This window comes from Nicotiana tabacum, chromosome 8 (genome assembly GCF_000715075.1).
Source record: "Nicotiana tabacum cultivar K326 chromosome 8, ASM71507v2, whole genome shotgun sequence".
In the NCBI taxonomy this organism is placed as follows: Eukaryota; Viridiplantae; Streptophyta; class Magnoliopsida; order Solanales; family Solanaceae; genus Nicotiana; species Nicotiana tabacum.
In genome coordinates, this window is record NC_134087.1 from 128,278,783 (window position 1) to 128,350,871 (window position 72,089).

The window sequence follows — 72,089 nt, forward strand, 5'->3', positions numbered from 1 at the left end:
TCCACCCAAAATGATAATTTTGGGAATAATTATTGATTTTTATATTGCTAAAATGAGTAATAAATTGATTTAAAAAAATCTTTAAAAATTGGAAAAAAATACTAAAATACTTGGGCATGCTTTATATGCATACATATGTTATTTTGAAAGTATTTTTTATATGAAAAATACATAGGAAAATAATTGGGTATCAACACCTGCTACTGCTCTAAGTTAGCCGGCTGCAAGCCAAGGCTAACCATTTGAGTTCTTTTGTTCTTTCACTCTGCTTACTATCCTTTTCATTGGTATGTCCTAGTTTCAATTCAAAGTCCCAACAACAATATGATTCTCTTATTGTTTCAGTTCTTCTTGTTTCTGGTTTGCTTCTATTTGTGGTTCTGTTGTGAAACTTGTAGCTGAGGGTTACATTGTTAGCATGTTATCATGTCTTCCCCTCCCCTTGAGATCAGTATATTTCCCCTTATGTTTGTTTATGAGCATGTCTACACTAATCATCTCTTACTTGTTATATGTTTACCACCATAGATCTCCCAAATCCCTACCCTCTTGCATGTGGATCTTGTTCTTTATGTCTGATTCTGCGGCTATGTCTAGCTAGCTACTTATGGGCATGACTATGCTAATTCCCAGGTCTTTGCTTAATTATGTGTCCTATGTATTCCCAAACTCCCTTGACCCCTGTGTATGACTACTGAGTTTACTTGGTTCTGTGAATTGTCTATGTGCAAACATGTCCTAAGGTGTTTGGACTTCTGTTCATCTCTTCAACCCTTTTCTTTAAACAGTCTCTATTACTTTACTAAACTACTTTCAAACAGGCCCTCTTTTATACAACTTTTTCACTAAAATCACTTTCACTCTACTCTTAGTCAATAAGTTCTGCCCCTTCCAGTATGTCTACTACCTTGGGATCCTCTTGAGAATCCTATGAACTCTAACATACTGAGGTTGGCCCTTCCACACTGCACTTGTTCAATTCTTGGTTACTAAGTCTAAGTGTAAGCATTGCTCGGGATCCTTGAGATCCTTAGGGAACTTTGATGCACCTAGACTCTGATTTGTCTATGGAACTGAGGCATATGAGGCCATTGGAGGCTTTGGGAAATCTGGGCCTGATTGAAGGCTCCCTATAGAATAGCTTCTTGATTTTCTATTTGTTACTTATGTAATTCATTCATTGGCCTATAATAATTTGTAAACATATATTGGACTATTTAGTGGAAAGGGTGGATAGATACATGTTTTATGGGGTAATTCGAGTAGAAATCATGCTCATAGGACTTTGCTTTTAAATCTGTTTGCTCTACAAAGTAGAAATCATGCTCCTAGGACTTCACGTTTAAATCTGATTGTTTTTCCAATAGAAATCATGCTCTTAGGACTTCCTACTTAAATTCGAGTGCCTCATCAAGTAGAAACTATGTCTATAAGGTTTTATATTCTGTCATGTTTAGAAACCATGCTTATAGGTTTCAAACAATCATGTCTTAAAATCAGTTTAATAATAGATGTCATGCCTATAGGACCTGGTCCAAATTCAGTTACAACGAGTATTTATATATGTTTTCATACCTGCAAATCGTTAAAATCAGTGTGACACTTAGATATCATGCCTATAGGGAGCCATACTCGAAATTCTGTCTGTTAATCTAATTTAGTCTAATAAATTGACTTGATCAAGCCTAGTTCATTTTCTGAATTGGTTTATTTAATTATTAAATATTTCCTGAAACAAGATATTTCAAACTGCCTCAGTCTCATTAGATATCATGCATATAGGTATTAAAGGAATCCATTTCAAAACCTGCTTTGTTTCTGCATTAATATAGATATCAGTATTCTGCCTATAGGTAAGCCTTTAGGGCGTTTTCAAAACTGCATCTCTAAAACTGTCTCTATTGCTTAATGTTTTCTAATCCTAACAGGCTTTAAAAAAGATTCCATAGGCAACTGCTAGGGTATAACTTCTGAGTCTAAGAGAGGTTGTTTGTCTTCTACATATTCACTTAGATATCCTGCTTTAGGATATTGTCTAATAAAAGACCTTAACTATGCTTGAGTCATGTTGCTTATATGTTTGTTTTAAGGAGGAAACTCTGAGCCCCTAATTGCTCCTTTTGTATGTTGAAAGTCCTAAGTGTTTTTGATTGTCGCCTTAGAATTTTTGCCTTTTAAAACCTTAGGGGGTACGTCTAGAACCACCTATAGGTAGAGGTCCTAACTCCCTCCAGGACCATTAAGAAGGGACGGGTAGCAGCACACAATAGAAATCGTTGACCAAACACTCACTTTGCATGACCAATAAGGGGATGGAAGGGTAGATATGGGATATGATGACTACGCGCTAATGTCATGTATAGCCCCTCATTGAGGAGTGTTTACTGGACATTGTGTGGGGTGATCCTATAGGATAACCAACCTAGGACCCCTCTTTACCAAATCCTTTCTTTACTTAAACCTTTGTTTTACAACTTTTCCGAACCTTTATCTTGCTACTTGAATTATTCTAACGTGCTTTACTTGCAATCTATTTGATTCAACTGTTTACTTGTAATGGACTAATTTGTGAATATAAGTTCGGTCGGGACCCACAGTTGTGGACCAAGAGGGGTGCCTAACACCTTCCCCTCGAGGTTACTTCGAGCCCTTACCCTAATCTCTGGTAATGCAAACCAACCCAAGAGTTAATCATTTTAGGTGCCCTAACGCACCATAATTCGCTAGGTGGCAATTCTTCAAATACCTAATTCCCAAAAGGAAATGAGTCATTACACCCCGTGAATGTCGAAACTCGGGCTTCCCCATCAAAAGGGAGGAAAAAAGGGGCACGACACTTCCAACGCAAAAGGGCCTGGGCTCGAAATAGTCTTAATCACGCCTTCGGGGGAAACCCTAAGGCAAGCTATCAGAACAGTCCCTTTAACTAACAATGAAGCAGAGTACGAAGCTTTGATTGCAGGGCTCGAATTGGCCTGGGGACTTGACTTTGAGGTCATAGAAATCAAATGCGACTCACAGCTGGTGGTAAATAAGGTCTACGGGATCTTCGAAACCAAAGACAAGCGTATGCAATAATACGTGGTGAAAGTCCAGGCTCTATTGGAGCGATTCTAGGAGTGGTCAATTACTCATATCCTAAGGGAAGATAACGCAAACTTAGGATCATCGGCGGAAATAAAAGGATCTGAGTCCGGAATGGTAGTACAACTGATGAACTCAATCTTGGATGTGGATTGTTACTATGAGGTAAATTCGACTAATTTGGTCTAGGACTGGAGAAACGAAATCATCAATTATCTCGAGTACAGGAAGATACACGAAGACCCCAAAGCATCCCAGGTGTTGCGCACCAAAGAAGCACGATATAGCTTCAATAGAGACCAATTATATGAAAATATTTCCAAGGCCCGTTGGTCCAATTCTTAGGAGCATCCGAAGCTAATTATGTCATGAGAGAGTTCCACGAAAGGATACGCGACAAGCACTTGGGAGCAGATTTCATGGTGCTTAAGTTGATAAGGGCGTGATATTACTGGCCTTGTATGAAACAAGACGCCAAAGACTCCGTACGAAAATGTGATAAGTGCCAACGCTACACACCACTGTCTACCGACAGAACCCTTACATTCGGTTTTGTCCCCGTGGTCGTTTATGAAATGGGGGATGGACATCGTCGGACCGCTGCTACCGGCTCCCGAAAAGGTAAGATTTCTTTTAATATTGATTGGCTATTTTTCTAAGTGGGTGGAAGTAGGTCCTTATCAAAAGATTGGAGAACGCGAAGTGGTCAATTTCTTCTGGAAAAATATAATTTGCAGGTTCGGAATACCAAAATACATAGCATGCGACAATGGGCCACAGTTTATCGGTGCGAAGGTTACAAAGTTCTTCGAAGATCTAAAAATAAAGAGGATCACATCTTTACCCTATCATCCGAGTGCAAACAATCAAGCGAAGTCAACGAACAAAGCGATTATTAAAAACCTCGAGAAAAGATTGGAAGCGACTAAAGGTAATTGGCCCGAGGAATTACCCGGATTTCTATGGGCATACCGAACAATGGCCAAGTAGAGCACAGGGGAAACTCCTTTTTCCTTTATGTGAGGTGCTAAAGCTTTAATCCCGGTGGAAGTAGTTAAATCCACCTTGAGATATTTCCAAGCAGATGAAGAATCGAACAACGAAGCAATGTTAGTCAACTGGGAGTTGCTCGAGGAACGCATGGACTTAGCGCATGTAATATTTTGCTCTATAGCAAGTTCCCATTGGGAAGTTAAGTTTTATATTGAGCAAAGTTTACCCGATAGTTCACGAGCACAAACCACTAGAGGGTTGTTAGATATTCTTATGATTGATAGCATAGATTCATGAGCGGAAGTAAACTGTGTTACCAAGTTAAGGATTATCTAGCAATTCATTGGTAGAATTTTTTACGATACAAGACTTCCAGAGTTCCAATTCACACTCTTCGCATTCGAACACTAGGGGGATGGGGATAATATGAGGACGCGACAACAATGCCTGTCACGTCGACCAGAAAATGAAAAACCGGAAACATAATTGCATCATTGGGATCGGGGATCGCGCGGCCAGCCCCATAGAAACAAGTTGTGCGAGATAGCCACAAGTAATGGCAATTTATTTTCAGAATTGCAAATGCTTATGTACCTTTGAAAATATAAGGAATTAAATGAAATGAAATCCTTTTGTTTTTATCTTGTTTCTTGTCTGAACGAGGAATTAACTTTGTCATTTGAAAGTTAAACAAGTACTTTAAATGCTAGTGCCATAATGAACAGGAGACATCCTCTTCAAGAGCACCGTAAACATAATAGGGCCCTCTCTTATGAAAACCCTCACGTTAAAGGGTTGGTTTCGGAAGAATTTATGCCCGGAGTCAAAATACCTTCGAAGAAAAATACACCTGAGGACATATACGAAAGGACGCAAAAAGCAAACTTGCGCAAATACTTATAGAAGCCTTCATGAAAAAGGGTTGATGCCCGGAACCAAAATGCTTTCGGGGAAAATACATCCAAGGTTACACGTAATAAGACGCAAATAGGAAAACTTGCGCAAAGTCCTTAAGCAAACGAAAGAAAATGCAAAGACTAAAAACTTACATAGATATTCGAACAGAAGTAAGAATCAAACAATACTTGAGCAAAAAGATATCTTTATTTACAAAAACATGCCAAAACGGCATAAGTACAAGAATTGAAAAAAGAAAAGAAAAGCTAAATTGCAGAATCTCCGGAACCAGGAGGAAGAGAAGTGTCCACGCCCCCGGGAGAAGTAGATGGATCTACTGATGGCTTGAAATTTTTATCATTCTGGCCTTCAGCATCATCGTCCTCCAATTCATCTTCAGTTTCCAAGAACCAGAAGGTCCATGAGCATCAGACTGCACTGGCGGTCCATTTTTAGCAGCTAACTCAAGCTCATGGGCCTTAGCAATTTCAGCATAAAAATCAATGATTCCAGATTTGACCTCTTCCAAGGTTTTTCTCCTCATGATGTACACAGCGTAAGTTTTCTCAACATTGAAGGAAGCCGCTCGGTGCTTAAGTTCTTCTTTGAATTGAGCTACCTCGGCAGAAAGGCTTTCCCGGGCGGACCTAACAGATCTGAGGCTAACATCAAGGTCACAAACAGTTGAACTAAAGAGCTTGTTATGCTCAATAGTTTTCCTATACTTCTCCTCCACTGGTCATGTTTCGCCCCCGCAGCAGCAAGCTCTTCAGTTTTGGAATTCAAGGTTTCCTTTAAATTATTTAATCTTTCAGTAAAGGTAGCCTCACGATTGGATGCAGCAAGAACGGTATTATGGACTTCAACCCATTTAGCTTTAGCCTCTTCAAACTGAACCTTCAACGGGGTGATCTCTTTGCTAAGGGTTCCACCTCCTACTCGCATTGCAGCAAACGAGCTTCCAATACAACGGCCTCCGTGGCCTTGGATTCCAGTTCTGAGAGGCAAGCGACACTTTACTACCGCTCTGCCAAAAGTTGATCCTGAGCAGAAGTAATTTCTTCCTTCTCACGAATCAACCTCTGAAGGCCCTCGGAAGCAAGAAAGTTGGCCTATAAAACAAGAAAGGTAAAACTCAGAATACGTTCATACAAAAATAGAAGAAATAATAAAGGAAGAAAGGAGCGTACCGTTGCAGCATTGTGCATGGCGTTGTTCAACAAACACTCTCCCAAGAGTGCCTGCATATTATCCCAATCTTTCTCTGAAGCCAAAGGCTTCAGATAATTAGCAAGCTCCACCAGCCGGGATAGCAAGTTGCATCCAGTATGGACAGAAAGAGTAACATTCCTCCTCCTTTGTGGATCTTCAAAATGAGCAACATAATTTTCCCCCATGTTCCTATGAACTGGGGAAGAGGAACACCTTCTTCATGGTCAGACGCGGCTGATGGAGATGATGTAGCAGTTGCTGGTGGAAGAGTGGATGAATATGGAAATGATGTAGCAACTGCTGGTGTTGGTTAAAATGGGAATGACGCTAATGGAGTTGAAGAATGAGAAGTAGCTGCATCAAATGCAGTACTAGTTGTTAGATTCTTGTCAACCAAAGATGGTAGGGACTCGGTACTCAGCCACACAATACCAAGCACATAAATTGGGGCTCGAAAATGGGACTTGGAATTTTTTACTAAATCAAACTCCTCCCAAAGCACCGAGGCGTCGTCCTCGGTTAGTGTAACTAACTCAACAGATTGAGAATTCTGTTGAGTTGATGATGAACATCTCCTTCTTTGTAGAGAAGACCTATCATCACTAGTTTCTCCATCATTGTCGATCATCACGGTGTCTATAACTGGCCCGGGAGGAGGGCTAATGATCACAACTTCCGGAGACAACTCGGGGGCAATAGTCTTCGCCCTCTTATTCTTTTCCCCAGCAATGGAGGATCGTCTTCTCTTTAGTTGTTTGTCCTCCGACCGGAGACTCCGTAAAGAAACATTTGTGCCCGTAGAAGGCCCTGAGACACCTGTTTGAAAAAGCGCCTCCTGAAGCAGCCTCGCTGCATCAGTAGGATTAGTCAATACGTCCTCCTCCGGGATAGCAATAAAACTCGCGAGTAGACCTAATTTCCTAGACAAGTCAGAAGGGATCAACCAAGTTCTTCACATGAAAAGTTGAAACAAGGTGAGTTTGAATTACCATGAGTTTTGGCCTTCCACCTGTATTTAGGGACAATTCTTTCCACAAACGAGTTTCAGGCATCGTGACGTCCAAGATCTTCTAAACCCACCGGTCCAAACCTTCAACTACCAGTGGGATCCATCGAGTTGCTAAAAATGCAAAGGGTGAAGGATCAATACAGCTATAGAAGAATGTTTAGTAAAAGGAAATATTAAACAAAGATCTTATGTGTGCGGTTCTAAGTGGCCGGAAAGGATGAAGTCGTTACCGGAATGATGTTGTTGGTGGCAACTGCAAAAAATCGTCCATCCACCCACGGTCGTTGTCATCATCCATGCTATATAACATAGCATGGTGGCCATGTTTGTAGAGGTTTATCATTCCCCCGCAGAAGATTTTGGGAGAGTAGAGATTCATCATATGAGCTAAGGTTAGCTCTTCTCTAGTCAACTATCACAAATGTCGAAGGCAAGCAAACGTCCTCCACACAGAAGGATTTACTTGTGCCAAACACACTTGGTAGTGGAGGAAAACCTCCGTAATAATGGAATCAAGCTCTCCGCTCAAAGAAAACGTACCCAAAGTAAAGGTATACGTGTAAATATATGTAAAACCCCTCTTGGTAGGGGCACTCTCTCCGATAGATCAGGAGCAATAATATTCAAATCATGGTAGTGGCAATCTTCCTTCACAATAGGAATGATAGAAGGATGGATGGAAGAAGGATACCTACTGACGTCCCATGTACGAGAGTTTGGAGTAGGAAATTTTTCTTTGAAGTTTTTTGTGGTAATAAGACTTTTAGGGATGATGGATCCCACTGTTGCAGGAACAGAGTCCTCGTCCTTGTTCTTGTTCTTTGAAGAACAGTTGCGCTTTGAGGAAGAAGCCATTGTATAGAAGAAGAAGAAGAAGAAGAAGAAGAAGAAGAAGAAGAAGAAGAAGAAGAAGAAGAAGAAGAAGAAGAAGAAGAAGAAGAAGAAGAAAGTTAGAGAAAGATGGAGAACAAAGATGCAAGTCAGAAAAGGGAAGCTTGGAAAATTATGGAATACAAGGGAGAAGGAAGATGCGTACAAGTAAAAAATTTGGCGGCTAAATTAATGACCATGATTACCTTGATAATCGGCAAAAGTTGTGCTGAATCATGGGATGACGCGTATTCGAGGCATTAAATGCGGATAGAAGTGCGCCTAATCAACTATCAGAAGCTTTCAGAGGAAATTATAGTAATTCCCGCCAAAAGAGTGTTTTTACCAACTTCCTGGTACAACAAAGTTATGTCATGGAAAAGCAAGGAGACTATCTGTATAGGATAAAATATGCTATGACATGTGGCCAACCAAAAGAAGGACACGTGGAACCCAAGATAGGGTTGGCCAGAGACCGAACACAGCTGTTCCGCTTGTCACCGGAAAGAATAACGTTCATAAAGGTGTGATAAATGCTCTGCACCTGGTAGCATTTAATGAAGAATATTCCATGGCATTAAGAGCAATGGTCCGTTACAGGGAATTTGGTATTTATGTTCACTGTTACATCTTCATTAATGACCCTCATAATTGACATTAAAGAAGGGCACGATCCTATGACATCATTCCTAGACATAGCTATAAATAGTGAGCCCAATTATCATTGTAAAGGATACGAATTTTCTGGCAAACTTACACTACATTCTATACAAAGCTTAATACAATCTTACTTTCTCTTTTTTTGATTTCTTTATCGTTGTGCCCCGAAACCTTGTTCCCAGAACTGTTGCTTCTGCCGCTTCGTCTATATTTCAAGGCTAAGTATTGCATAATTATTCAATTATTTTATTATTTCAGGATCAAATTAGGTCACTTGTCTAGAAACCACGTATATATTCAATTGTACCGTTTTACGGGTAAATAAGAACATACTTGAAAAATGTTGGTGACTTTGATGAGCATAATATAAGTGTTTGTGATCATGAATAGGAGAAAATACTTTTATCTATTTTAATATAAAAGAAACAAACACCTAAAAAGCAATAAAAGCTTTATTAATTTCAGAATAGTTCTATTCAGAACAAAAAGATTCATATACATATAGTTCTATCGAGAACAAGGAGATTTATGCCTTTGATTGAATAAATTCCACTTGCCAATGGCGATTCCTTGGTAAACCTTTTTGAAGGGAGATCTCACAGCAGTAAGGGTCCCACTAACAACAAGATGGCACATCTGCCTGAGCACCTTCCAACATAGCTAGAATAATCATAAGCAGAAAAATCAACAATACTTTCTTGGCAAAACTCATGCTTTCTTCCATTAAAAATATTTTCTTTTATTGTGATTGAATATTTAGAAGAGAGAGTGGGTATTTATATAGTATCATAGAGATAGAAAATAGAAAGAAATAAAATGTACTTGTTGCTGAATTTTTTTATATGTTTTGTACATTAGCTGTATTGATTTTTTTATATCATCAGAGTTAAATTGATCTACAACAATGAATAACTTTTTACAACAAGACTGATATGATAGCCGAATAAATAAAGTGACCACCTATTAAAGTGAGTTATATTGCATTGATAGCCAGTGTTACATTTCTTTAAGACTCAGTTGGTATAACTATTCTAAGGTAAATAGAACCAATTAGTGATGGAAACAAATTAATAACGATTATCCGGCTGAATAAAATTAGAAGAGTAAAAGAATCTAATATTTCGTAAATTTTAGAGTTTTCAAAGAATTAAAGTTTCTACTTCCGGATTTTACTTTACAAAAATACTTTCTATAATTTTAATGTCCAACTGATCAGCTTGTGCCCATCTCGATTAATTTACTGGGTAGCACTATCCTCCATTAGCATTGGAACAAACAAATAAAATGATTTTACTCACCAAAGTTTAAGCTTGACTGTTAAGCCAACCCCTTGGGGTCTATGTCAGAAAATAAAAGACTCATGTATTAGCTGCAGGATGTGATTCCAATAGGCATAGTGTATCATATACACAAATAAATAATAAACCTCTCAAGCTAAAATATCAGCTATAAGAATTTTTATCTAGAAAAAGAATCTCTAAACCAGAAAATTAAGAATATTGAGATGGACCTAAGCCTCTCATAATTGGACTCAAATTATGGTGGAAGCTGGAAACACCCGAAAAACCATTGATGAGAATTATATATATATGGTTGAGCAATATGATAGATCAAGGAAATTCACATCGTCTGGACTGGAAAAACTCATAATCGAGGTGCTTGTTTACAAGTGTTTCTGTACCACTCTTTCTCACAACTCGTGACATAAGAGCTGCAGTCTACTCTAATGTTTTTAGTCGATCTCGTAGAACTGAACAAGGATCTGAATCCAAGGTCACTTCTTTCAGGTGGTCTGCAGAGTGCCTAATTGGCTGAAACCAGCATTCACCCTAGTTTCACCATTCATAAAAAAAATACAATATCATCGTTGTGTATTTCATATCCACATGCGTGAATGACAACATGCTAGTGGACAAGTGTTGGAATTAGAAAGGCATTGAAATAAGAGTTAGGTATTATAGTATCTATATAAATACTATTAATTGTGACTTAAATGCAATCAAAGGCAAAACTCAATGACTTGGCCGCATGTAGTGCTAAGTATACTGAGGCTGGGTTAACTATATACATAGTTCATAGTCTAATGTTGCAGTTGCTCGATCTAAGTGAGAAAACGCTTAGTTTTCAATTGACCGCATTTAGCAAAATATGTTTCTTTCTTAGAAGACCTTTAAAGACTTATCGTGCCAGATTTCAATAAGAAGAATCCCCATAGCTGTGCAAATTGTGCTGGTGCTTTGTTATAAATATATTTTTAATAAGTATCATTCTAAGCATAATGTTTTTATTCGTTATTATGTCAGGAAAGGGATCAATTTTCATTAGCAAACTACTTCAGCATGTTTTGTGAAACTTTGTCGTTAAGTTAAAGAAAGCAGTGTAAATGCACATGTAGTACATCGACAATTTTTATTATGTATAGACATAGCCACTATCTGCAGTAACATGTAAAAGACCCATTGACTATCTCGGAATATATATATATATATGTTATATAAGAAGCTTTGATATCAAACCTGAGCATTGTAGCTCTGGAGGCCCACAACTGGAGAAACTATGCAGGCACCCAAATGACGGGCTTCAAGTGTATGGCCTCTGCCAACATAATGGCCAAGCGAAAGATAAGTCAAGTATATGCTGCACTTTTTTCCCTTCGTTTAGTTTTTGTCCCAATTAGGTTTTGTTGGCAGGGTTTTTAACGAGGTAGCTATAGAAAGCATACTACGAAGACAGCTGCAGTAAGACCTTTAATTGCAAGGCAAACAAGCAAGGATCCACTCGGGGATGGTTAGATAACCTTTTGCTCTATAGCACATTCCCACTGGGAAATTAAGTTTGTTATTGAGCGAAGGTTACTCGATCGTTCACGAGCACAAACTACTAGAGGGTTGCTAGATAGTCTTTTGCTTGATAGCATAGCTTCTTGAGGGGAAGTAAAGTGTGTTACCAAGTTAAGGATTATCTAGCAATTCATTGGTGGAATCTTTGAAGATACAAGACTTCCAGTGTTCCAATTCTCACTCTTTGCATTCGAACACTGGGGGAATGGGGATGATATGAGGATACGGCAACAATGTCTGCCACGTCGACGGGAACGAAAAATCGGAAACATAATTGCATTATCGGGAATGGGGACTACGCGGTCAGCACCGTAGAAATAAGTTGTACGAGATAGCCACAAGTAATAGCAATTTCTTTTCAGCATTACAAATGCTTATGTACTTTTGAAAATAGAAGGAATTAAATAAAATCAAATCTTTTTGCTTTTATCTTGTTTCTTGTTTGAACGATGAATTAACTTTGTCATTTGAAAGTTAAACAAGTAAATGCTAGTGCCATAACGAATAGGAGACGTCCTCTTCAAGAGCACTGTAAACATAAGAGGGCCCTCTCTTATGAAAATCTTCACGTTAAAGGGTTGGTTTCAGAAGAATTTATGCCCGGAATCAAAATACCTTCGGAGAAAAATACACCCGAGGATGTATACGAAAGGACACAAAAAGCAAATTTGTGCAAATACTTATAGAAGCCTTCACGAAAAAGGGTTTATGCCCAGAACCAAAATGCTTTTGGGAAAAATACATCCAAGATTAACATAATAAGACGCAAAAAGGAAAACTTACGCAAAGTCCTTAAGCAAACGGAAGGAAATGAAAAGATTAAAAACTTGCATGGATATTCAAATGGAAGTAAGACTCAAACAATACTTGAGCGAAAAGATGTCTTTATTTACAGAAACATGTCAAAACGGCAAAAGTACAAGAATTGAAAAAAGAAAAGAAAAGTTAAACTGCAGAATCTCGGGAACCAGGAAGAAAAGTTCGCGCCCCGGGGAGAAGTAGATGGATCTATTGATGGCTCGACATTTTCACCATTTTGCATTTAGCATCATCGTCCTCAGATTCTTCTTCAGTTCCCGAGAACCAGAAGGACTAGGAGCATCAGGTTGCACTGGCAGTCCATTTTTAGCAGCTAACTCAAGCTCATGGGCCTTAGCAATTTTGGCATCAAAATCAACGATACCAGTTTTGACCTCTTCCAAGGTTTTTCTCCTTATGTTGTACATAGCGTAAGTTTTCTCAACAAGGAGGAAAGACGCTCAGCGCTTAAGTTCTTCTTTGAATTGAGCTACCTCGGCAGGAAGGCTTTACCGGGCGAACCTAATAAATCTGAGGCTAACATCAAGGTCACGGACAGTTGAACTAAAGAGCCTGTTATGCTCGATAGTTTTCCTATACTTCTCCTCCAACTGGGCATGTTTCTCCCCCACAGCAGCAAGCTCTTCAGTTTTGGAATTCAAGGTTTCCTCCAAATTATTTAATCTTTCAGTAAAGGCAGCCTCATGATTGGATGCAGCAAGAACGGTATTATGGACTTCAACCCATTTAGCTTTAGCCTCTTCAAACTGAACCTTCAACGGGGTGATCTCCTGGCTAAGGGTTTTTACCTCCTACTCGCTTTGCTGCAAACGAGCTTCCAATACAACGGCCTCAGTGGCCTTGGATTCCAGTTCTGAGAGGCGAACGACACTTTACTACCGCTCTGCTAAAAGCTGATCCTGAGCAGAAGTAATTTCTTCCTTTTCACGAATCAACCTCTGAAGGCCCTCGAAAGCAAGAATGTTGGCCTACAAAACAAAAAAGGTAAAACTCATATTAGTTCATACAAAAATAGAAGAAATAACAAAGGAAGAAATGAGCGTATCGCTGCGGCATTGTGCATGGCGTTGTTCATTAAATACTCTCCCAAGAGTGCCTGAATCTTTTACCGATCTTTCTCTGAGGCCAAAAGGTTTATATAATTTGCAAGCTTCACCGGCCAGAAAGCAAGTTGCATTCAGTAGAGACCAGAAGAGTAACATTCCTCCTCCTTTGTGGATCTTCAAAAGGGGCAGCATAATTTTCCCCCAAGATCCTATGAACTGGGGACTGGGGAAGAGGAACACCTTCTTCATGGTCAGATGCCGCCGGTGGAGATGATGTAGCAGTTTCTGGTGGAAGAGTGGATGAAGATGGAAATGATATAGCAACTGCTGGTGTTGGTGAAGATGGGAATAAAGCTGATGGAGTTGAAGAATGAGAAGTAGCTGCATCAAATATAGTACTGGTTGTTGAATGCTCACCAACCAAAGATGGTAGGGACTCCGTACTCAGCCCCACAATACCGGGCACAACAATTGGGGTTCGAAAATGGGAGTTGGCATTTTCTACTAAATCAAACTCCCCCCAAAGTGTCGATGCATCGTCCTCTGTTGGTGTAACTAACTCAACAGATTGAGCATTCTGTTGAATTGATGATGAACGTCGCCTTGTGTGTAGAGAATCCCCATCATCACTAGGTTCTCCATTATCGGAGATCATCACAGTGTCTATGACTAGCCCAGGATGAGGGCTAGTGATCTCAACTTCCGAAGATGACTCGGGGGCAATAGTCTTCTCCCTCTTATTCTTTTCCCCGGCCGCGGATGAGCGCCTTCTCTTTGGTTGTTTGTCCTTCGACCAGGGACTCCGTAAAGAAATATTTGTGCCCGAAGCAGGCCCAGAGACACCTGTTCGAGTAAGCGCCTCCTGAAGCAGCCTCTTTGCGTCAGCAGAATCAGCCAAGACATCCTCCTTGAGGATAGAAACAGAGCTCGTGGGTAGACCTAATTTTGTAGACATGTCAGAAGGGATCAACCAAGTTCTTCACATGAAAAATTGAAACAAGGTGAGTTTGAATTACCATGATTTTTGGCCTTCCACCCTTATTAAGGGGCAAGTTCTTTCCACAAACGACTTTCGAGCGTTGTGACGTCCAAGATCTTCTGAACCCACCGGTCCAAACCTTCAACTACCGGCGGGATCCATCCAGTTGCTAAAACATGCGAAGGGTGAAGGATCAATATGACTATAGAAGAATATTTAGTAAAGGAAATATTAAACAAAGATATTACGAGTACGGTTCCAAGCGGCCGGAAAGGATGAAGTCATTGACAAAATGATACTATTGGTGGCAATTGCAACAAAGTTTCGTCCACCCACAGTTGTTATCATCGTCCATACTAGTCAAGGAAGATTAAAGATTCATCATATGAGCTAAGGTTAGTTCCTCTCTAGTTTCCTGGCACAAACGCCGAAGGCAAGCAACCGTCCTCCACACAGAAGGACTTACTTGTGCCAAACACACTTGGTAGCAAAGGCAAAACTCCGCAATCGCGGAGTCAAGCTCCCCGCTCAAAGAGAACACACCCAGAGTAAAGGTATACATGTAAAATATGTATACCCCCCCCCCCTCCTTTGGTAGGCTCACTCGCTCCGATGGATCAGGAGTAATAATATCCAAATCATGGCAGCGGCAATCTTTCTTCACAACAGGAATACTGGAAGGACGGATGGAAGAAGAGTACCTACTGACGGCTTATGTACGAGAGTTAGGAGTAGGAAATTTTTCTTCGAAGTCTTTTGTGGTAATAAGACTTCTAGGGATGATGGAGCCCATTGTTGAAGGAATAGAGTCCTCGGCCTTGTTCTTGTTCTTTGAAGAACTGTTGCGCTTTGAGGAAGGAGCCATTGTATGGAAGAAGGAGAAGGTTTCTTGTTTGAAGAAAGTTAATGAAAAGATGGAGAACAAAGATGCAAGTCAGATAAGGGAAGCTTGGAAAATTATGGGATACAAGGGAGAAGGATGATGCGTATAAGTAAAAAGTTTAGCGGCTAAATTCATGGTCATGATTACCTCGATAATCGGCAAAAGTTGTGATGAATCGTGGGATGACACGTGTTCGGGGCATTAAATACGGAGAGATATGCGTCTAATCAACCGTTAGAAGCTTTAAGAGGGAATTATAGTAATTCCTGCCAAAAGAGTATTTTTATCAACTTCCCGGTAACACAAAGTTATATCATCGGAAAGCAGCGGGACTATCTATATAGGGTAAAACATGCTATGACACGTGGCCATCCAAAAGAAGGACACATGGAACCCAAGATAGGGATGGTCGGAGACCGAACACAACTGTTCTACTTGTCACCGAAAAGAATAACGTTCATAAAGGTGTGATAAATGCTCTGTGGCAGGTAGCATTTAATGAAGAATATTCCATGGCACTAAGAGCGATTGTCCGTTACAGAGAATTTGGTATTTATGTTCATCGTTACATCTTCATCAATGATCCTCCAATTGACATTAAAGAAGGGCACGATCCTGGGACCTCCTTCCTTAGACACAACTATAAATAGTGAGCTCAGTTATCATTGTAAAGGATACGAATTTTCTAGACAATTTATACTACATTCTATACAAAGCTTAATACAATCTTACTTTCTCGTTTTTTGATTTCTTTATTGTTGTGCCCGGAAACCTTGTTCCCAGAACTGTTGCTTCTGCCTTTTCGTCTATATTTCAAAGCTAAGTATTGCATAATTTTTCGATTATTTTATTATTTCAGGATCAAATTAGTTCAGTTATCTAGAAACCACATATAAATTCAATTGTATCATTTTACGGGTAAACATGAACATACTTGAAAAATGTTGGTGACTTTGATGAGCATAATATAAGTGTTTGTGATCATGGATAGGAGAAAATACTTTTATCTATTTTAATATAAGAGAAACAAACACCTAAAAAGCAGTAAAAGCTTTATTAATTTCAGAATAGTTCTATTTTAGAACAAAAAGATTCATATCCATATAGTTCTATCGAGAACAAGGAGATTTATGTCTTTGAATGACTTTTTGAAGGAGGTCTCACAGCGGTAAGGGTCCCACTAACAACAAGATGACACATTTGCCTGAGCACCTTCCAACATAGCCAGAATAATCATAAGCAGAAAAATCAACATTATTTTCTTGGCAAAACTCATGCTTCCTTCCATTAGAAATATTTTCTTCTATTTTGATTAGTTAGAACAGAGAGGGGGTATTTATACATGCATGTGTCCATCAAAAAATCTCCATTCATTATTATATTTCCATTTTTCTAGTTATGTATAGATTTTAAATGATCATATTATAGATATTTATTATTTTTTTGGTGAGTATTTAGAAAGCATCATAGAGATAGAAAATAGAAAGAAATAAAATGTACTTGTGGCTGAATATTTTTATGAGATTTTTACATGCCTATACACTATATGAAACTATATTACCCTACCTACTCAAGTTTTACTATAATTACATATTATATACTCAATTACCATTTATGTATATTTTAAGGGAATTAATGATAATAATTAGTGTCCTAAAATCACTCTAACATATCTTCCACTCCCCCCACGTTTCTCTCTCCACATCCCACCCCTCCCCCTTCCCCCACGTATCTTGCACTCAGTCACGATTTTCTCTTCACAAAATTCAGAATCCTTCCATTAACACATATTTCCTCTCTTCTTCCATAAGCATTATAAATTTTTACTCTCTTCTTCAAAAAATCACCTCCATTAACGTCTGTGTTTAGCTTGATTTTCAATGAAGAAGAAAATAGCTTCAAAGAACAGCCCTAAAAAGGCAAAGGAGCCGATATTCCTACATTTGATTTGGGTGTTTTCTTGGAGAATTCAACCAAAAAAATTATTTGTTTGAATTGGGTGTTGTTGCAAAAAATTGAAAATTCTCTCTACGTCTCTCTCTATTTCTCAATCCTTAATTTCAGTAATGTAAAGCAAAGGAAAAGAGAGCAGCAATTCCACCATTGACAACCATTAAAAAGCTTTGAATTCGAATTTGGGTTTTGAAAAATCATTATTTGTTTGGATCGGGTGTTGTTGCAAACAATTGGGAATATGGTTTGGAGTTTATCTCTCAATTTTGAGGGTGTTTTGGTGAAGATTAGACTTGATTTTTGCTGAATTTCAAATTGAAACTCGATATGATATACATTATATTTACGAAATTGTAGTAAAATTATAGAAAAATTGTAGAAAAATTGTATCATGTTGTTTATAGATATATTTTTTTATTTAACTATTTTATGAAAGTTGAACAACATTGTATTAAAATTATATTTAAGTTGTATGATACTGTAGTTGTATATAACTGAGTAGAAATAATGTATGAAAATTGTAGATAAGTTATAGATAAGTTGTATGATATATAATTAGTTATATGAAATTTATTTTTACTATGTATAAATCATATACAAATATACAAAAGTCATATTGTATAAATTTTGTATGAAATTTATATTTAAGTTGTATATTACTGTAGTTGTATTTAACTGGGTAGAAATAATGTGTGAAAGTTGTAGATAAGTTGTAGATAAATTGTATAATATATAATTAGTTGTATAAAATTTATTTTTACTATGTATAAATCAGATACAAAATATACAAAAGACATATTGTATAAAATTTATTTTTAAGTGGTATGATATTGTCATTATATATTAGTGGGTAGAAATAATGTAGATAAGTTGTATATAACTGAGTAGAAATAATGTAAAATTACATGCCGCTATATGAATGCGCAACACAAAAAAGGTGCCATTTTTAATTCTCTCATTTAATATTCTTTTTTGTTTGTGGCTCAAAGTCTGTATAATTGTTAATCTAGAATGAAATAAAGAACAAAAACTGCCAATGATTACTTAATAAAATTTATTAGTTCTTATAGTTACACTAACTAAATATAAAATATCTTTTCAAGTTTTAAATAAAAATGAACTTAAAATTCATATCTTTTCAAGGACCAGCACCCTTGCTCTGATAATCAATTTTTTTCTCTCTTTATATTCTTCGATCTAATGTACCTGTCAATCATCGATTTTGAAATGCTTTTAATTAACTTAATATTCATATTGTTGAGTATTATAGTGAAATGGATCTGACTAGAGCGAACAGATTTAGATTGATGCTTTGGCGATTGGTTGATTAATCAATTTAATTGTTTTGGGTGACAGGTGGCTCGTACCTCGGCATTCACATTCAGACTTGTCTATGTTTACTAGCATGTTTGGCCAAGCTGCAAAAATTAGCTTATTTTGATTTTTTTTTTTGTTTAAAAGTGCTTTTTTCAAAAGTACTTTTAGTGAGAAGCAATTTGTATTTGGCTAATTAGTTGAAAAGCACTTCTAAGCAGCAATTAGTGTTTGGTCAAGCTTTAAAAGCTGCTTCTAAGTGTATTTTTCTCAAAAGTGTTTCTCAAAAAAGTGCTTTTGGAGAAAAACTACTTTTTTTTGTTTCTGCTTTTCCTCAAAAGCGCTTTTTTTCCTTCCAGAAACTTGGCCAAACACCTCAATTTTTTGCCAAAAGTGTTTTTGGCAAAAAAAAAAAATACTTATTAGCCAAAAATAAGCTTGGCCAAACAGGCTATACAACTGGTAGCAAAAAAGGATCATGGAAAACTGATCCCTTTGATGCACGAACAATTTTTTGTCAGGAAAAGCTGATCGCTTTACATAAATTTGTAAGTATTTGGACGGACGAGGGGAGAAAGAGAGAATACGCAGAGAAGAGGGGAGAGAGGAGAGAAAAAAGGAAAAGGGTGTAACTAAATTCCTTGATTGAAGGCACAAATAATCGATTTTGGAGCCTTTTAAGGTGGATTGTATATATTTTGTAAACAAAACTTGTTTAAGCCAGGTAATTAGCTAAACATGAATATTAAGGGTAATAAAGTTTCAATAGTGTATAGGAATGAAAAAAGGGAGAAATTCAAAAATAGTCAGATTTACAAGTGGTCATTCAAAAATAGTCATTGTTTCAAAAGTAATCGAAATTTAGCCACTTTTCATGTAAAGATAAATCTGAACAAAATCACTGTTCAAAATCCGGAAAAATACTCCAGCATAATATACTGGTCCAGCATAATATACTAGAGTTTGGAGCACCGGTGCTTCAGTCTCCTATATATTATACTAGAGCCAACAAAGTATACCGGTCCAGCATAATATGCTGGAGGTTCATATACATGTGCACCGAACTCCAGTATATTATACTAGACCGGTCTCTATTGCAGCAAAATAGTGACTATTTTTTATTGACTTGGCAAACGCTGGCTATTTTTTAATAACCAATCCGAAAACTGACTAGACCGTGCTATTTTAACATGAAAAAATCCTTTTTGTATAGGTTTTGTATATTGGCTGTATTGATTTTTATACCATCGAGTTAAATTGATCCACAACAACAGATAACTTTTTACAACAAAGACCGATATGGTAGCCGGATAAATAAAGTGACCACCTATTAAAGTCAGTTAAATTGCATTGATAGCCAGTGTTATATTTCTTTAAGACTCAGTCGGTATAACTATTCCAAGGTAAATAGAACCAATTAGTGATGGCAACAAATTAATAACGATTATCCGACTGAATAAAATTAGAAAAGTAAAAGAATCTAATATTTCATAAATTTTAGAGTTTTCAAAGAATTAAAGTTCCTACTTCCGGATTTTACTTTACAAAAATATTTTCTATAATTTTAATGTCCAACTGATCAGCTTGTGCCCATCTCGATTAGCTTGTGCCCATCTCGATTAATTCACTGGGTAGCACTATCCTCCATTAGCATTGGAACAAACAAATAAAATAATTTTGCTCACCAAAGTTTAAGCTTGACTGTTAAGCCACCCCCTTGGGGTCTATGTCAGAAAATAAAAGACTCATGTATTAGCTGCAGGATGTGATTCCAACAGGCATAGTGTATCATATACACAGATAAATAACAAATCTCTCAAGCTAAAATATCAGCTATCAGAATTTTTATCTAGAAAAAGAATCCTTATAACAAGAATCTCCAAACCAGAAAATTAAGAATATTGAGATGGACGTAAGCCTCACATAGTTGGACTCGGATTATGGTGGAAGCTGGAAACACCCGAAAAACCATTGATGAGAATTATATATATATGGTTGAGCAATATGATAGATCAAGGAAATTCACATCGTCTGGACTGGAAAAACTCATAATCTGGGTGCCTGTTTACAAGTGTTTCTGTACCACTCGTTCTCACAGCTCGTGACATAAGAGATGCAGTCTGCTCTAATGTTTTTAGTCGATCTCGTAGAGCTGAACAAGGATCTGAATCCAAGGTCACTTCTTTCAGGTGGTCTGCAGAGTGCCTTGGCTGAAACCAGCATTCACCCTAGTTTCACCATTCATAAAAAAAGAAAGAAATACAATATCATCGTTGTGTATTTCATATCTACATGCGTGAATGACAACATGCCAGTGGACAAGTGTTGGGAACCAGAAAGGCATTGAAATAAGAGTTTGGTATTATAGTATCTATATAAATACTATTAATTGTGACTTAAACGCAATCAAAGGCAAAACTCAATGACTTGGCCGCATGTAGTGCTGAGTATACTGAGGCTGAGTTAACTATATACATAGTTCATAGTCTAAAGTTGCAGTTGCTTGATCTAAGTGAGCAAACGCTTAGTTTTCAATTGACTGCATTTAGCAAAATATGTTTCTTTCTTAGAAGACCTTTAAAGACTTATCGTGCCAGATTTCAGTAAGAAGAATCCCCATAGCTGTGCAAATTGTGCTGGTGCTTTGTTATAAATATATTTCTAATAAGTATCATTCTAAGCATAATGTTTTTATTCGTTATTATGTCAGGAAAGGGATCAATTTTCATTAACAAACTACTTCAGCATGTTCTGTGAAACTTTGTCGTTAAGGTAAAGAAAGCAGTGTAAATGCACATTTAGTACATCGACAATTTTGATTATGTCTATACATGGCCACTATCTGCAGTAACATGTAAAAGACCCATTGACTATCTCTATATCTATCTATCTATCTATCTATCTATATATATATATATATATATAAGAAGCTTTGATATCAAACCTGAGCATTGTAGCTCTGGAGGCCCACAACTGGAGAACTATGCAGGCATCCAAATGACGGGCTTCAAGTGTATGGCCTCTGCCAACATAATGGCCAAGCGAATGATAAGTCAAGAAAGCAGCACGCAAGTTACCGTTTGGTATCTTATAAATGGGGTACCATGCAACAGAAAACCTGCAAATACAAAAGTACCATTAGATCTACATAGAATTTTCCTCTACATTTATACTTTCACATACTTCTTTCCCGTATTTCCTTTTTCCAAAAAGTACCACAATCGTGCATTGCGTGCGCTTCACACATTCAAAAACTAAATACAATCATACTAGAAGCCTTTTCCATACTAACCGCGAATAAGGGTGCAGGTCAGGTAAGCGAGTGGACTGTAGGACGGATGGATCTCCATAAACTCCAGAACTTCAAGGCAAATTACCAGCAAAAAGTTCCTGAATCCTAAAGCAGAGAGTAGGAGAAAGTCATCTTAGCAACGAATTGATGTGCCTGACACAAACAATATGACTATCATCCAAACGATGGGCTAATGTTGCATAGTAGGAGGACATGGACTAGTCATCATATTTTTCCGAAGTTACCAAGATTAGTGATAAATTATACTGAATATATGAAACATCATTTACCACTGATTATAGGAGGACATCTCCTATAAATATTTTAACTTTGACCTACTTGTATGCAAAATTTACAGTGAAAAATTGAACATTACTTATAATGCTAACGAATAACAGCACTAAATTGATAAGAGACAACATAAGTACCACATACTTTTCAAATAAAGGTTTACGATTTTGAGGCTGTTCACGTTCGAAATATTCAAACAGAAGCTCCACATTATCATCAGACAACTTAAATTCAACTGGTGGTTGATGCAAATCTGAACTGCTGCACTCTGGAGATGAACTGGAGTCGGAGACAACATTCCTTTTTTGCAAAGAGCTTGAGTCCTCAACACGAGGTTGAGGTACAAGTACAGAAAATATAGTGCGAAGGTCCACCATAGGTGAACCCTCAGATATTTTATTTATCCCAGAGTCCACCACATCTATCGACCCCGGAGTTCCATTATCTTTATAGCTTGTATGAGTCCTATGGTACTTGAAGAGCTGAACGCCTGAGAAAAGTGGAACAAAATATGCACTGAACTTAAGACGATCAATCCCACATTGTCTACAACTTCTATGATCCTCCGCTTTTACTTCTAAACCATAGCTCCCATGTTTCTCGTACCACTTCCACAAGTTCCCCAAAGAGACATTCGGTATCTCATGCCTGCATAGAGGTGCACCTTGACCACGGACACAAGCCTGACAAGTCCGGATATGTGGACACACAACTGGAGAGACAAAATAAAGAAGTTTCTCAAACTCAGCAACAGGATAGCCCTTACCCAACTCAATGGCTTCAGAGGCTAGTTGTGCCCTATGGGCCTCAGTCACTGCCCAACAAATGCTTTTGAAATCATTTTGAAGACTAGAAAATATACGGGCTTTATCTCCAGGAATCAACAACTTTGAAGAAACAGCATTCTTGTTGTGCTCCTCTGTAGTAGTACACGTGTTACAATTTCTCAACTTCTTAAACTGAGTAACACCCGGTAAAACTTTTATATTTTCTAAACTTTGAGCTGCATTTATTACCACGTTCAGAGAAGACGAACTAGGAGGTTGACATTTAGAAGCTAGTTGCTCAGTTGGGTTGTGGAAGTTCGCTGATCTACATAACAAGTTCAAACCATCCTCCACCATTTTATTATCTACACTGGAAACAGAAATTGGGACTGGGACATCTCCCCTTGCCTCCATGTTACAGGAACAAGGATTTGAATATGGTTGGGAAGAAACATAATGAACATTCTTTTTCTGATATCTAATCTTAAGATTACTAGTCTCAGTACGAGAATCTGCAGCACTTCCCAAGGTTTTTGCCCCAGCTATTCGGCCAGCTGCACCATTTGACTGCATAGTACAATTCAAACAAGCTCCATTGACAGGAGATCCTTTCCCATACTTACTTTCGTGATCCTGTAGGGAACCTGGACTCTTATTTCTACTCAGGTCCGTCAGAAATTTGATTTTTTCCTGATCTGTAAATGCTGATTTCGATGATAAAATAACATTAACAAAAATAGGAAGCTTTGTTTTCAAGGTATCATCATTTAACCCATTATGAACCTGCGAGAAGTCTGAGTTTTTCAAGTCACAGTTGCTTACACTAGCGTCCTTTTTCTGAATTCTTTGCCATATATGCTGATAGTTTTCCTTCCCAGAGTGATTATTCAGGTTTCCAGCACTGTTAGCTGCATAGATATTTGAATTAGTTGGCACTTTCCCGAAGGACTTATCACTCTTTTGTGGCATGTGTACGTTACTACAACCGTTTTTCCTCTCAGCACGGCTACACGATTCACTAACAGTGTTTGAGATTTCTCCAGTGGAAGAAATGTATCTTCTGGCTATAAGAAAGAATGTTAGTAGAACATGAGATATCGCTCAGTCGTTTACCATGAAGTAAATAACATATTAGCAGAACATTCTTTCCTTCAAGTCCAAGCTAGTCAGAGTGGTTGTCTCGCTCAATTGCAACTCTTGATCAGTGAATTTGTAATTAAAGTTGAGAGCTCCATTAGGCAATAAAATAATAAAGTGAAGCTTGTAAGAGAAGTTTCAGATAGAGAGAAAAACATGTCTAACGATAAACCACCAACAAAGATTTATTCCACCAATGATTGTGATCTCACAGATCAATTTCAGGAGAAACAAGGAACAACTAAAGTTAAAATGATACAGAAGAGGAAAACTGGACGAATTTTATGGTTTCATAGGTTACTTAATACTGAAACTAAACAATGCGATAGATGCTCAATATCGTGGTATCAGAGCTTAAGCTATTGCATTATCTTTGTAAGCAATTACCATAAAAATATTACTAGTTCAATAACAGTAAGTCATGCCAGCAGGAGCTGGAGACAGAATTATTGGAAGCTTGAACTGTATATTGGAGACAATTCAATCATTGAACAATACAATGAAAGAAAAGAAATTGGAGGATAGACTTTACAAGTGAATTTCCAACTTAACTTTTCAGGATAATGAATGAAAAATCAATACAAAAAGAGAAGAACCCAATGAACACTTTGTATACGGGTAAAAACTGGGGCTGACACACACCCCAATTTCCCGGTGGGTCAAACGAAGCAAGGACGTGACTACATGGGATCAGAATGGAAGCCGGGAATTTCTCGTACTAAGCCCCGAACGGAGTGCTCGCCGTCGGGCCTGATAAGACAACACTTCCCCGAACCCCGAACGAGCTCCGAGACCTCGGAAAGCATGGCAACGGTTGCACACGACTAACAAAGGGACGTGATATCCGCACCCCACTAGTTATCAAGGCGCAAATCTTGCCTGAAGTCGGCAGCGGATCAGTAATTGACGATAAAGGAGGATTTTTACCTTTTTTTAGAATTGTACTAGGGATGAAACTCTCCTACTATATAAAGGGAAAGTTTTTTCTTTAATAAGATATGGCAACACGCATATCAAGGCAATACATACTTGTTTCTTTGCTTCCTAGCTATTGAAAGTTCTTATTTTAATTGTTGTTCTTCATATATATATTTGGCTTCAAATTAATGGTCCGGTCGAGGACAAAACTATTGTTCAGCTTAAATCCGAGTCCGGCTTTAACGTCACAATTGGTTTGGTTATTCATTTTATCTTTAACTCATTTATCTAACATTCTTGATTATTTATGTTGAATCTATCCACACATCCTTAAAACCGCATATAAATTCAATTGTTATCTGTTTTAAGGGTTAACACACTTCCTTACTGCAGAGAGTAAAAACAGAACACCAACAAATATATGCAAAACATTCAAGTCAGCTTTAATCACTACCTTTGGATAATTACAATTAAACAATCACATTCAGTAAACAAAAACAACCAAAAAAGAGAAAGGCAAAAAGAAATACTGCAAATGTAAGTAGCTTTAATCCAACCACGCAGCGGCGGATGTAGCCTTAGTGCTAAAAGCGACAAAATTTCAAAAAATACTAGATTATAAACCCGTAATTTAAAAAGTATAATGAGTTCAGTGCAAAGAATTTTAAAGTTAAAATCCTGAATCTTACCACAAACATTATAACCCATAATGAACTATATATTCTACTACTATTTATAAGCCCATAACCAAAATTACATAAAAAAGAGCAATAAAAGAACAAAGTAAGTCAAGATTCTATACTTGAGGAGCTGAATTGGTGTGATTTTGTAAGTCAAGGAACAATCCTTTCAATTTTTGTAACCTCTCATGATTAAGGGTAACAAACGATAGAATAATTAAGCACATAGAGAAAAAAGCAACGAACTAGTCCACTTCTTCTTAATTAATTAACTTCTTGCTTTTCTGTTTTTGGGCCTTTACATATTTTTTGTTCAATAAACGACACAAACGCACGTACATACTAAGATTTGAGTACGAATAGAAGTTACAAAATCAAACCACCATAAATTTCAAGAATTATGCATGCAAAAACACGTGTTTAATTAACAAAGTAGTAGTTAGTACCTCTCTGTTTCGTTTTATTTTTTTTTTCCTGGGTATTTTTGCTCCCCACTAGGGCTGGGTCGGCGGGGGAAGGGAGGAGGAGACAGACGACAGGACTGAAACTTTGGTCTGTGTGTGTCAAACGTTTGTTCGTAATGTACGATGACAGGACTTGAGGAATATGGAGTTTGTATTTGTACTTTGCCAGTGTCCTAAAGAAGTAGCCAATGCTTCTTTTTGTAATTACGTTAACTTCCTCTCTACTTTGTCTTTATCACAAGGACTTTCTTTATTTTGAAAATTGAAAATTTGTTGCAAAAAGTTTTTCAGTTTTTGACAAAATTATTCTCAACCAAACGCCAAAGTAAAAAAATTAAGAAAAAATTGAAAACCTTTTCTTTCTTATAAGATGAGTATTGTGGTAAAATTGTTTACCTTGACATGTTTTTACCCTAAAATCGGACAACAATTGAATTTATACGCGGTTTTAAGGACATGTGTTATAATTTAGTACAAATTAAGAAGAATAAATTAATATTGATATTAACGATGAAAGAAATAATGCAAATCACACGAATTGAACAGCCTTGGCCCTCGAGTTCAGTCACCCTTGAACCAAATATGTTTCAACTTGCTTATGAACAGAATAACAAGATAATGAAAGCTAGAAAATGACAGTATGTTGTTTAGTATTGCATGAATATGATATGGTTTACAAATTATCATATCCCTCTTTATATAGTAGGGGAGTCCTACTCTAGATGCAATTCTATATGAGGTAAGAAATCTCATGATTGGCTAATTAATCGACCTCTTCTTGATACGTGTCGGGAGTCATGCCGTGATCCTCGCCCGATTGTGGATGTTTCGACTTTCCGTTATTTGGCTCAGTAAGCTTCTTTCGGTCTCTATCTTGTTCGGTCTCGATCTCAATCTTGATCGGTCTCAGGGCCACGAGCTCGGCAACCTAAGTTTGCATCATGGTTCGATATAACGATATAACTCGAGGATGAACCTCGGCCCATCATGTTCCAGTCTCGATCAGTCATATAAAAAGGGCAAGCACGGTGCTTGACCGTATACAACATGCATGAGATCAGTATCGTTGGGTTTTACTACATAGTACCTACTCAGTATGGTGCAAACATACTAGTGAATTTCAAAATTTGTATTAAAATAAAATAGAAGACACGAATAGGTAGATTTTATCAACCTAGAATGTACCAGTTGTAATGTTTGCATTCTTTTTCCTTCTTGAATATCGCTAATATAATCAAAACTCAACCCAAGTGCATGACTGTTTTTGTCAATATTGACATACAGATGTATAGAATTAACGAAGCAAGAACCAAGAAAAGGCAAAATTCTAGATTAACCAGCCTGAGGACAAATGCAACAGGAGAAGTTGTTTCATTTTAACTGCCAAAAAGACTATAAATGGTCATAGAAAACTTAAACCTAGTAGTTTCTTTCTCTTTAAAGTGAATTCAACAATTCTTCCTCGGCCCACTCTTAACTATTAACTTGGGATTTCACCCTAGATGCTAAAATAAGGGATAACAAACTGACAACGAATCCCGCCACTTGAAAAATAGACACAGTTTCTACTGCTTAAGGAAAAAAGTAACTCCAGGATAGGTGTAAATACACATTACATGATCAAACTAGGCTTCAAATCTCCGGAAAAGCAACCTCCAACTATCTTGTTTACTCTTGAACTCAGCTGAAAAATAATATTTAGGTCTCACAAGACTCCCAGAATCTTTACATAATACACACAAAAAAATAACTCAAGTTCTGTTCAAAACAAATAAATCAATCTGGATATATCTTACTAATGGATCAAAACCGATCTTTTCTTTTACGTGCTGTGTATTTGCTATCTGGAGGAACTGCGTTCCCTTTTTTCCTCATCTGTTCTTTCTTCTTCAGAACCCAATCCCTCCCTTTGCCTTTCTTGTTCAATTTTTGCTTTTTTCTAGGTCTACGCCGGTCAGATATGCAAACCTGCAGGGCAGGGTGAAATGAAAAAAACGGGATGATCAAAGATAGCAACAGAAGATAGAGAAGAAAAGATAGTAACAGGAGTAAATAAAAAGAATAGATGGTAAGGAGGAGAAGAGCCATTGGTTCGCTTCAGCGCAGTTAGTCAGTTGCCCTTGAATTACTTACTGTCTGGTTTTCTTCATCCTCGCTGCTGTCTTCATCAGAGCAACTCCCTCCATCTTCACCCTTTCCCTCTGGAGTAGTGGTGCTGAGAGACGGTGGACCACAAGTCAGAACTAAGTATTCTTTCCTCCTTTTAGAACTGTGACAAAGAAAGAACATGCAACCTTGTGTTAGGACTGCAACCAAATAAAAAAGAATTGAACTTTCACTTGAAAATGCATTGTAGTCATATCCTGGGAAGTGAAGAAAACTTGCACTAAGTCTAAGATTCGACAGATAATTTAAAAGATATACAACGTTTCAGAAGTAGTTACAAAGGAAGTAGAGAAAATACTCAGATTTAGAAACTGTCAAATGAAATGTAGACACAATCGGGTAAAAATAAAATCCTAGTATTTTGCAGAAAAGGAATGACTTTTACTTAATCCTTACACACTAACCCATCCCTTGCAAATTGTTAGGAGGGAGATTAGTAAGATTCATCTGGCATGGATGCTGAGCACGAGAGATGTATTGGGAAGTTCAGAGGAGGAAAACCTGATGGTCGCAAGAGCCAGCGTGTGGTTAATAAGTGTTCATCTGCTTTAATTGTTGCTGCTTCTAAACTATATCGTTTCAGATATATTGGAAGGTAACAACTAAGAAAGGAACACTAAAAAAATTAAGCTATAACTAGAAGGAAAAAACTGCAACTTAGATGTATAAAACTTCCGTTTAGACATGCCAGGTCAACCATTGAGGAATGAGCTGGCACTCAGGTCAACCAATGCTAATTTCAAAACTATTACACAATGAAATTAGAAAACGAAAATGACAGCAAAACAAGTTTATAAGCGTCTTCCTAACCTGTGTGGGTAGTCAACAACTATTCCTCCAGAAAATCCAGCTCGCATGGCAAAACCCAGAATCAGTTCCCGCTGAGCAAGATTTTCAGGATAGATCTGGAGTACTGCTCTTGCTCCCCTTCCCAAACTTCTATACAAGGAACCAAAGAATGCCCTGAGGAGTTATGAGCAAAATTCATACTACTTAGATAGCTAGAAGGAGAATGATTTATTCTACTACAATGACATCGTAAATACTTAAACAGGTTAATATGCACAATTTACCAACTAACAATAAGAACGAAATTTTCTACTTACTTCAATCTTATCCGAGGTTCATGAGAAGATTTGTCAGCGTTGCACAACCACTGCTTGGGAAAATTATGTACATCAGAAGTTCAGAACTGATAAGCACTAATGTGTTAAGAGGCTATATAAATTGGTACATACTGATTTTTTATGAGGAGAAATCATTAAATACTGATAATTCACCAAAAAAATCTAAAGTTGATTCATACAGGAACCGAATGAAGTCATAATCAGAAAACATATGCAAAGGAGATGATGAGAACGAAGTTAACAGCAAGCCGTGACTCTTGAAAGTAATGCACAGGCTAAATATTTTCATATCAAATGCACAGAATTGATTATGAAGAATCAAACAATAACATTCCATACATGATTCTAAATTGTCAAGTTCCGGCTGATAACTATCACCATTATCAACTCGGTAAAACTGAAGATCTCAACAAAGAAGAGAAAAAGATACCTGCACAGCTGAGACACTGATGGCACCATCCAGAACACCAGGTCGAAGCCCTAAGCCCTACGATAGATGCAACCAATCATTTGTGGTATTCCATATAAGAACAGGTTGCAAGAAAAATAGCAGGTACAAATTTGATTTATCCATTCTTTGACAACTTGTAACATCTTTATCAACACAAGTTTTATCAAGAGCAATGAGAAAAATAATTATTTTACAAGAAGGTACTAAATTTCAAAGAACAAAGATTAGTACAACTCAGTTTATAGTAATCTCAATTGCATACTCGATCACCAAGATAGGCAGCCACATTTCACTATCTTTCATCTTATCCGTCTTTTAGCAAAAAAGAAAAAGAAAAAAGGACCTTGCAAGCAAATCATGCAAATGACTAAGAATATGGCAACAATGCCTTTGCCTTGAAAATCCCAAGCATACACCATAGTTATAGGTAGATAATTGTTTCACATTATATAAGAGGGAAGAAATGTACATGGGCTGATATTGGTGCAAAACACCACCTAATAAATAGGTATATATACTATGAGATATGAAATTGTGGATATCCAGCTCTCAATTCGAGAGTAGCATTACAATGCGTAAACTTGTAAGCTAAACATCATCACTTGATATCTTCGAAACAGAGAAGAAAGATATATCACCCAAAATGGGCTATCATACTTAGAGACTTATGGGAAGAGCTGAAGGTGTGCTTCCATGAATTGGTAAATTGTAACATTTTTTGATAGGTTCATTAGCATGCTTAATGTTTTCACGAGACTCTACCACAGTATTTCCCTTTTTTTTTTTTTTTGCACTTTGAGATTTCTCAACCGATAAGACATGTACTCTGGGTGGTGGAGCATGTACCTGTCTTGACAATTTTAAAGGAGTTACAGCCCTGGCAATAGGAATATAGAATAATAACAAGGTGCATACAATCACAATTGAGAGTAGGATAAAGCAATCATTCAGAGGAAACTAAGTGACCTACCTGACCCATGTCACCCAGAAGTAGATCACCCTCAACCTCACGCTCCAATGCAATATCTAGAAAATGAAAACCATTATTTAGCAGTCCAATAACGGTTATAGCAAGATCAAAGTTATTTACTCATATAAGAAGAAATTTACGAACCAAGCATTGATTCTGATATATCCCAACCAAGCCACTGGTGTCCATGCTCAGTGAGTGTCTCCCCACTTAGACCTGATCCACAACCTTTGAAAAGCAAGAAAGAACGAAACATCACTCTTTTTTTTCTTTGAGTTTTTCTACAACTGAATAAGGTGAAATAAGCATGAAATCTCAAACTAAACAATTGAAAATGCAAAAAGGAACGTCTTTCTTTTGAAAATAAAGCTGTAGGATCCATGAGTACAACAATTCCAGATATTACAGCCATTCAAGTGTTGAGGATGATCTAATCTACCCAACTAAACTCAGAAGCACACAAACCAAACCTGGCTACTATATATCTTTACACCAGTAAACATTAAGGCACTTTCTCATTCTACAGTATAAAAGGCCAATCAAGCACTTTGTGCTATTGTGATTGTTCAACAATTTAAAAAGGCTAAACACTTGGGTTTTTCCGATTTAAGTTAAACCTTTAAAACTTTCTTCACATAGGATGAGTGAACACCTTGTAAATTTGTTCCTTTCTTCTTCTTCCCTAATCACTATACCCATAAGCGTTGAATAAGCTTTACTATACACGAGAAGGACCAACCATGCTTGGACAAGTATAGGATAATAGGAGATTTTCTCAGCTTGGCTACCTTCTCCTATTTACTACAATATCAATATAAAAAAAAGAGGGACAGCCCGGTGCATAAGGCACCCTGCATTCACGCATGGCCCGCGGAAGGGCCGCACCTCAAGGGTGTGATGTAGACAGTCTACCCTAATGCAAGCACTAGTGGCTGCTTCCACCGCTCGAACACTAGTCCTATCAAACTATCTTTAAGTGCAACATGAAGCTCAGAATGCTCTTTACAAGTATTTCACGCCTTAGCAATTAAGATAAGAAATTAAAATGAATAACCTGTAAAACATGATTCAATTATTCCTTTACCCTTACTATGCTCATATATCAACTAAAAAGATTCCATTCTGTTTCTTTTCATTCACAAATATCAAATTAATGCTAAATCCAGCCCATCGAATTCACATATATTACATTTACAAAAAGTTTCAGCTAAATACTCATAAATATACATACATACCAATATCAAGAAGTAATCTTGGGATGCCATCATCTGGCAAAGCAAGAAGCTCCAATGCTCTCTCAGAAAGTTGTGTCTTTCAGAAAATACAAACAAACGTCAGAAGCATCCTACGCCATATAACTTTATTGGCAGCACGTGCGGGCACATCCATTATGCTTTCTTATATAGTTGAAATATTTTTAAAATATATACTTTTACAAATTAAGCGCCTACTATTAGGAAGTTATACTCCCTATATCCCATTTTATGTGACACAATTTTCTTTTTAGTCTATCCCGAAAAGAATGACACATTCTATATTTAAAAACATTAACTTAAAATTTCATTTTACACTTAAGAAGATAATTATTATCACACAAATGTCAATGGGTTGTTTTAAACCACAAATTTCAAAAGTCTATATTTCTTTCTTAAACTCAATGACAATCAAACAGCGTCACGTTTTGTGCTATTTCAACACATTGAATTAACATCCTAAATGCGCCTCGGGCTGTAGCACTATGAATATACCATTAAAAAGACAAAATAATAGGCTACATACCTGTATGTCGATAATTCGAGAAGATGAGGTGTACTTGCGAGCTTCATCGTCGTTGTAGAAAATTTCTGGCGGTGCTAGAAGTTCTGGTCTTGACATTTTTGTGAGTTGAGGGAAGCTAATTTGCTTCCCCTTTTTCCGAAGAAGAAAGGCCTACAATTTCTCTGTTAAACCCTAGTAAAGCCCTGGCGAAATTAAGGGGAAATATCGATTTGTTCCCCGTAGTTCAGAATTATGTCCAATATTTGCCCCTTTCTTTTCATTATGTCCTATTACCCTGTTGATAAATATTTTTTTATTTATCAAAATAAATAATAAGGCTACGTTGGATTCTCACTAGATTGAATATGTTTATCGGTTTTTAGAGAAAAAATTTCGCTTTCCTAAAATGCATATTATATTCAGGGACGGCGTTGGTGGGGCGAGGGTGAGACTTAACGTGCAAAAATTTAAACCTGCTTCACCCAACTCCGTGTAGCATTTTTCCTGCTTTCAATTGTCACGATCCAAATTAAGATGCCGTGATCGCACTAGTCTCTAAAGCTAAGTAAGCCTAACAAATATGTGAAATAACTGAAATAACAACGAAATATATATATATATATATGTAACTGAAAAATGTCGCTCGACATGTACAAGTAAAATCTACAACTAAGAATATAAACAATTTCCAAACCCCGGTAGTTACAAATCACAAACTCTAAGGAAGTACTAAATGTCTCTATACATGCGTCTAAGAGAACAAAGAAAAAACAACATGATAAGGATAGAGAGGGACTCCGAGGTCTGCAGACGCTGGCAGATATACCTTGAAGTCTCCAAGCAACAGCACACACTCTTCTAATATCGGGGTTGGTAGGATGTACCTGGGTATGCACAAAATATGTGCAGAAGCGTAGTATGAGTATACCACAACGGTACCCACTATGTGCCAAGTCTAACCTCGATAGAATAGTGACGAGGTTAGATCAAGGCCCTATTGAAATATAAGAAATAAGGCAGAAGTGAAATGATAGCAACAACAGCGGGTTAATGAAATAATAAGAATGTACAAAAAGGCAATAGCTCGGGAAAACAAGAAGACAATTACAACACGTAAGGAAAAGAACATCTTACAAGTTAAGGAACAACAACAACAACAAATAACACAGCAAAAAGAAGAAATCAAAAAGGACGCTCCCGAGGTACCGCCTCGTAGTCTCAAAAGTAAATATCTCACAACGGCACGATAGAAACCTCGTGCTACAATCTCACTCCGCACGGAAGAAACCTCGTGCCAATAACACACCGCATGGAAAAACACCTCGTGCCAATAATACTCCGTACGAAAGAAACCTCGTACCAGTAACACTCCGCACGGAAGAAACCTCGTGCCAATAACACACCGCGCGGAAGAAACCTCATGCCAATCACACTCCGCATGGAAGAAACCTCGTGCAAATCACACTCCGCACAAAAGAAACCTCGTGCAAATAACACACCACACGGAAGAAACCTCGTGCCTATACCAAACAATCATCACAATAAGAATCACTAAAATCAACACGTAATAAATACAACAATAATATTACAAGCAAGAAAATCCTACAATTAAAGCACAAATACGGAATCAAGGAATAACAGGTAAATCAACTAAGCATGTTGTATAAATTGCAACTAAGAGATGAAACACGTAGACATGTGAAATTAGGCTAAACATGAATACTATACATGCTAGAATAACTCATTTAAGGTATAAAAAGGAGATTACTTAGCAAAAACCGGATTTCCAATATTTAGCCCGTGTACGCACTCGTCACTTTGCGTACACGGCACTGACATATCACAATTGTTACAACAGTACCAAATTCAAAGGGGATCCCCCCCCCCCACAAGGTTAGACAAGTATCTTACCTCAAACCAAGCTCAATCAGTCAATAAGAATGCCTTTCCCTCGATTTTCCCACTCCGAACGGCCCAAATCTAGGTAAAAACAATTATATACTATAAATATAACTATAAGAAACTAATCTAATTAATGAAATCAAAACTTTAATAGGAAATTAGAAAATTGCCCCAAAAAGTCGACCTGGACCCACACTCGGAATCGGGTAAAAACCATAAAATCCAAACACCCGTTCAACCACGAGATCACCCATACCGAAATTACTCAAATTCGATACCAAAATCTCGATCAAAACCTCAAAACTTGGTCTAAGAACTTTCCTCTATTTTTTCCAAATTTTCACCCCAAATCACTAATTTAATGATTAAATTAAAGACATAATCATGGAAATTAACCAAAACTAGGTAAGAATCACTTACCCCAAACACCCACATGAAAATCTCTCCAAGAATTACCTCCCACCGAGCTCCCAAATTAATTTTTGTGTTATGAACTCAAACCCTCGTTTTTGAACAATTAAATCTGCCTAGGTGTTTCCTTCTTCGCGAACGCAGAAGCTCCCTCGCGTTCATGAAGCACAAAAATGCTACTGCTCAAAAACTTCTTACGCGAACGTAATGATCACAGACCCCAGACCTTCGCGAACGCGGAGCCTCCCACGCGAACACGTAGGCCAAGCGTGAGGTCCACCCCTTTGCCACTCTTCTTCATGAACGTGTGGGCTCATACGCGAATGCGAAGAGCATTCCTCACCTTCCACCCAGAACCTCTTCGCGAATGCGAGACCCCTCTCGTGAATGCACTAAAGGAAACCATCATCAGAATCATTAGTGATTTCATCAATTTAACAAGTCCCGAAATATTCCAAACATGATCCAAAACACACCCGAGGCCCCCGGGATCTCAACCAACTATACCAACAAGTCCTAAAATATCATACAAATTTAGTTGAGCCTTCAAATAACATTAAACACTGCTAAAGCTACGAATCGCGCATTGATTAAAGCCTAATGAACTAAGGAAATTCCAATTTCTACAAACGATGCCGAAAATCTATCAAATCACGTCCGATTGACCTCAAATTTTGCACACAAGTCACATTTGACATTACGGACCTACTCCAACTTTCGAAATCAGAATCCGACCTCGATATCAAAAGGTCCACTCCTGGTCAAATTTCCCAAAAACTTTCCAATTTTCCAACTTTCGCCAATTAACGATGAAATTACCTACGGACCTCCAAATCAACAATCGAACACACTCCTAAGACCAAAATCACCATACGGAGATATTGGAACTGACGAAACTCCATTCCATAGTCTTCTTCACACAAGTCAAATTATGGCCAACTCTTACAATTCAAACTTCAAACTTAGGGACTATGTGTCGCATACCACTCCAAAACTCTCCCGAACATGACGCCAAGCACCCCGGCAAGTACAATAACCACAAAATGAAATAGAGGTAGCAATAAATAGGGGATCGGGGCTAACACCTAAAGTGGTGAAAAGATGAGGGTAACAGTTGCGCATATCATGCCTGGTCTCCCAAGTCGCCTCCTTGACTGGCTGACCCCTTCATTAAACCTTCATTGAAGCAATGTTTTTTTACCTCAACTTTTAGACCTGTCTGTCCAAGATGACCACCGGCTCCTCAAAATAAGACAAATCCTTTTCCAACTAGACTGAGCTAAAATCTAACACATGGGACGGATCGATGCGGTACTTCTAGAGCATAGAAACATGGAATACTGGATGAACTCCTGATAGACTGGGAAGGCAAGGCAAGCTCATAAGAAACCTCCCCAACTCGATGCAATACCTCGAACAGGCCAATAAACCTTGGGCTCATCTTGCCCTTCTTCCCAAATCTTGTAACACCCTTCATGGGCAAAACCCGGAGCAAGACCCGCTCCCCAACCATGAATGCAACATCGCAAACGCTCTGATCTGCATAACTCTTCTGTCTGGATTGGGCTATACGAAGTCGATCCCGAGTCAATTTAACCTTCTCCAAAGCATCCTGAACAAAGTCTATACCCAATAGCCTAGCCTCGCCCGGCTCGAACCAACCCACTGGGGACCGACACCGTATACCATACAAAGCCTCATACGGGGCCATCTGAATGCCCGACTGATAGTTGTTGTTGTAGGCAAACTCCGCAAGTGGTAAGAACTGATCCTAAGAACCCCAAACTCCATCACACATGCACGGAGCATATCCTCTAATATCTGAATAGTGCGCTCGAACTGCCCGTCCGTCTGAGGGTGAAATGATATGCTCAACTCAACCCGAGTACCTAACTTATGTTGTACGCCCCTCCAGAACTGTAGTGTAAACTGCATGCCCCGGTTAGAGATGATAGATACCGGCATGCCATGAAACCTGACAATCTCACGGATATAAACTCGAGCCAGCTGCATAGTCATCACTCGTAAGAAATGGGCCGACTTGGTCAACCTATCCACAATTACCCAAGCTGCATCAAACTTTCTCTAAGTCCGTGGAAGCCAAACAACAAAATCCATAGCGATCCACTCTTATTTCCAATCTGGAATCTCTAGCTTCTGAAGCAATCCACTTGGTTGCTGATGCTCATACTTCACATGCTGACAGTTTAGGCACCAAGCTACATACTTTACTATGTCCTTCTTCATTCTCCTCCACCAATAATGCCGCCTTAAGTCCTGATACATCTTTGCGGTACCTGGATGAATGGAGTACCGCGAACTGTGAGCCTCTTGGAGAATCAACTCACGCAAACCATCTACATTGGGTACACATAGCCTGCCCTGCATCCTCAATGCATCGTCATCTCCAATAGTGACCTCCTTTGCATCATCGTGCTGAACCGTGTTCTTAAGGACTAGCAGATGGGGGTCATCAAACTGACTCTCCCTGATACAATCATAAAGAAAAGACTGAGAACAACACAAGCCAAAACTGGGCTCAGACCGGAAACATCCAATTTGAAAAACTAGTTGGCCAAGGCCTAAATATCCAAGACTAAAGGCCTCTCTGCTAACGATAGATATGCTAAGCTACCCAAACTCTCCGCCTTGTGACTCAAGGCATCGGCCACCATATTGGCTTTCCTAGGATGATAGAGAATGGTGTGTCATAATCCTTAAGCAATTTCAACCACCTACGCAAGTTAAAATCATTCTATTTGAACAAATGCTGCAGACTCCAGTGATCGTTGTAGATCTCATAAGGGACACCGTACAAATATCCGCCAAATCTTCAAGGCATGAAAAATAGCTACTAATTCAAGGTCATGCACAGGATAGTTCTTCTCATACACCTTCAGTTGTCTAGACATGTAGGCAATCACCCTACCGTCCTGCATCAACACCGCACCGAGACCAATACACAACGCATCATAATATACAGTATAAGACCCTGAACCTATAGGCAAAGCAGTCTTTAACTTTTGAAATCTCTCCTCACACTCATTTGTCCACTTAAATGGAGCACCCTTCTGGGTCAGCCTGGTCTAGGTGCTGCAATAGATGAGAAATCCTCTACAAATTGACAGTAATACCCTGCTAAACCAAGAAAACTACGGATCTCCATAGTTGAGGACGGTCTGGGCCAACTCTGCACTGCTTCAACCTTCTTCGGATCCACCTTGATCCCCTCACTCAACAGCCACTGAATCTATCTAGAATTCACACTTTAAATTTTTTGCATATAACTTGTTTTCTCTCAGAGTCTAGAACACAGTCCTCAAGTGATGCTCATGATCCTCCCGACTTTGAGAGTATACCAGAATGTCATCAATAAACACAATAATGAATGAGTCAAGATAGGGCCGAAATACACTATGCATCAAATGCATGAATGTCGCTGGGCCTTGGTCAGCCCAAATGACATAACAAGGAACTCGTAGTGATCATACCTAGTCATGAAAGCAGTCTTCGGGATGTCTGGCTCCGGAATCTTCAACTGATGATAGCCTGAACGCAAGCCAATTTTGGAAAACACTCTAGCACCTTATAACTGACCAAATAGATCATCAATACAAGGTAATGGATACATGTTCTTCATTGTAACTTTTTTCAACTGGCGGTAATTAATACACAAGCACATAGAACCATCATTTTTCTTCACAAACAAGAGTGAAGCACCCCAAGGCGACACACTGGACTAAATGAAGCCCTTATCAAGCAACTCCTGTAACTGCTCCTTTAACTCCTTCAACTCAGGCGGAACAATGTGATATGAAAGAGTAGAGATGGGTTGAGTGCTTAGTAACAAATCAATACCAAAGTCTATGTCCCTATTGGGTGGCATGCCTGGAAGGTCCGCTGAAAATACATCTGGATAATACTACCAGAACTGACTCAACAGTAGGGGTATCAATACTGACAGCTCTCACATAAGCTAGATATGCATCACACCCCTTCTCAACCATTCGTTGAGCCCTTAGAAATGAAATAACTCGGCTAGGAGTATAATCTAAGGTACCTCTCCACTCTAACCGTAGTAATCCTGGTATAACCAACGTCACTGTCTTGGCGTGACAATCAAGAATAATATAATGGGGCAACAACTAGTCCATGCCCAAAATAATATCAAAGTCTACCAGACTTCGTAATAATAAATTAGCTTTGGTCTCTAAATACCTAAGAACAACCAAACACGATCGAGACACACGGTCAATAATAGAATCTCCCACAAGTGTAGACATATAGATAGGAGAACTCAAAGAATCACGAGATACACCCAAATACGGAGCAAAATAACATGACACATAGGAATAAGTAGAGACTGGGTCAAATAAGACTGATGCATCTCTATGGAAGACCGGAACAATACATGTAATGACAGAGTCGGATGCAACTACCTCTGTCCGAGCAGGAAAAACATAATATTTGGCGTGGCCTCCCCCTATAGGGCAACCTCTACCTGCTCGACCTCCACCTCGAGCTGGCTGAGTAGGTGGAGTGGCAGCGAGTGCTGTAACCATAACATGAGGACCCAGTGGAGTACGCAGAGTCTGAGTAGTCTGTGGAGGTGCACCCCTCCTAAGTCTAGGGCAATCCCTCACCATATGGCGAGTGACGCCACACTCAAAATAAGCCCTCAGAGGATGTGGCTGGCTCGGGCCAGGTCGGCTGGACTGACCATTTAAAGCACCCCATGCAGGAGGTGCGCTAGACACTGGCGGTGCATAATAAGGAGTCTAGGGCGTAGGAGTAGCCAGAATACAACTGGCGGCTGGAAGTGCTGAATGAATAGGGCGACTCACATAGCCCCTACCATGACGAGCTGCAGCTAGGAAATGAGTACCACTATAAGTGTCAGACTCTCGAGACCTCTTAGCCTCTCTATCCTCTCTCTCCCGAATTAGCATACCCTCCAATCTCCTAGCAATCCCCACTACTTGCTGGTATGTGATATCCATCTCCAACTCTCGGTCCATGCTAAATCTAATATTGGGGTTGAGCCTCTCGATGAACCAACGGACCCACTCTCTAATAGTAGCAACCAAGGCAGGTGCATGCCTAGCCAAATAGCTGAATCGAACTGCATACTCCGACACGGTCATAGAACCCTAGCACAACTGCTCAAACTCTGCACACCATACATCTCTAAGACTCTAGGGAGCATACTCCCGCAAGAACATATCCGAGAACTAAGTCCAAGTGAGTGAAGCTTCCTCGACCGGACTACCCAACTCATATGCACGCCAGCACTAATAAGCCGCTCCCCTAAGCTAGAACGCAGTGAAAGAAACCCCACTAGACTCCGCTCTATCTATGGTACGGAGGATACGGTGGCACTTATCAAGAAAACCCTGGGCATCCTATGACGCCAAGCCACTGAAAGTAGGAGGGTGGTATTTCTTGTACCTCTCGAGCCTGCGCTGCTCCTCCTAAGAAACTGCCGCCCTAGCCTCAGGCTGAACTAGGGCTATCGGCTGTACTAGTATAACATCTAGAACCTGGTCGACCTAAACCCACTGCTTAAGGGTGCGGGTGGCGGGAGTCTATGCTCCTCCCCCGGCCTGAGATGTGGCAGGAGCAAGTGGGATCAACCCTACCTGAGCTAAAGTGCCGAACATGCTCAGAAACTGGGTAAGGGTCTCCTAAAGAGCTGGTGCAGTAACAGGCATCTCAGGTGCCTGCGTTCCGACTAGAGCTACTGGCGGCTCCTTTATAGCAGCTCGTGTGGGTGCTCTAATTGCACCACGTGGACGCCTTTGACCTCTACCCCGGCCCAGCCTCTCACGGCTCCAGTAGAGGGCGCGGGTGTCTGGTCATCTTATCCGAGTGTACATGTCCTCACCATCTTTGAGAGAATAGAAAGATAGAAGTTTAAAATGCCAAAGTCAACAATTTCGTACGATAAATAATCAAAGAAGTGAAATTTTTCTAAAAGTTCCATAACCTCCTGAAGATAAGTACAGATGTCTGAAAATTTTCTAACAGTTCCATAGGCTCTCGAAGATAAGTACAGACATCTCCGTACCGATCCGCGAGACTATTAAATCCACTTGTGACTCATAACACCTATGAACCTAGAGCTCTGATACCAACTTGTCAAGACCCAAATTTTTCTCCGTAAAATGTCGTGATGTCACCTAGTCTCTAAAACTAGGTAAGCCTAACGAATGTGCGAAATCACTGAATAATAACTTAAATAACGACAAAACTCAACATCAAAAGATATATATATATATATATATATATAAAACTGAAAACTGCCGCTCGATATGTACAAGTAAAATCTACAACTCATAGTATAAACAATTCCCAAAACCAGATAGTTACATGTCACAAACTCTAAGGAAGTATTAAATGACTCTATACATCAGTGTCTAAGAGAATAAAGAAAAGACAACATAATAAGGATAGAGGGGGACTCCGAGGTCTGCGGAAGCTGATAGATATACCTTGAAGTCTCCAAGCAGCATCACACACTCTCCTAATATCGGGGCTGGTAGGAAGTACCTGGGTCTACACAAAACATGTGCAGAAACGTAGTATGGGTACACCACAATGTTACCCAGTAAGTGTCAAGCCTAACCTCGATAGAGTAGTGACGAGGTCAGGTCAGGCCCTACTGGAATATAAGAAATAAGGCAGAAGTGAAATGATAGCAACAACAGGCAGGTTAATTAAAGAATTAGAATGTATGGAAAGGCAACAACTCATGAAAATAGGAAGACAATTACAACACGTAAGGAAAAGAACATCTTACGAGTTAAGGAATAACAACAACAACAACAAACAACATAACAAAAAGAGGAAATCAATAGGGGCACTCCTGATGTACGGCCTCGTCGTCTCAAAAGTAAATATCTCACAACGGCATGGTAGAAACCTCGTGCTACAATATCACTCTGCATGGAAGAAAACTCATGCCAAATCACAATCCGCACAGAAGAAACCTCATGCCAATAATACACCGCATGGAATAAACCTCATGCCAATAACACTCTGCACGGAAGAAACCCCATGCCAATAACACTCTACATGGAAGAAACCTCGTGCCAATCACACTCCGCACAGAAGAAACCTCGTGCAAATCACACTCTACATGGAAGAAACCTCGTGCCAATAACACACCGCATGGAAGAAACCTCGTGCCAATACAAAACAATCATCACAACAAGAATCACAAAAATCAACACATAATAAATACAACAATGAAACATGTAGACAAGTGAAATTAGGCTAAACATGAAGACTACACGTGCTAGAATAACTCATTTAAGGTATAAAAAGGAGATTACTTAGCAAACACCAGATTTTCAACATTTAGCCCGTGTAAGCACTCGTGACCTCGCGTACACGGAACTCACATATCACAATTATTCCAACAGTACCAAATCCTAAGGGGAATTCCCCTACACAAGGTTAAACAAGTCACTTACCTCAAACAAAGCTCAATCAGTCAATAAGAATGCAGTTCCCTCGATTTTCGACTCTGAATGGCCTAAATCTAGCCAAAAGTAATTACATACTTTAAATATAACTATAAAAACTAATCTAATTAATGAAATCAAGACTTTAACAAAAAATTAAAAAATGCCCCAAAATGTAGACCCGAACCCACATCTCGAAATCGGATAAAAGTCCCAAAATCCGAACACCCATTCAACAACGAGTTCACCCATACCAATTTTAATCAAATCCGATAACAAAATATTGATCAAAACCTCAAAATTTGGTCTAATAACTTTCCTCCATTTTCCTCAATTTCTATACCCAATCACTAATCAAATGATGAAATTAAAGACATACATGGAAATTAACCAAAACTAGGTAAGAGTCACTTACCCCAAACACCCACGTGAAAATCTCTCCAAGAATCGCCTCCCACCGAGCACCCAAATCAATTTTTGTGTTATGAATTCAAACCCTCATTTTTGAACATTTAAATCTGCCCAGGTGTTTCCTTTTTCGTGAACACGGAAGCTCCATCGCGTTCGCGAAGCACAAAAATGCTACTGCCCAAAATCCCCTTATGCCAATGCGAGGGGTTACTCACGAACGCAATGGACACAGACCCCAGGCTTTCGCGAACGCGGAGCCTCCCACGCGAACGCGTAGGCCAAACGTGAGGTCCACCCCTCTGCCACTCTTCTTCGCGAACGCGTGGGCTGACACGTGAACATGAAGAGCATTCCCCACCTACCACCAAAACCCCTTCGTGAACGCGATACCCCTCTCACGAACGCACTGAAGGAAACTAACATCAGAAGTATCCGTGATTTTCAGCAATTTAACAAGTCCCGAAATGTTCCAAACATGATCTAAAACACACCCGAGGTCCCCGGGACCTAAGCCAAGTATACCAACAAATCCTAAAACATCATATGAACTTAATCAAGCCTTTAAATCACGTCAAACAATGCTAATACCATGAATCGAGTATCGGTTCAAGCCTAATGAACTAAGGAAATTCCAACTTCTACAAATAATGCTGAAACCTATCAAACACATCCGATTGACCTCAAATTTTGCGCACAAGTCACATTTAACATTACGGACTTATTACAACTTCCAAAATCAGATTCTAACTCTAATATCAAAAGGTTCACTCCAGGTCAAATTTCCCAAAAACCTTCCAATTTTTCAACTTTCGCCAATTAACGCTGAAATGACCTACGTATCTCTAAATCAACATGTGAATGTGCTCCTAAGACCAAAATCACTATACAGAGTTATTGAAACCGACGAAACTCAATTCCAAAGTCATCTTCATACAAGTTGTAACGATCCGACCAGTCATTTTACTTTCTAGAAGCTCGTTCCCCTAAATGAGACTTCCTGTACTTTCTTTTTCTAATTTATAACTTGCAGGGATGGTTGGTTTAGGATTTGGAAGAGTTCGGGTTGAAATCAGAATACTTGGTTCCTTAAGGTTGGCTTAAAGGCCAAGTTTGACTTCGGTTAACATTTTGAGTAAATGACATCGAAATCGATATTTGATGATTCTAATAGGTTCATATGATGATTTTGGACTTAGGAGTATATTCGGATCGGGTTTTGGATGACTCGGGAGCATTTTGGCGCCTAATAGCGAAAGTTGCTTTTTAAAGGTTTTAGAAGTTCTTTAAAATTGGGTTTGGAGCTGTTTTGGTGATATCGAGGTCCAAATGGAATTTTGAGATAGAAAATAGTTCCATAATGTCATTTAATACTTGCACGCAAAATTTGGTGTCATTTCAAATAGTATAAGAAAGTTTCGGCGCAATTGGGAGTGAATTAAAAAACTTGAAGCTCATAAGTTTGATTCAATTAGTTTTGGGGTGTGATTCTTAGTTTTAATGTTGTTTCGAGCATTTCAAGAGTTCGAACGAGTCCGTTTTATGATTCCAAACATGTTGTTACATTCGGGCGAGGCCCCGGGGGCCCCGAGCGTCAATCGGACAAGGCTCAGACCAAGTTGGAAATTTGGAGCAAGAGCTGAAGCTCCAGCTGCTATCATAATCGCACTTGCGCTCTGCCAGGCGCTGGTGCGAGCTCGTAGAATCGAGTGAAAGGACGCAGAAGTGGCCCAACATGGGCTTCCCAATCATCGCAGATGCGGAAGAGGGATCACATCTGCGAAAACGTAGGTGCATTGGCAGTGATCGCAGAAGCGATTTGAACCGTAGGAGCGACATGTTAGTTGCAGAAGCGGGAACTCGCCACAGAAGCAAAACCATCTAGCCTTAGGCTCCTCCTCCACAGTGGACATTTAGCCGCAGAAGCCCCTCCGCATGTGCAGAAATCACAGAAGGCAGAACCTTAATTTAATACTGGACTTAGGCATTTTTCACTCATTTTATTCCATTTTTGGGTGATTCTTGGAGCTCTTAGAGAGGGGATTTCACCCAACACTTTGAGGTAAGTAATTCCTATACAATGTGAGTTAAATACATAGTTTATGGGTAGATTATAACATGTAAATTGGTAGAAATCATGGGTTTAGGTGAAAACCTAGGGTTTTGATAAAAATGAGATTTTACCACGAAAATGATTATGAAACTTAGTGAAGATCGTATATTTATGTCCCTAAAGTTATGGGTGATAACTTTCTTGAAATATTTCTGAAATCCGGGCACATGGGCCCGGGGATGAATTTTAGGAATCTTGCATTTTGGGATGGGCAATCACTTAGATAGTTAGAATATAAACTTTTGAACACATATTGATTAGTTTTTACACTATTTGCATAATTTTGGATTTGTTCGGCTCCGATTTAAGGGTTTGAGCGCATTCTTGAATTTGAAAGTACGCCTTGAGACGAGGTAAGTCTCCTTTCTAACCTTGTAAGAGGTAATTAATCCAATAGGTGAATCAAATAAATGTGTGTACCTAATTGAGGGGGCTATGTACATACGAGGTGACGAGAGTCCGTACATAGCTACTAATATGATATTGTCCGGGTAGTTTAGGACCCGTATCATGCTATACTTGAAATGTTTGCATCCTTACTTGCTAAATTCAATTGCTTAAGTCGTTGGAACTTGATAAAAAGAAGTGTAAAAGGTTAATTCACTTACTTAAAGGATTTAATGGAATACTTGACTGTAAATGTGAACTTTGTGTTTTCCTTGAAATAAATTTCTATTTGTGGATCGGGCTGAATGCCTCAGTAGTAAATAGATGCATCTATGGTTTGTGTCGTTCGACCCTCCAGCAGTTCACAATTTAAATATTTTGTTGGACTGGGCCGTACGACCTCGGCATAATTTGTGCATGATAATTCGTTGGAACTCTCCATGATTGAAATTGTATAAATGACTTGAAATGTAAGTTGTTAAATGACATAAGCAAATTTGAAATTTATATTTGTGAAAGAAGAACTTATCATTTCCTGTTATTGAGCTTCCAGTATTATTCATGAAATCCATGCTTAGTATAATACTTAGATTATATTATTTTTAGCTCATAGTAAGTGTCAAAGTCGACCCCTCGCCACTACTTCTTCGAGGTTAGACTGGATACTTATTGGGTACATGTTGTATATATACTCATACTACACTTCTATTCTTAATTGTACAGGATTTGAGGCAGGTGCATCTAGTTACCCGTCCGACGTGCGTAGTTGATCCCCACTTCGAGACTTCACGGTGTGCTGCCTTCCGAGCTGTTCTGCAGCAGTTGGAGTCTTCCTTATATTTTACTTTTCTGTCTATTTCCTTTCAGACAGTAGGCTTGCATTCTTTTATATATTCTACTAGATTTCCCATACACTTGTGACACCAGGTCCTGACACCCACACGAGTAGACTTATGATTTTGGGTTTGTTTACATATTTACGATTAGTACTAACAAATAAGGAATTGTTAGCACTCAATAATTTATTTAACAGGAAACCGCTAGATTAGTACTAACAAATAAGGAATTGTTACTACTCAATAATTTATTTAACAGGAAACCGCTAGTTGATCGATGTTGGCTTGCCTAACAACGGTGTTTGGCACCATCATGGTCTATTATGGAATTGGGTCGTGACAACATGTATCGGAGCACTAGGTTCACATAGGTCTCACAAGTCATGGACAGACTTAATAGAGTTTTGAAGATTGGCACGAAGACGTCTGTACTTATCTTTGAGAGGCTCTGAGGTGTTAGAAAACTACATTTTATTCATCTTCTATCGTGCAGTTGATGGTATACTACATTCTCTCTCTTATTCTCTCACAGATGGTGAGAACGCGTGCAACAGACATTCCGGACCCGGGAGAAGCTGATCCCCCTATTGCTAGAGGCTGAGGTGGAGGTCCGGGGAGTGCACCCACCTGAGGTAGGGGACGAGGACGTCCCATAGAGGCCCAGTTGCACCACCAGTGGATCCAGTAAAGGATCCCATCATTGCAGAGCAGGGCGAGGTTCCCACAGCAGAGCCTGCCCCGGTAGATTCCATGACAGCGCCGGGCTTTCAGGAGGTCATGGGTCATATGCTGCGGTTCATAGATTCTATGACCCAGACTGGTTTATTTCCAGCGGACCCAGTCACATCCTAGGAGGGAGGGGAAGCACATACCCCTACTTCTTAGGCTGCTGAGCATGCAGTTATAGTATATCAGACTCTAGGTACACTACCCGCAGATGGGCCCCGGCTAGCTTCAACGGATGTACTTGAGCCTAGATCAGCTATAGACGACGAGCCATATAAGTTATTGGATAGATGGACTAGGTTACACCCTCCTGTTTTCGGAGGTGAGCAACATGAGGATCCCTAGGACTTCATTGATCGGTGCAGGGACATACGACACAACATGAGGATATTGGAGTCTCATGGAGTATATTTCACTACTTTCCAATTGGAGGGCAGGGCACGTAGATGGTGGCAGTCTTGTCTTCTTGGCAGACCAGCGGGTTCTCCTCCCACAACTTAGGGCCAGTTCACACAACTTTTCTTGGATAGGTATATTCCACAATCTGAGATAGAAGAGTTGCGGTATTAGTTTGAGCAACTCGAGAAGGGTCAGATGTCGGTGACCTATTATGAGGCAAGGTTTTCTAAGTTATCTCTCCATGCACTTATGATACTTCCTACTAACACAAAGATAGTGCGGAAGTTTATTTCAAGGTTTCACTCTAGTATTAGGGCCAATATGGCCCGGGAGGTTGAGATAAGGACATCTTATCATCAGGTAGTGGAGATTGCTCGTAGGATTGAGGGCTACAGTCAAAGAGGTAGAGAGCAGATGCAATAGGACAAGAGGACCCGTTTCTTTGGAGAGTTTAGAGGTGCCCTGGCTAGGTGCAGAGGTTAGTTTGGGAGGGGTCAGCCTAGCAGGCCCACATATTCAGCACCACCACCTCCTCGGGGTGGTCCGACGTGACCCTATTTCAATGACATACCAGAGAGTTCTTACCGCTACCAACCATCTAGGGTTCTTCCAGTGAGTACTCAGGCCACTAGGGTTCTTCCAGCTCCTATTTCAGTGCAATGCCGGAGAGTTCATATCGCCCCCCAGCTATTCAGGCTTCTTCCAGTGGGTCTTTAGGCCATCAAGGTCATACTTCAGGGTAGTAGATCACGGTACTGAGGGGTTGTTTCGAGTGCGGAGATCTTAGTCAAATAAGGAGGTTCTGCCCCAAGCTTCGGGGCAATGTAGTGCAGTAGGGCCATCAGCCCATGATTATAGCACCGGTTGTCCAACCATCCAAGGGCGGATGGTTGGCGGGTAGGGGACATCCTAGAGGTGGAGGCTAGGCAGGGGGAGGTTAGCCAGCTATTGCTCAGTCAGGTTGCTATTGCTTAGTCAGGTGGAGGCCAGCTAGCCGGCGCTCCAGCTAGATTCTATGCTTTTTCGGCCAGACCAGCTGCATGGTCTCAGATGTCGTGATCACATGTATTATTTCCGTCTGCGGTAGGTATGATTCAGTATTATTTGATCCAGGGTCTACCTATTCATATGTATCATCTTTGTTTGCTCATTTTCTGGACATTCCTCGTGAGTCCTTGGGTACTCCTATTTATGTGTCACTCATATGGGCAATTTTATGGTTGTGGATCAGATCTATCGGTCTTGTGTGGTCACATTCTATGGTTACAAGAATAGAGAGGACCTTTTGTTACTTGATATTATCGACTTTGAGGTCATCCTAGGCATGAACTAGTTATCCCCATATCACGCTATCCTCGATTGCCATGCCAAGACTGTTACTTTAGTGATGCCAGAGTTGCCAACATTGGAGTGGAAGGGTTCCTCCGTTAGTACAGCTAGTCGGGTCATGTCTTTTCTTAATGCTCGACATATGGTCGAGAAGGGTTGTTTGGCTTATCTAGCTTATGTTCGGGACACTACCACAGAGTCTCCGACGATTGATTCAGTGCCAGTAGTCTGGGAATTTGCCGATATGTTTCCTTCTAACCTTCCAGGCATGCCACCTGATCGTGATATTAATTTCTGTATTGATTTAGCTCTAGGTTCCCAGCGTATATCTATCCCACCATACCATATGGCTCCAAAAGAGTTGAAGCGGCTGGAGGAGCAACTTGAGGAGTTGTTAGCAAAGGGGTTTGTGAGACCAAGTGTATCATCTTGGGGTGCACCAGTGCTATTTGTGAAGAAGAAAAATGGGACTATGCGGATGTGCATTGATTATCGCCAGTTGAACAATGTTACCATCAAGAACAAGTATCCGTTGCTATGAATTGATGATTTATTTGACCAATTGCAGGGTGCTAGGGTGTTCTCTAAGATTGACTTGAGATCAGGGTATCATCAGCTGAAGATTCGGGACTCAGATGTCCTGAAGACTGCTTTCCATACAAGATATGGCCATTATGAGCTTCTAGTGATGTCCTTCGGCTTGACTAATTCCCCAATGACGTTTATGGATTTGATGAATAGGGTGTTTAGGCCTTATATGGATTTGTTCGTCATTATCTTCATTGATGACATTTTGACCTACTCACGGGCCTGGGGGAGCACGAGCAGCATTTAAGAGTGGTGCTTCAGACCTTGAGGGAATAGGACTTGTATGCTAAGTTCTCCAAGTGTGAGTTTTGGCTAGAGTCTGTGGCATTCTTGGGACATGTTATATCAGGCGAGGGTATTAAGGTGGACCCCAAGAAGATTGAGGCAGTTCAGAGTTGGCCTTATCCCACTTTGGTGACTGAAATCAGGAGTTTCCTAGGGTTAGCAGGTTATTATCGCCGGTTTGTATAGGGGTTTTCATCAATTGCAGCACCTCTGACTAGATTGACCCAAAAGGGTGCTCTATTTTGTTGGTCCGATGATTGTGAGGCGAGCTTTCAGAAGCTCAAGACAGCTTTGACTATAGTACTGGTTCTAGTTTTGCCTTCCAGTTCGGGAATGTATATGGTGTATTGCGATGCTTCATGCATTGGCTTGGGTTGTGTATTGATGCAGGAGGGGCGAGTTATTACATATGCTTCACGCCAGCTAAAGATTCATGAGAAGAATTACCCTGTGCATGACCTAGAGTTAGCCGCGATTGTTCATGCTCTTAAGATTTGAGGCATTACCTCTATGGGGTGTCATGTGAGGTTTACACTGATCATCGTAGCTTATTACATTTGTTCAAGCAGAGGGATCTCAATTTAAGGCAACATAGATAGCTTGAGTTACTGAAAGATTATGACATCACCATTCTTTATCATCCGGGCAAGGCAAATGTGGTCGCGGATGCCTTAAGAAGGAAGGCAGAGAGTATGGGTAGCTTGGCATTCATTTCAGCAAAGGAGAGGCCACTAGCTTTGGACATTCAGTCCTTGGCTAACAGACTTGTAAGGTTGGACATTTCAGAGCCCAATCGAGTTCTTGCATGTGTTGTTGCCCAGTCTTCACTATTGGAGCATATCAAGGCTCGACAGTTTGATGATCCGCACTTGGCAGTCCTCAGAGAGACAGTACTACAGGGTGGTGCCAAGGAGGTTTCTATGGGCGAGGATGGTGTTCTGCAACTCCAAGGTTGTCTATGTGTTCTAATGTCGATGGCTCGAGGGAGAGGATCCTAGAGGAGGCACACAATTCTCGGTATTCCTTTCATCCAGGTGCTACGAAGATGTATCGTGACCTGAGACAACATTATTGGTGGCGGCGGATGAAGAAAGACATAGTGAAGTATGTAGCTAGGTGCTTAAATTGTCAGTAGGTCAAGTATGAGCACCAGAGGCTAGGTGGCCTACTTCAACAGATGACTATACCTGAGTGGAAATGGGAGCTCATTACTATGGACTTCGTAGTTGGGTTGCCGTGGACCTTGCAGAAGTTTGATGCGGTTTGGGTCATTGTCGACAGGTTGACCAAGTTGGCGCACTTTATTCCGGTTGTGACTACATATAGTTCCGAGAGGTTGGCCCAGATTTATATTTAGGAGATAGTTTGGTTGCATGGTGTGCCTGTTTCAATCATATTAGATAGAGGCCCTCAGTTTACTTCACATTTCTGGAGAGCCATACAAAGTGAGTTGGGGACCCGTGTTGAGCCAGCACATCATTTCATCTGCAGACTAACGGGCAGTTAGAGCGTATAGTTGAGATCCTGGAGGACATGCTCAGAGTATGTGTGATTGACTTTGGAGAACAGTGGGATCGATTCTTACCCTTGGTCGAGTTTGCTTACAACAACAGTTATTAGTCCAACATCGAGATGACTCCATTTGAGGCTTTATATGGTCGGCGGTGTCGTTCTCCATCGGGTTGTTTGATCTCGACGAGGATAAGTTATATGGTATTGATTTGGTGAAGGATGCCTTGGAAAAGGTAAAGTTGATTCAGGAGCGATTTTGCACAGCACAGTCCAGATATAAGAGTTACGCAGATCAGAAGGCGCGTGATGTATCATTTATGGTAGGCGAGAAGGTTCTCTTGAAAGTCTTGCTGACGAAGGGTATCATGAGATTTGGGAAGAAGGGCAAGCTGAGCTCAATGTTTATAGGCCCATTTGAGGTGTTGAGGCGAGTTGGGGAGGTTGCTTATGAGCTTGCTTTACCTCCTAGCCTATCGGGAGTTCATCTAGTTTTTCACGTGTCTATGCTCCGGAAGTATCACACCGAGACGTCAGCACAATTTAGTTAGATGAGAGCCTGGGTTATGAGGAGGAGCCAGTTGCCATTATTGCTAGACAGGATCGCCAGTTGAGGTCCAAGAGGATTTCCGTGGTAAAGGCTCAATAGAGGGGCCAACAAGTTGAGAAGGCGACCTGGGAGTCCGAGGAGGACATGTGCAGCAGATATCCACACTTATTCAGCACTTCAGGTATGAATCTAAACCCGTTCGAGGATGAACATTTGTTTAAGAGGTGGAGAATATAACGACCCGACTAGTCATTTCACTTTCTATGACCCCGTTCACATAAATGAGACTTCCTGTACTTGCTTTTACTGATTTATGACTCGTAGGGATGGTTAGTTTGGGATTTGGAAGAGTTACGGTTGAAATCGGAACACTTGGTTCCTTAAGGTTGGCTTAAAAGGCCAAGTTTGACTTCGATCAATATTTTGATTAAATGACTTCCGAATCAGGATTTGACGGTTTCAATAGGTTCGTATGATGAGTTCGGACTTGGGCGTATAGTCGGATTGGGTTTTGGATGACCCGAGAGCATTTTGGCGCATAATAGCGAATGTTGGGTTTTGAAGGTTTTAGAAGTTCTTTAAAATTTGGTTTGGAGTGGGTTTTGGTGTATCGAGGTCCAAATAGAATTCCGAGACCAGTAATAGTTCTGTAATGTCATTTAAGACTTGCACGCAAAATTTGGTGTCATTTCAAGTAGTATAAGTATGTTTTGGTGCATTGGGAGTGAATTGAAGAACTTGAAGCTCATAAGTTTGATTCAATTAGTTTTCGGGTGTGATTCTTAGTTTTAATGTTGTTTCGAGTATTCCGAGAGTTTGAGCGAATCTGTTTTAAGATTCCAACTTGTTGGTACGTTCAGGCAGGGCCTCGGGGGGCCCTGAGCATCAATCGAACGAGACTCGGACCAAGTTGGAAATTTGGAGCAAGAGCTGTAGCTCTAACTGCTGTCATAATCGCACCTGCGCTTGGCCAGCCGCAGGTGCGAGCTCGCAGAAGTGAGCCAAAAGTTGCAAAAGCGGCCCAGCATGGGCTGCCCAGTCATTGCAGATACGGGAGAGGGATCGCACCTGCAAAAGTGCAGGTGCACTGGCAGTGATCGCAGAAGTGGCTTGAGCCATAAGAGAGGCATATTAGCCGCAGAAGCGGGGCCGTAGAAGTGCGACCCCGCCCGCAGAAGTTAAACCAGCCAGCCTTAGGCTCCTCCGTAGAAGCGGACCTTTGACTGCAGAAACGGTCTCGCAGAAGGTAGAACCTTCATTTAATGCGGGACTTAGGCATTTTTGACTTATTTTATTCCATTATTAGGCATTTCTTGGAGCTCTTAGAGAGGGGATTTCACCCAACACTTTGAGGCAAGTAATTCCTACACAATGTGAGTTAAATACATAGTTTATGGATAGATTATAACATGTAAATTGGTAATAATTATGGGTTTATGTAAAAAGCTAGGGTTTTGATAAAAATGAGATTTTACCACGAAAATGATTATGAAACTTAGTGAAAATTATATATTTATGTCCCTAAAGTTATGAGTGATAACTTTCTTGAAAAATTTTCGGAATCTGAGCACGTGGGCCGGGGGTGAATTTTAGGAATCTTGCATTTTGGGATGGGTAATCACTTTGATAGTTAGAATATAAACTTTTGAACACATATTGATTAGTTTTTACACTATTTTCATAGTTTTGGATATGTTCGGCTCCGATTTGTGGATTTGAGCGCACTCTTGAATTTGGAAGAAGGCCTTGAGACGAGGTAAGTCTCCTTTCTAACCTTGTAAGAGAGAATTAACCCCAAAGGTAAATTAAATAAATGTGTGTACCTAATTGTGGGGGCTACGTACGTATGAGGTGACGAGAGTCCGTATATAGCTACTATTATGCTATTGTCCGGATAGTTTAGGACCCGTATTTTACTTGAAATGTTTGCATCCTTACTTGCTAAGTTCAATTTCTTAAGTCGTCGGAACTTGATAAAATAAGTGTAAAAGGTTAAATTCACTTACTTAAAGGATTTAATGTAATACTTGACTGCAAATGTGAGCTTTGTGTTTTCCTTGAAATAAATTGCTATTTGTGGATCGAGCCGAACGCCTTGGTAGTTAATAGATGCATCTATGGTTCACGCCATTCAACCCTATGGCAGGGCACCATTTAAATATTATGTTGGATCGGGCCGTATGACCTCGGCATAATTTGCGCATGATAATTCGTTGGAACTCTCCATGATTGAAATTGCTTAAATGTCTTGAAATGTAAGTTGTTAAATGACATAACCAAATTTGAAAATTATATTTGTGAAAGAAGAACTTATCATTTCATGTTATTGAGCTTCCAGTATTATTCATGAAATCCATGCTTAATATATTACTTTGAGTATATTGTTTTTAGCTCATAGTAAATGTCAAAGTCAACCCTTCGTCACTACTTCTTCGAGGTTAGACTGGATACTTACTGGGTACATGTTGTATATGTACTCATACTACACTTCTATACTTAATTGTACAGGATCTGAGGTAGGTGCATCTAGTTACCCATCCGATGCGCGTAGTTGATCCCCACTTTGAGACTTCACGGTGAGCTGCCTTCTGAGCCGTTCTGCAGCAGCTGGAGTCATCCTTGTGTTTTACTTTTCTGTCTATTTCTTTTCAGACAGTAGGCTAGCATTCTTTTGTATATTCTACTAGATTGCCTACACACTTGTGACACCAGGTCTTGGCATCCACACGAGTAGACTTATGATTTTGGATTTGTTTACATGTTTTCGATTCGTACCTATTGCTCGTGCTTACTTATGTTACACTTGTAAATTTCTAAATATTTTCACAAATAAGGAAGTGTTACTACTCAATAATTTATTTAAATGGAAAACCCTAAGTTGATCGGTGTTGGCTTGCCTAGCAACGGTGTTGGACGCCATCATGACCTATTATGGAATTGGGTCGTGAGACAAGTCAAACTACGGTCGATTCTTACAACCCAAACTTCAAACTTAGGGACCATGTGTCCCATACCACTCCGAAACTCTCCTGAACGTGACACCAAGCACCCCGACAAGTCAAATAACCACAAAATAAAATAGAGGGAGCAATAAATAGGAGATCGGGGCTAATACTCTTAAAACGACCGATCGGGTCATTACACAATCTGCCTTGCACCCGCCCGCAAAGACCCGCCCCTACCCTACCCTCGAAAAAAAATATTTTGTTATTTTTGCTAAAAGCATAAGTTTAATATTTGAAATTTAAGGATATTATCTACTTGTATCTTCGGTTTAATTTCTAAAATAACGTTAATGTTTTAATAAGAACTTGTTCACTTTTTTTTTCAGATCAAAATAAAACTCCAAAATAATAGTGATCTCTTTAAAATAACTTAAGTAAATGTAGTTACACAAAATTGTTAAGTTTAAAGTGATGAATAATAAGATGCGAAATCAGTAGTTAGAGTGTGGTAACTTTGTAAATTCAAAACCCATCAATGTTAGAGCGTAGTAAGAAAATAAATTCAAGACTCATCACAATTAGCTATATTCTGGGTCTTTGATATGCTATTTATTTTATTTTTCTGTATTTATTGGTTTTGGTTCTAAGTAGGTGGCAATTCTTTTTTGGTAATGAAAATCCTTATTCACCAAAAAAGCATATGTACAGCTCAAGAAAATCGAAAAAAACAGCCTATCTTTCTTTCACTGAGTTAGACATAGTCCCAACCTTCAGTGTTCGTCCAACTATTTCCTAACTTTCAGACACAATCCTAAACTACTATGTATCACTTCATAGGTAAAAATTTAGACTTTGTAGCTTTTTCCTCATCCTTATCTTCATGCTTTCTCGATAGAATATTTCTTGTATAATCACTTTGACTATTTGCCCCACTGATCTTTGTTTTTGTTGGAAAACTCTGAAATTTCTTTCCTGCTAGATTTGATACACACTTCCAGCTAGGGTCATCCTGTATACTTCATCAGTTGCATTCTTCCTGTTGTGATTCGATATAGCCCATTGTACTTCACCATCCCAATTCATAGGTTGCCTAAAAATACCCTGCCACTGTAATAGTTTTGCCACACTTCCTTCGATAATTTGCATTCATAAAATAGATGTTCAATGCTTTCCTCAGTAGCTCCACACATAGGGCAAGTTACATCTTGTATCACTCCCCATTTCTTCAATTTGTCTCTAGTATATAGCCTTTTGTGTGCTGTAAGCAAAAGTATAAAATCCTATTTAGGGGCACTCTGATTATTGCAGACCAATCTCTTCCACTCCACCTTTGGTATATCACCTCATAGCTTGCAGTAGAATTTATTAGTTGAGAACTGCTCCATGTTGATGAAGTCATCCATGCTCATTCCAGCTTGTTCTACATAATTGTGAGCCTTCAATATTTTTTACACTATCCAAGAAGCTTGCGTCCATTTGGCTTCCCAAATTTGTCTTGTTCCCCCATAGTATGCATGCACCCATCTCACTCACAGCTTGCCCTTCTTCTTGCACATATTCCATAATTATTTACAAATTGCAGCTTTATTCCATAGTTCAACATCAATAAAATTTACTCCTCCTGCAGTTTTGGGATGTCATAATGTTTCCCAAGCAATTAGTGCTTTATTCGATCCATTTACCTTATCACTCCATAAAAACTTTCTGCATGTTTCCACGACTTCATTCATAATCTTCTTTGGCATAACAAACACTTGTGACCAGAATGTTTGTATCTTAAAAAGCATACTTTTAATCAGCACGATTCTTCCAGCATAAGATAGAAATTTTGCTGTCCATCCTGTAATTATACCAAGCATCTTATCCAGCAATGGTTGGCACTGAGCAATATCCAGCCTTTTTGAACTCAAAGGCACACCTGAGTACCTGAAAGGCAACTCACCTTTGGAAATCCAAGCACATCCAAAACCTGTTGCTGTAGAACTAGATTCATTCCTCCACAATAGACTTAGCTTTTGTTTGGGTTTACAATAAGTCCTAATGACTCAGAGAACACCTTAAAGCAATTGTACAGTAGCTGTATAGAATCTTTGTCACCCTTGCAGAACAATAAGAGATCATCTGCAAATCCCAGCTGAGTAATCTTCGTCTTGGCACACTTAGGATGGAACTTGAAAGCAGGATTCTTGGTCAACTTCTTCAGCAGCCTACTCAGGTATTCCATAACAATAACAAACAAGTAAGGTGACATTGGGTCACCTTGTCTTAGTCCCCTCTTAGCAGCAAATGGACTAGCACGCTTACCATTGATATTAATTGAATAAGATATTGTCCTTAAACAACTCATTATCCAATTGGTAAACTTAACAGGGAAGTGCAGCCCATGTAACATTTGTTCAATATAGATCCATTCCACCGAGTCATAGGCTTTTTTCGTATCAATTTTTATCATACACCTTGGCGAGATGCTTTTCCATCCATATCCCTTTATGAGCTCATGACTTAGAATAATATTATCACTAATGATTCCTCCTGGCACAAAGGCAGACTGGCTTTGGTCAATCAGATTAGGCATAACCAGTTGTAGTCTCTTTCTAATAATCTTCTACATGATTTTATATAGCACCGCGTGTCGCGACCCTTTTTTCCTCTACGGAGAAAATCCGGGTTTTGACATTCATGGGGGTAATAACTCATTTTCTTTTGGGAATTTGGGTTTTTGAAGAGTCGCCACCTAACGGATTATGGTGCGTTAGGGCACATAGAGTAATTATCTAATGGACTAGTTTGCATTACTAGAGATTAGGGTAAGGGCTCGAAATAACCTTGAGGGGAAGGTATTAGGCACCCCTCTCAGTCCACAATGGTGGGTCCCAATCGAACTTATATTTATAAATTTGTCCATTAACAAATAAGTAGTTGAATCAAATAATTTGCAGATAAATCACGTTGGACGTTGTATAACTCAAATAATAAGACAAAGGTTTTGAACAAGTTGTATACATATAAAACAAAGTTTTAAATAGAAGGGATTTGGGAAAGGAGGGGTCCTAGATTGTTTAGCCTACAGGATCACCCCACATATTGTCCGGTAAACACTCCTCAATGAGGGGCTACACGTGACATTAGCGCGTGTCACACCTCCTTTTTAGATAAAATAGTGAGGGTAATATGTTAATAATAGTGTGCTGAAAGTGGAATGTTAGTGGCTGTTAATTTAATGGGATAATGGGAAACAAAGGGTAATGGAATGCTGGAAATCAGGAAAAAGTTCACTTAATGGGATTTAAAGTAGTTAAAAGCAGATTTTGAATATGATTTTCTGGTTTTTAATAGAAGAAAGGGTCCATGCAGCACTTAAAAAGAAAGGGGCAGACCTGTATAAATACAGGAAGCAGGACAGATTAGAAGGACTCAGATTTTAAGGACTGAGATTTTGAAGAAAAGAAAAGAACTCAGATTTTTTTTAAAGAAAAGGAAAGAGAGGAAGAAAACAGAAAAAGAAATAGAAAAGAGAACATTCACACACACACAGACAATCTGAAATAGATACAAAAGCAGAAACAGAAAAAAATCAGAAATAGGAATCTGAAACAGATAGAGGAAAGAAACTGAAATCTGAAATGTTATTTTTCTAGAATCTGTCCGTTGTTTGTTTGTGGATATTGTTCGGTTTAAATCTGAAATTTTTCTCAAGTTTCTGTCACTGTTCATCTGGGTTAACGGGTCTTGTTCAGACTTGCTGTGTTATTGGTATATTCTGCCGGTGTTTTGTTGCTGCTATTACTGCTGAAATTTACTCCTTCTACCTTCATTTCCAGGTACATATCTTTTAAACTCATGTTGTGAAGAGCTTCAACATGACAAATAAATGAAGCTTGAATTGTAATTCTGTCTTCTATTCGTTTAAGTTCATTAGTTTAAATTTCAGCTTTGTTTTATGTTGGTTAACTAGTAGTGAGTTCGACACGATGGCTATAAATTAATTGTCTTATTTTGAAATTCATATAAAAGCTTTGTAATAATGTTATCCATTTCGAAATCTCATTAGTTTAGTTATATTTGAATTGTCAAAATAGGTAACATGGCAGACTCTCCCAATCGAGTGTAGGTTTTCTTCTTCTGTTCCCTTTCTCCCCTGAATGCTGGCCTAGGCCTGAAACCTGTTCCGGGATAAGCTCGTGGGTAAGTACCTGGTATGGCAGGAGCACGCCAATTAGCGTGAATAGGTGGCTGATTGTATGCTTGTGCATGGTTAATGGAAAAATGAGGCTCTGAAGGGTGATAGTAGTGTTGGGATGAATCGTGGTGGTAAGTTGATTGGCGAGGTCGTTGTTGATTATAGTAAGGCGGTGAACCTCTGGGTCCCGACCAAATTCCTGAATCAACTACCGCTGCTTCCTCCCTCTTCTTTCTTCCGATTCCTCCTACCCCGCCTTGAATGGCTTGAGTAGTTGCCTTAATTGCTGAATAGCACATAATTTTATTTGTCTTGAGGCCTTCTTCCACCATACTTACCATCTTCACTACTTTGTTGAATGATTTCCCTATCGCTGAAACCAAATGGGCATAGTAAGTTGGTTCCAAGGCTTAGAGGAAGTAGTCTACCATTTCACTCTCCTTCATAGGAGGATCCACTCTTGCTGCCTGTTCTCTCCACCGGAAGCCATACTCTCTGAAACTTTCATTGTGTTTGTTCTCAAATTTTGTCAAAGATAATCGATCTGGGATGATTTCCAGATTGTATTGGAAATGGTATGCGAATGCTTGTGCCAGGTCATAAAGAAACATAGTAGCTGGGACTACCATGGGACTGTGATGCCACTGCTGTTTCGTGCTGCTTTTACTGCTTGCTGACCTCCTTATTACACCTTGCTTCAAAGGTAACACAAAAAGCTAAACTAGACTATGGTACATGAATTATAAAATCTTATCTAGATCATGCCCTTGCGTTTCTTGTTGTCTTGATATCTTGGTGACTCTTGGGCATTTGGCTTGTTCCGTACTCCCTTTCATTGTGTCCCGTATTTTCTTTCTCTGTTTGGGACTCTTGTTGTTTCCTGCTGGGGACTTTGTTGGACTCCTCTGCTTTATTGACTCTAAGTGTGCTCCTTTCTCATATGAGCGGGCTCTTGATTTCAATGCTTCAATTATATTCCCTTGTTCTTCAGGTGGGCGCCTGACTTCCGTTGCTTCAATTCTTCATCCTCATTCTCCAGGTGGACGCCTGACTTCTTCTTAATTCTTGATCCTCATTCTCCAGGTGGACGCCTGATTTCTTCTTTATCTCTTTATCCTCATTCTCCAGGTGGACGCCTGATTTCTTCTTAATTTCTTCATCCTCATTCTCCAGGTGGACGCCTGACTTCTTCTTAAATTCTTTTCATCCTCATTCTCCAGGTGGACGCCTGACTTCTTTTTAATTCTTCATCCTCATTCTCCAGGTGGACGCCTGACTTCTTCTTAAATTCTTTTCATCCTCATTCTCCAGGTGGACGTCTGACTTCTTCTTAACTTCATCCTCATTCTCCAGGTGGACGCCTGACTTCTTCTTAAATTCTTCTCATCCTCATTCTCCAGGTGGACGCCTGACTTCTTTTTAATCCTTCATCCTCATTCTCCAGGTGGACGCCTGACTTTTTCTTAAATTCTTAACTTCATCCTCATTCTCCAGGTGGACGCCTGACTTCTTCTTAAATTCTTTTCATCCTCATTCTCCAGGTGGACGCCTGACTTCTTTTTAATTCTTCATCCTCATTCTCCAGGTGGACGCCTGACTTCTTCTTAAATTCTTTTCATCCTCATTCTCCAGGTGGACGCCTGACTTCTTCTTAACTTCTTCTTTTCATCCTCATTCTCCAGGTGGACGCCTGACTTCTTCTTAAATTTCTCATCCTCATTCTCCAGGTGGACGCCTGATTTCTTCTTTATGGTGGGAAGCCATTTTCAGCACACTATTATTAACATATTACCCTCACTGTTTTATCCCAGAAATACCCCAAAAATCCTACTGTAATTACTGTTATTACTGCCTTTAAACTTAAATTCAGAATCTGATTCAAAACAGATTTTAAAATCTGTCCAGGCTTAATTATTCTTCTGATTTAAACAGCTAGAATCAATCCCAATCAACTTCCTAACATAGTTGTATCTATCCAACATTTGTAAACTTGAATTCAAACTTAACATCACAATAACATTACACTGAATTCAGCACAATAATTCAAACTGAACTTCAACTTTGAACTAAAATCAAACAAACACAGGAGCATTGTCAATATACTGACAATGCCAGTCAAGGAAGAAGTCTGTGAGGTGCAAGGCTTGACTCGTTCGGGAAGATGTTTTACTCCCGAAGAGTTAAGAAAAACTAAAAATAATCCGACACCAATAAAGAAGGCTGTGACGGAAGAAGAAGCGGAAGAGTTTTTAAGAAAAATGAAACTCCATGACTATTCTGTTGTGGATCAATTGAAGAAGACACCCGCTCAAATTTCATTGTTGTCATTACTGATCCATTCAGAGGAGCACCGTCTGGATTTGATGAAAGTCCTGAATGAGGCTCATGTTCCTGAAAAAATTTCTGTAAATCATTTGGGAAGAATAGCCAACAAAATCTTTGAGACAAACAGAATTACATTTTCTAATGATGAATTGCCTGTGGAAGGTACTGAGCACAACAGAGCTCTTTACCTCACCGTGAAATGTGAAAACTCCGTAGTAACCCGGGTATTGGTTGACAACGGGTCAAGTGCAAACATCTGCCCTCTCTCCACTTTAAGCAAATTGAAAATCAAAGAGGAGAGGATCCAGAAGAATAGCATTTGCGTACGGGGGTTTGACGGTGGAAGCAGAGATTTATTTGGCGACATAGTGTTGGAACTAACAATAGGGCCAGTTGAATTCACGATGGAGTTTCAAGTACTGGACATAACTGTTTCTTATAATCTGTTGTTGGGTCGACCATGGATCCATGTTGCTAAAGCAGTCCCGTCAACACTACACCAGGCGGTCAAGTTTGAATGGGATCATCAAGAAATAGTTGTGCATGGGGAAGAAAGTTTAAATGCTCACAGCAGTGCCATTGTACCGGTCGAGGGAATAGAAAATGACCAGGGACCATGGGTATACCAAGTGTCCGATACAGTGTCGGTAGAGAAAATTCCAGAGGGGAAGTACATTCCGAATCCAAAGATAACCTCTGCATCAGTCATGGTAGCCTATGAAATGTTAAAAAATGGTTTTATACCCGGCAAAGGTGAATATGACTCTGTTTATTATTCTGCGAACTAGAAATCCTGAGTAAGGAATTCTGTTAATCCGGAAGAAGGTGTTAGGCATTTCCGAATTCCGTGATTCTAGCACGGTCGCTTAACTGTTTTTATTCTTAGCTTAATTATCTCGATTTTACATTTTTTATTGCATGACTTTATTACTGTTGTCGTTTTAGATTGTTTACAAATTAAAGATTTTTTTTTTGAAACGAATCACGCGTACGTATATTCGCCTTATACATTTTTTATAGATATAAAGAATCGTGTCACGCATACGTGTACACAATAAGATTGACCATATTATAGTTTTTATTAAAAAATCATATGTTCGAGATTTAAAATAAAATTAAGAACATCATCACCCTTGTATTTAAACAGTGAACTGCACATCTCGGGTTATATGAAATTATTTTAACATCCTTGGAGAAATCCCTTTTATTAAATATTCACTCGAAGTTGTGCGAACGCATAATCCGAATTTGCTTTTAAAAATATAATCAGGTTACGCGAACGTATCCCTAATCACGCAGAATATTCGTAATGGTAGTATGGGTTTTCCACAAATTGTTTATTATATCTATACATTTTTATGTGAAAATCATGATAAATTCACATTTAAGGTGCCCTTAAATTCTTTGAAAGGAATTCACAATTTGTTAAATTGTGACCGTTGATTGTATTTTTTCGTGTATGAATTGTATTCCTCCAGACTATTCAAATTTAAAGAAAAGAATAAACATATGATTAACACTATTTTTAGTAAATACAACATAAGTGTACTAAAATGTGAATAGCTTATGAAACTAAAAAAAATCAATTCTTGAAAGGAAATGATATTTTCGAAGAATTCTCATTATTCCATTTGCAACGAATGTTATTTTTACATTCTTAAACTTGTTACACATTATAAATCTAATCTCTTTTTACATTGCTTGTTCCTATTCTGATAGGCCTAATTATTTTTGATTAATTGCTATTGATTGAATTCGAGATATACTTAATCAAACCAATTTTTGTTCTCAATCTATGTGAATTATTGTTAAACACTAACTTTCACATTGTATAAATTCCTAAGCCATTTGTTATTAAGAAAGAGAACAAATCTACCTGTTGACTTAATAAAATGATATTGCATACAACATTATTCGCCATATTTTGACATTGTGAACATAGCGGATTTTACTAATGCATCTTTCAACTATTGATTATAAACATAACCATTGTTATGCCAAAATATATAGCAAATTGCAACCATCATCATCTAGCTTTAAACAACAACTAACCAACTAATAAAATAAACTGATACCGTATTTTTCCTTGATATTTCCATATTATGCTATACCGAACTAACAATACCATAACAATGTGTAATTATATATGTGTTAAACTCTCAAAACTAACAAGTTTGTTCATTTCCAGAATTCAAGCAGTTAGTTTCTCTAAAGAGTATACTGGCATATTATCATTATCACACGAGATCAAAAGGACCAATACCCGAAAATATGTCTATCCCAGATGTTGACACAGGTATTGAGCTAGAGGAGATGGATGTCGGGAAAATGAAAGAAGAGATGTTTAAACTCAAGCAGCAAATGGCTTACTCTTTAGAGAAACTAACTGCTTGAATTCTGGAAATGAACAAACTTGTTAGTTTTGAGAGTTTAACACATATATAATTACACGTTGAGATGCAATGCTCCTAGACAAGTAACCCCTTTCTATTATGCATTTGCTCGGCTGCTTGTGTCGTCCCAGCTTTCTTGAAATTTTTATTGTTACTCACTTTTATTTTATTTATTATATTCCTTATTGTGGTCGAATCTTATAGAGATTGCCTACGTATCATGCCCCCGCATGAATCAGACCTTGCGTAGTTCGGACATAAGGCAAACACTTTTATTCATTATACAAAGATGAACAGACATTACATTTGAAAACCTTATAAGAAAATGGTTTGAAACACACATACTTAAATCAAAATAAAAGATACAACTCTTAACATCTCACAACATGCCCCACTTTCCACTTTTGTTGTCAATTATTGGATTATCTGCTCAATGTGGGGCTTGACCTGGATGACCTCCCAGCGTACGATACATCCTTTCCAACTCCATTGCTAGATGACGGGCAAAAGTGGGTGCATGCTTTGTAAACCTTTCATAATCCATTCCTTGGCAATTTACATAACTTTGAGAGGTGTAGACCGCCAGGTCGTGGATTTGTGCCCTGAAATCTTGAAGACATTGGTCTTGGTTCTGCAATTGCTGCTGGCAAGTGGTGGCTATATCTCTGACACGGTCTTCACGATCTAGAGCTGACTCTAATAGAGCTCGGAGTCTGGCCTGCTCTAATCTTGCCTGCGCTCTTTCTCTGTCGATGTCCGCTTGTTGATGCTCTCTGTTGTATCTTCTTGCCTCTTCTAGTTGTGCACGAAGTTGGTCTTCTGATCGTATCCAATGGTCTTTTTCCTTTTTGAATTGTGCTCTGTCTTCTTCGGATTGCCTATCTTGGCGTTCCTTATTAGATCTGGCTTCTTCGTTTAATTGTTGGATTCTTTCTTTTGCTTTGCTCAACGCCCTTTCGTTTGTAGCAATAATGGAATCATAATCTTGCATTTTTTCAAAAAGATTGGCGATGGTTTTTTGATCCTTCCAACTCCTTATTGGTGTTTCAGAAGCCTTTTTCATTTTCTGAAATCGAGCATGAAGATTTTCATTCTCACGAGCTAGACTCTTCTTCTCGCCTGGGTGTTAAGGTGGTGACCGGCGGCGTTGTTGCCGCCGGGTTTCAGGCGATGGGATGCTAGGGCGGCTAGGGTTAGGGGTGTGTTTGAGGACGATGATGAACAGGAGAGGAGGGGGGTGTTTAGTTAGGGGGGCCGGGGTAAGGATTTGGGGTTTATATAGGGGGAAGGTGGATTGATCTTGACCGTTGGATCAAACAGAATAGATGGCCAGGATTAGTTTATTTAGCCAAACTATGTCGTTTGGTTTAATGCTGGGGTCGGGCTGAATCGGGGCATTGGGTCGGGTAAGGGTTACTGGTTAGGGTGATGAGATCTCAGCCGTTGGATGGATTTAATCCAACGGCCCTTGATGAAGGATGATGAAACGCCATCGTTTTGGTTTTATTCTTGAGTTGGACCGGACCTGGGTTGTTTGGATTGGGCTCTGGAAATGGTATGCGAATGAGTTTGTTGGAAAGCCACTCCTCTCCCCGCGGGGGCGGAAAAAGGAGGTGTGACAGCGCGTAGTCATCATTCTCAAGAGGATCCCAAGGCAGTACACACACTAGAGGGGGCTGAACCTAGTGACTTAGGAGTAGAGTGAGAGTGCTTGACACAGTTTGAAAGGTTTCAGTAGGAAAACAGTGTTAAAATAGATTTTTCTTGAAATAGATTTGTTAGAAAACACATAGGGAGTTATTAAATAAGACAATTTTAAAAAAGGTAAGGTGAAAAACAATCAGTCAAACCAAATACAGAACCAGAAAGAAGTTTATCAACACTTCAATACATGGAGTCAAACAGGTGCACACATCCACTTAGGGGTAATGGGGATTTGAGGTAAGCATAGGGCACATAGTAAGCACAGATGCACATAGGTACAGAATCAGAGGAGCCTTAAAAGGGGTCAAGGCTTTTAAAATAGCAAGAACTTTATAGTTAATACAGAATCAATAGGCTTAGGATAGCCAATTACTTCACACAGGAAGGTGCATGCCAGGGATCAGAGAAACATAGTCACATTGGGGCATACTAGAAGGGGATCCTAAGGGGTTATATAGCATGCAACAAAGAAGACAGTGAAGTAGACATGTTAATTGCAGGTTGAACAACAAAACCATAAATAGAAGCATATTAGAAACATGACAAATTGAAGTAATAGGAGAAGCACATTATTTTGGGACTTGAATTAAAATCAGAACATACCAGTAGAGAGATGGTACACACAAAGTGCGGAGTAGGAAAGCACAATAGTTAGCCTTGGCTTGCATCCGGCTAACTCAAAATAATAATCAGTAACCAAAGAGATAGCAGAAAGTTTTTGAGTGTGAGAGAGCTTTTTGAACCCAAAATGTTCGTGTCTGTGTTAATGAGAGAGTATGTATATATAGTAGTTCGAAACTAGGTAAAATAAGGCAAAAATCACAATAGTATAGTAATTATGGAACTCAGAACCAATTAGCAAAATCGGGACAAGTACTCCCTTAAGCTAAGGGAATCAGTTCAAACGGTAAGAACAAATAACAAATAAGGAAAGAAGTCAATGTATGACCAATAAGAAAATATTTCAAATTCAGTAAGTATAGGGTACACAATTAGGGCTAAGTTCAGAAAACTCTAATTAAGGAGATAGTCAGTAAGAATAAAGTACCAATGCAAACAATGTAGGTGAATCAATCAATTTGAATAGAAAGGGTAGGAATCGAAGGTTTAAAGGAAGGTCTTCTAATCAAACCATGAAACAGAAAATCCAGAATCAATCAAAGAGAAAGTCACGAGTAAGTGTTTAGCATATAAATAAAGTAAAATAAGAATAACCAGACATAGCAAGCAAAGAGGCAAGTCTTGAACAGTCAAGATGAACACAAGCACATAGAGCTGATGTAAGTTAGGCTAAGGAACTCAGTAGAAACATATTCGAGGCAAGATAATCACAGAAACTCAAATGAGGACCGGCCAGTTACAAAATCAAACGAAGAAACCTAGAAAATTAGGGCTTTCAACATAGACGAGTTAAAGGTGTAGTAAAATCACAGAATAAACAAAAATATGCAAGAAATAGAAGTTTAAACACAAAGAATTAGTTAAACAAGGTTTTAAAAGAAATTTCGAAACCCTAATTTTTAGAAGAAGGTGAAAAACACTTAAAATCAACAATTCTTGTAAAGAGTTCCAAGGACAATGTAAGACATTAAAGAAACAAACTCAAATATTCCTAGATCTGTATAGATCTAGGAGATATAAGAAGAAATTAGGGTTTCAAAAGAAACCCATATAGAGATGAAAGAACCTGTCTAGAAACCCAAGGATCGTAACAAGTACAACATGATTTTGCTCGAAATCACACTGGAGTAGCCAAGAACAGACAAGTGACGAACCCTAGATGCAAGTCGGCATGGACCTAGGCCCTTGAAGACCTCAGAGAAGGCGGGCATGGCATGAGAGAGGCCATTGGAGGCTTAGGAGATGATGAGAGGTCATCGGAGATGACCGGAGAGGAGAGGTCGGTGGTTGAAGGGCTAGGGTTAGGTTGAGAGTGTACTGAGAGTAGAGATGATTCTAGGGCAGCGGTATCTGGAAAATGATTAGGGTTGGGGGTGGTTTAGGATTAAAAAAGGCAAGAATCATTACGTGCCATTGATCTGAAAGATCAACGGCCATGATTTAATTGGTTCTGGGCTGGGTAGGTGTGTTTAGGGTTTGGGTCGGGTAATTCGATTAGGAATTGGGCTTGGGTTGGGTTAAAATTGAAGCTAAAATCGAAATGTAATCTGGCTATATTTTAAATATCCAATTTAATCCCATATAATTTATAATAAATAATAAATAATTTCGTGTACTAAAATTATTTAAAATAGATATTTAACATTTTAAAAACATAGAAGAACAATTTTATGCATATAAAAGTAATTATACATTAATAGGGCTAATATTGCAATTATATGTAAATTAGTTTTAAAAACATAAATGCAATTATAAAAATGCACAAAAAATATTTTAACAATATTTTGGCATAAATATAGGATTTAGATGAATAAATTACCACAATAATAATTTGAGAGATAATTATTTGGAATTTTATGAGTAAAAAAGGGAGTAAATAAGTCAATTTAAATTCTTTAAAATTATAAAAACCTTGTGCATGCTTATATATGCATATATATGCTATTTTGCAATTATTTATGCATATAAAAATATATAGGGAAAAATTGGGTATCAACAACTGCCCCTCTTTATCCGGGAAGAATGAAAAAGTTTTCGGGTAAAGAAATGATGGCCAATTTTGACCAGACAGGATGCTTTGAAAGACAAGGGCTGGACTCTGGTCTTTGAGATGCCTACATATCCTTGGTTTTACAAGAATCATGCCATGTGTAGTTCTAGATTCATCTGCGGAATATGCTGATGAAATTATTGCAAGAACGGACACACGATGCCGAAGCGGCTATGGTGAGCGGTTGAAGCTCTGGATAGTTGAAGGAATTGGAGCGAGATCACTCCTACTAGGATAGTGGTTGCTTACTGGTTACCTGCAGATAAAACATGTATTTGCGAGAATTTAAACATAATGCAAATTCCCTTTGGACCATGAAGGTTGTCTTCGGACGGTTAAAGATGACATCCTCAGACCATGACATCCTGGGCCATGAATTGTTCAGTGAGTGATTCGCAGGCCATGAAATGATGTTCTTGGGCCATGAAGATGGTGCCTCCGAACCATGACGCCTATGAATAATGATATGCAAGTTTGAGAGATCCTCAGGCCATGGCATAATGTCTTCCGGCTATAAGGATGATGCCTTTAGACTATGACGCCTTCGGATAGATTGGCGATATTTCAGCGCATGATATGCAATAGTCATGATGTTATCAAGACAATGCTTAGTCTTGTGAAATGGAGGGCAAAGCTTAGCCCGATTGAAAAGCAAATAAAGAGTGCTTAGAAATAAAGCAATATTCGTGTAAAGAGGGACATTGCTTAGTCCCATGCAAATAGGGAGGTAGGGCTTAGCCTCAATGCAAGTATGGAGTCAAGGATTGGACTCATGCAAATAGGGAGGCAAGGATTAGCCTCATGCAAATGTGGAGTCAGGGATTAGACTCATGCAAATAGGGAGGCAAGGATTAGCCTCATGCAAATAGGGAGGCAAGGATTAGCCTCATGCAAGTAGGGAGGAAGGGATTAACCTAATGCAAATAGGGAGGCAGGGATTAGCCTCATGCAAGTATGGAGGCATGGATTAGCCTCATAGAGTCAAGGATTAGACTAATGTAGATAGGGAGGCAAGGATTAGCCTCATGCAAATATGGATGCAGGGATTAGCCTCATGGAGTCAAGGATTAGACTCATGCAGATAGGGAGGCAAGGATTATCCTCATGGAAATGTGGAGTCAGGGATTAGACTCATGTAAATAGGGAGGCAAGGATTAGCCTCATGCAAATGTGGAGTCAGGGATTAGACTCATGCAAATAGGGAGGCATGGATTAGCCTCATGCAAGTATGAAGGCATGGATTAGCCTCATGGAGTCAAGGATTAGACTCGTGCAAGTATGAAGGCAGGGATTAGCCTCATGGAGTTAAGGATTTAGACTCATGCAAGTATGAGGAACATGGATTAGTCCCATGCAAAGAGCGAGCAACAAATAAGAATAGTGTATGTCTTAGCTGGAGATGTATTCGATGTCTGATGGCCTGATTGATAGTGAATTATCTCTGTGTATGCATGTTTTGCAAATGCTATCGTTACGTCAAATGTGCCTGCGTTCAAAGAAAAATTGTAAGTTTTGTGAGGGAAGGTTGGTTCGTGCTTCGTCCGTCGGCCTTGCTTTGCTCCGTTCTGAAAGCCTTTTGAGTTCCTCTGGGTGACACCTGACTGTTATGGATATAGAGTTTTCGAAAATATGCAATTATTGATAAAAATAGAGTTGTTTTAGAAATGTATTGATATATCAAGTAATTTTGATGAACTAGTAACTGTAACACAACTCAAAAGCATTGCAGCTCTCTCGTATTGGAATTTTGAGGGTCCTCCTCAAAATTCTGCCCCAGTTTGGTAGATGATCTTTGACCATTTATGTATAATGGATCTTGCTGAACCTTCTCCATAATTTTGAGAATTCTTCTCAAAATTCTGCCCCAGTTTTTCAACTGGTTACTGACCGTTTGACACATGTTGGCGTTGGCTGGACTTGCTCAAGAATTTTGAGGACCCTCCTCAAAATTCTGCCCCAGTTTCTGATCTTGGGGGAAATGAAAATTTTATTATGATATGACTGAACCTGTGAGGCTGCCTACATATCCCCGCTTAAACAGGATTCAGGTCAAGCGTAGTTCAATTACATTAGATGAGGAAATGTACATAATCTAAGCATAGCATCTCTTGACTGTGTCTGAATTGATTGGTTTCCAGATTTCTCCATCCATTTCTGCAAGTATGAGTGCTCCTCCTGTTAGCACCCTATGGACCATGTATGGACCCTACCAGTTGGGAGAGAATTTTCCTTTGGCTTCATCTTGATGTAGGAAGATTTTCTTCAATACCAGCTGCCCTGGTGCGAACTGTCTTGGTTTGACCCTTTTATTAAAAGCTCTGGACATTCTATTCTGATAAAGTTGGCCGTGACATACTGCATTCATCCTCTTTCCATCGATAAGGGCCAATTGTTCATAGCGACTCCTTATCGACTCTGCATCGCTGAGTTCAGCTTTCTGTATGATTTTTAAAGAAGGAATCTCTACCTTAGCTGGGATGACAACCTCGGTACCATAAACCAACGTGTAGGGGGTTGCCTCGGTTAATGTGTGAACTGTAGTGTGGTATCCCAATAAAGAAAAATGTAGCTTTTCGTGCCACTGTTTATGATTCTCTACTATCATCCTTAGTATCTTCTTGATGTTTTTGTTTGCGGCTTCTACGACTCCATTCATTTGAGGTCTGTAGGCTGTGGAATTCTTGTGCTTGATTTTGAAAGTTTTACACATAGCTTTCATTAGATCACTATTGAGATTGGCGGCATTGTCAGTAATAATGGACTCGGAAACTCCGAATCGGCAGACAATACGATCCATGACAAAATCTGTGATAAATTTCTTGGTTATAGCTTTGTAAGATGTAGCTTCTACCCATTTTGTGAAATAATCAATGGCTACCAGAATAAACCTATGTACCCATTTGAAGCAATAGGCTCAATCGAACCAATAACATCCATTCCCCAAGCGGCGAATGGCCAAGGAAAGCTTGTTACATTGAGCTTATTTGGCAGCACTTTTATCATGTCGACATACACTTGACATTGAAAGCATTTGCGTACATACTGAATGCAATCCATCTCCATGGTCATCCAAAAGTAACCTGCCCTGAGTATCTTCTTAGCCAAGACGAAACCATTCATGTGTGGACCACAGGTCCCAGCATGCACATCCTCAAGTAGCTTAGAAGCTTCCTTTGCGTCAACACATCCTAGTAAACCTAAATCAGGAGTTCTTCTGTACAAGTTCCCTCCGCTGTGGAAGAAGGGATTTAAAAATCTTCAGAGCGTGCATTTCTGAGTGTGATTTGCATGCTCCGAGTATTTTCCTTTTGATAAGTATTCTTTAATGTCATGGAACCAAGGCTTTCCATTTGCTTCTTCCTCGACTTGAGCACAATATGCCGACTGATTATGGATCCTCACCGGAATGGGATCAATGTAGTTCTTATCTGGATGTTGTATCATGGATGACAAAGTGGCCAATACGTCGGCAAACTCATTCTGGATTCTAGGCACATGTCAGAATTCTATCTTTGTAAACCTCTTTCTCAATTCCTGCACATGGTGCATATATAACAATATCTTGGAATTCATGGTGGCCCACTCTCCTTGTACCTGGTGCACAAGCAAATCTGAATCACCGATCACCAACAACTTCTGAACGTTCATGTCGACTGCCATGTTGAGCCCTAGTATGTAGGCTTCATATTCCACCATGTTGTTGGTGCAGGGAAATTTGAGTTTAGCAGATACCGGATAATGCTGACCCGTTTCTGATACCAAAACTACTCCAATGCCCACTCCTTTGAAATTTGTGGCTCTGTCAAAGAACATCCTCCAACCTTCATATGCTTCGGTAATGTCCTCTCCGACAAATGATACTTCTTCATCAGGAAAATACATTTTCAAAGGTTTGTATTCTCCTCCCACCGGATTTTCAGCAGGGTGATCTGCCAATGCTTGTCTTTTGACCGCCTTTTGAGTTACGTAGACGATATCGAACTCACTTAATAGTATCTGCCATTTAGCCAACTTCCCAGTAGACATGGGTTTCTGAAAAATGTACTTTAGAGGATCCATCCTGGACATGAGGTATGTAGTGTAGGCACAAAAGTAATGCCTCAATTTCTGAGCTGTCCAGGTCAAAGCACAGCAAGTGCGTTTAAGTAGAGAGTGTCGTGCTTCGTAAGGTGTGAACTTCTTGATCAAGTAGTATATGGCCTGCTACTTCCTTCCTATCTCTTCATGTTGTCCCAAAACACATCCGAAGGCTCTTTCTAATATAGATAGATAGAGTAGCAAAAGTCGTCTTGGTTCTGGCGGGACCAGAACTGGTGGTGTGGACAGGTACTCCTTGATCTTATCAAAAGCTTTCTGACAATCCTCTGTCCAGCTTGTTTCGA

At 39.3% G+C, this 72,089-nt stretch overlaps 2 protein-coding genes across 2 annotated transcripts; both read right to left on the minus strand.

Moving 5' to 3' along the window:
* Nucleotides 1–20,024: 20,024 nt before the first annotated feature.
* On the minus strand, nucleotides 20,025–26,297 carry LOC107781458 (uncharacterized). Its single transcript, XM_016602157.2, has 5 exons — nucleotides 26,091–26,297; nucleotides 22,287–23,973; nucleotides 21,852–21,956; nucleotides 21,504–21,677; nucleotides 20,025–20,787 (listed from the first exon to the last, which is right to left on the minus strand). Exons 2-3 carry the CDS (start codon nucleotides 23,876–23,878, stop codon nucleotides 21,923–21,925), a joined length of 1,626 nt encoding a protein of 541 aa, XP_016457643.2. The 5' UTR covers nucleotides 23,879–23,973; nucleotides 26,091–26,297; the 3' UTR covers nucleotides 20,025–20,787; nucleotides 21,504–21,677; nucleotides 21,852–21,922.
* A 1,409-nt stretch (nucleotides 26,298–27,706) lies between these two features.
* On the minus strand, nucleotides 27,707–32,835 carry LOC107781459 (18S rRNA (guanine-N(7))-methyltransferase RID2). Its single transcript, XM_016602158.2, has 9 exons — nucleotides 32,602–32,835; nucleotides 32,058–32,133; nucleotides 30,967–31,050; nucleotides 30,823–30,878; nucleotides 29,832–29,888; nucleotides 29,381–29,430; nucleotides 29,085–29,237; nucleotides 28,242–28,377; nucleotides 27,707–28,076 (listed from the first exon to the last, which is right to left on the minus strand). Exons 1-9 carry the CDS (start codon nucleotides 32,695–32,697, stop codon nucleotides 27,912–27,914), a joined length of 873 nt encoding a protein of 290 aa, XP_016457644.2. The 5' UTR covers nucleotides 32,698–32,835; the 3' UTR covers nucleotides 27,707–27,911.
* Between the last annotated feature and the right edge of the window lie 39,254 nt (nucleotides 32,836–72,089).

Excerpts from the sequence above, each read along its gene's own strand:
- LOC107781458 (XM_016602157.2), bottom strand. The coding sequence starts at position 23,878 with ATGCCACAAAAGAGTGATAAGTCCTTCGGGAAAGTGCCAACTAATTCA. Across the intron at positions 21,957-22,286 it reads CGTAAACCTTTATTTGAAAA|GATTCAGGAACTTTTTGCTG; the intron begins GTATGTGGTACT and ends TCTCTGCTTTAG.
- LOC107781459 (XM_016602158.2), bottom strand. The coding sequence starts at position 32,697 with ATGTCAAGACCAGAACTTCTAGCACCGCCAGAAATTTTCTACAACGAC. Across the intron at positions 32,134-32,601 it reads CTCGAATTATCGACATACAG|ACACAACTTTCTGAGAGAGC; the intron begins GTATGTAGCCTA and ends ATTTTCTGAAAG. Across the intron at positions 29,238-29,380 it reads GAACCTCGGATAAGATTGAA|GGCATTCTTTGGTTCCTTGT; the intron begins GTAAGTAGAAAA and ends ATAACTCCTCAG.